Source organism: Gigantopelta aegis, unplaced genomic scaffold, assembly GCF_016097555.1.
Source record: "Gigantopelta aegis isolate Gae_Host unplaced genomic scaffold, Gae_host_genome ctg3599_pilon_pilon, whole genome shotgun sequence".
Classification (NCBI taxonomy): Eukaryota; Metazoa; Mollusca; class Gastropoda; order Neomphalida; family Peltospiridae; genus Gigantopelta; species Gigantopelta aegis.
This window is the reverse complement of record NW_024533418.1, coordinates 1-51,477: the sequence shown is the minus strand read 5'-3', so window position 1 is coordinate 51,477 and position 51,477 is coordinate 1. Positions and strand designations below refer to the sequence as shown.

The following is a 51,477-nucleotide window of genomic DNA, read 5'->3' as shown; positions in this document are numbered from 1 at the left end:
GCATTCCAACAACGAACCCAATAAAACTAAGGAATTTTGCAGACCATTCACTTTAATTGATCTTGACATGTATTTTAAATAACTTAAGGTAAGTTTAAGTTAGGGTTAAATTGTAGTTAAGGCCGAAACTATACAAATTCAACTTACCAATAAACAACCTAATTCATTTTTTCACAAAAACATATAAAGTATATAAATTAATATCTTCGACTTAACTTCCCCGGGCGTTCAAAACTTTTAATTTCTAGCGTGGCTTGACACCTTCAAGACTATAATAAATGTATGATAAAAAAATTTAAAAAACTGTACATGTTAATTGTTTCAGGTTCTATTGTTTATTGATTAAACAATTTAGAGAACCACAATAGATTCATTCCAATTGGTTGTACATAAAACCATTTCGAAAATGAACTGCCTTCAACCACCAAAAGGTCACAATCATGAGTATCTCGCTCTCCGATTAGTTACCTACAATAACACAGACTACCATCAACATACGTGTGCTGATTATCTAAGAAATTCACATTTCATTTCTATTTATGGACCATTAAGCATATAAATGTAATCTCTTATAGAAGGCTTTTGTGTACGATATAATAGCGTATGTAATACAAACATAACTCATTCGTTGTCAGTAGAACATGTTCCCATTTATTGGGTTTAAGAGGCAAATATATTTTGAGGAAAAACTAAGTTTCCTCTATAGATCAAACAAGTACCCTAAGTGGCTTCGAGTGAGTCATCAATTTAGCAGGAAGGTCGTGGGTTCTCTTTCTCTTGCGACTGTTATGCACATCAGAATCTTTTAAGACTCACCCTTTTACGCTGAGTAGTCACACCCGTGGCACACTGTTTAGACAACTTTGTTGAGCGGGTGATGTATCTACATAGTCAACCTATCAAAGAAAAGAAAAAGTGTCAACACCTGGATCACATTCTGAACATCCAAAAAAAAAACATTTGAATCTTAACACTGGAACTACTGCCTAACTTAACATTTTTATTTTCCCCTCTTTATTTATACCCAGAATAGATAGACAATAACCGATACTGTCATGACATGTGTAGTAAGTTAGCAACTGTCAGGTTTAATTTAACCTACCAGTACTAGACTGTATTAGAGGAGACAATGACATATATTTATGTACACGTTAATGTCTATTTTATATTTAATGGACATAATGATGCTTCTTACTTGAGCACATCATCACGATATATTCCTCTTTTAAAAATTCTGACCCCAGATCCTTGTTTAAGACGGGACTAGTGGAGCATCTTTAACACTCTTAATACGGGGTCAGTTATCTCATTGACAGGGAACCATCATCTGTTGCCATTTACCTAATGCTAAATTACCTATATCTTCAATAGCCTGTATGCAAGAGAGAGAGAGTCTAATAACAGGGCCAAACTTCAACGATATTAAGAAATATTGTCCTAAACCAAAAGTAGGTAGCACTAGGGATGCAGAATTGTAATTATTACCTGGCTTGACATGCTGTTTTGTTTGTAAAGCTTCAATATATATGTAGCCTTTAAGACCTTCCCACAGCAATAGCACTTTTAATTTGTAATGGCTAAGGAGGAAAAGAAATAGGAAAAAAAAGATATTATATGTTAATATAGGAAAAATCACGTAAATAAAAATTGATTCAAACATCTGAGATAAGAGGACAACCAGACTGTAAAAAAAAAAATCTTGTTTATGGTGAATAGTAAACGTCACTGTGATTAGTACTGCTTAATTCAAATTATTATGTACCTACATGTCAATATACAAATTAATGGAAAAATCCTCATATAATTTTTATAAACATGAGTCTATTTAGAGTTTAGGGTTTTTTGTCCGAAAATATATATAACTTTTTTGATAATAACTGTTGTTATAAACATTGGTCAAGTGAAATGTCCTTGGAAAAAAAAAAAAACGAAATACTCTAAAGATAATATTTAACCCTGTCCTACCAGTGATAATATTTAAAACCCCTTTCCTACCAGTGATAATATTTAACCTTGCTCTAACCAGTGATATATTTAACCTTGCTCTACCAGTGATAATATTTAACCCTGCTAAACCAGTGATAATATTTAACCCTGCCCTACCAGGTGATAATATTTAACCTTGCCCCTACCCAGTGTTAAATATTTAAACCCTGCCCTACCAGTGATAATATTTAACCCTGCCCTACCAGTGATAATAACTTAACCCCTGCTATACAGCCCAGTGATCAGTGCTAATGTATCACAGTAACACAATGTGCATTAACTTAAAAAAAATTCTTACTTGTATCTGATGTTTGTAGAGAGATTGAACTTTCTAATAAGAGTCCCTAACTGTCTTCTTTTTCAGTACCAAAATCTATAAATAATAAAAAAGTATGAACAATAATACTAATATAGTTATACATCTATGGTAACTTTGTGCCATAGTAAGTCTAATAACATTAAACCCACAAACAGCAATAAATTACTACACAACCTACACTCTATATATAATGTAATAGTTGTTCATAAAAATACTCATTTAAACGTTTCTGCAAATCTTAGAGCTGTTACTACTTTTTAACCACTCACGAAGCTATATCCATAAACAAATGAACATGGCCATTAGTACTACTACTAAAATATCTGTATGCATAGCTGCCAAAATTTCTTTAAAATGTCTTCTTTTGAGTTTTTTCTGTATCTTAGCAACTAGCCTCTTTCATTTTTCTTGTCAACAAAACGTTGATTTGAAATAGTCCGTGACTTACAATGTGTGTGTGTGTGGCTTCCCAAGTGGTCTAAAATTATAGTCTATTTGCGTTCACCTTGCTGCCAGAAAAATTAGACAGTGGGTATAAGTAGTATACATAACACATACCACAGATCATAAATTAAATACTTGTGGTATTATTTCTTATATCTCATGAAAAATAAACCCTATGTGTCAGACCGTTGTACCCAGAGTTGATTTTCTTTTTTGGTAAGAACAATTTTTTTAGCTACAAGTGGTATAGTACTTTTAATCTATATTTATGATTAAAAAGTTTTACAGTTAGAATGAATTTCTGACCATACTGTTTTTTCACTTCAAGCGGTAAAGCTATTTTCATCAATTAATGAAAATTCATAAGATCACATTCCTCGTGGTCATGGCATCTCCTATACTTTGCTTATGGAAAGGGTACAATAAATCTTGTTCTTGTGGGTCCTATCATATTAAATAATGACGCCAAAAGCCAAAAGAACTGGATGGTTCTCAGGAGACAGCTTGATTTTGAAAATTTTGAATTTGGTCGGAGTTATTAGAAAGTTATGATAATTTTTTTTTTTCAGCAAGGTGAAACACAATAGACTCTATAGTACACCTCTAAGAGTTGTAAAAAAGATGAAAAATAATTATATTCATGTATTCCTACCCTGCAATTTTATGGGCTCCTGAATATTTTATATTATATATATATAATATTATAACACCAGTACATGTATATTGTAGTCTAACTTACTCGACACTTAACAGTCCACAAATTAGGGTCTCTAAAAGAGAGAATAATAAAAAATACAAACAGATAAATGTATGTATGGCAGGACTCACTTCACTCAGGTACAGACTCTGTTGAACAATTCTTGTGGTTGTTCTTCGAGATCATCCAAACTACAACAACATACATGTATTATAAAAAATATTACAATGTACATGTTAAATAAAATGTATAACTCATCTAATACTAAGAAGATACACAAACACATTTATTACATGTACTTTAGTGATATGTATATAAATAGATATAGCAACACATAAAAACAAAAAATATATGTATCTTTACATTCCAAGATGTTCCTTACCTTGCAGAATGAGAAGCGTATCGTGATTTAAAATATTCCACCATTTCGTCTTCATTTTCTCCCAACACATCAGTTTACGTCGATGAGTAATCACTAGGTTCCTCATAAAAAATTTTCTAATAACATGGAATAAAAATATCTCATATACATGTATATAGAGCAACAGTATAGTACTAAAATGCCGTATAGTGTATACACATCACTCAGTATTACAAAAATACATACATGTACCTGTTACGATGATATTATAATATATTTGTAATACAGGACAGTTTAATAATGGTACTAGTTACTTACTGTTTTCAGATCTTTCAATGATTTTTTTGAGGTCAGTCAGCTTCCTCTTCTTCATACCCTTCTTCTTCTTCATCCATCTGTCTCCTCTAAAAATATAATAAATAACAAACGATTATCCTCACAAACAAATGATTAAAATTAGTTATAAAAAAAAAAAAAAAAGGATTTTTGAAAAAGAAGAACAGCCTTTGTTTTAAAAGCATAGCTTATGTGAATAGAGCTGATCATAATAAAAATTAAACTGTGTTGTTTTGTTTGTAACTAAAAATATAAAAAACAATTGGAGAAAGTAGGGCAAAAATTGTTCAAGTGGGAAAAAAACAAAAAAGTCTTTTAGATAATACACAACAACATTAACAGTTGTTCTGAAGTAGAAAATTTCTTTGATATAAATTTCCTACTTATAAATTATAATAAAACTTTCAAAAGAAAGCTAACTGTTTTGACTATTGTTAAGATATTTGATATAAAAATTCCTAGTATCTTTTAACATTAATATCTTGATTTTTGATACTACTACAACTTCTGAAACTTATTTGGAACCATTTAAAATCAATTTCTGGTGGATTTATGAAAATATATATCTCTTTAAAAAGCACTTTTGAAAAAGGTAGTTGTTAGAATTCATGAGGTAGTTAAAGAATCACTTGTTCATGATGGACATAAAACAACTTTGTACAGACAAATTTGCAAAAAAAACCATGCAATTCCTTTCCTTTTTTTGATGAATTATTGTAGATTAATTTACTCATCTTTGTTAATACTTAAACTTTATATTAATACACAGAGCATAATTTTAAGGCAGATGTAGGCACAGCTGGTACAATCTATAATACCAAATTACAACACAATACATAGTGTGTCTAGTGTCACACAGAATTAAATATTATTATCCCACATAATATAAAGACCACACCCCAAAATCTTCAATTCAATCAGTAAAACAGTGATAGGGTTTTATTTTCTGTAGTGAATGTAGGGTTCATAGAGAACCCAACCCACTCAAAAATTGCGCCCCTCTAATACAAATGGATTAGTAGGCCAGGTAAGTACGATAACCAAGGAACCTCCGGACCAAGTATGTTGGTCAAGATTAGTGGTCCTGGATCAGATAACAAGATCAGGCATTGTCAAAACACAATTTATACCACATCAATCACAGAGCTATTGTGGGGTGTCAGGGATCCAATCACTATATCAAACATATTTCATTACTACTATTTAAAAAAAAAAAATGTGTCCGTGCTTACTATATATGGTATGATGCTGACATTGCTAAGTCAATTACTACTAACATTATTATAAGTTGCCATTTTGACAACAATGATTAAATGTTAAGCCATTAAAGGCCATCATTCTATCTATTGATCATGACAAAAACCAATATACTTGTAGTATGTATGTGCATAACAATGAGAATAACAAGATTACAAAGGGTTTGTTAGAAAATAGATGTACTTTCAAAACATAATAATAACAAAGATTTAAATTGATTCCTAAGAATTGTTGGCCTTTTTTGCTTATTTAAGAAATAAAAATTAAGAGAGAAAGTTATAGTAGCTAGGACTAAGAGCATATTACAAAGAGAATGTAACAGCACCAATAAATTTGTAAATACAATCTATAACTCAAAGTCACTAGAGCTCATAAGAGAACTTGCTCCTGAAATGGCTAAAAGTCACCAATAGAGGGGGGGGTCTATACCTCCTTCAAAAGACTTTATTGTAATCTACAAAGGAAAGCCTGCATTTATCTCGGAGAACACAGAAATGACAATTGATTGTTATTATATTTTATTTTTTTATAATGTTTTATTTACTTAGTCAATGACTTAAGAAATGTTAACTTTATTTAACTATCAAATTATAGTCAATCTAACACTAATATTGAATAAAACAGGTTGCAACAATGAGCTCAGAGTAACCATGACAACTATTGTTCAATAGTGACAATTCTAACTAGTACAGTTAGGGGGGGGGGGGACTATTGTCATCACTAACAATAGAATATCAACATCATCATTGCCCATAATACAATAAATTGTTGTATTCCAACAAAAACTTGTTGCCAAATAATGGCACAAAACTACATGTGTATGTACATTACTGATAAAACTAACATTTCTTCTACATTAAAAAAAAAAATGAAGTCAATAAAAACACATACATTACTGTATATAACACCACCATTCTCTGAAATGATACTTTCTGGTTAAGCTGCAGGGTTGTGAAACAATGATAGCAACCATTTTGGTACTAAACAGAAAGTTAGCAGTTTTTGTCAAAAAATCCATGCTACAAAGTCAACCTTTGATCTATCAAACAAGAGGAGGGTACTCTTACTGATAGCATTTCTAAACATGTGAGTTAAAAATAAGTTCTATCAGATAAGATGGGGTAACATCTATGACATTTTAGAGATCAAATATTAGACAGTAGTAGGAAATGTAACAGTTTGGTAGTGGGTTAAAAAAAAAAAACCAACAAAAAGAGAATAGTCCATTACCTTCAAGTTTAATAGCATTTGATAACACTTAAAAACAGTCGAGGCAAGAAAGGTAACATTTATATTCGTAGTATTTGTAAAGTAAATCATTGTGATCTGTCAATCTCTAATTGAAGACTGAATACACTGATATTCAATACATATTATCATATTTAAAGATATCATATTACTAGAGGGGGAAGGCACTGAACTGAAGGTCATCCCATTAACTTACAGCTACCCCAGTAAGTTCAGCGGGGACACCTGGCACAAAGATTAAAACAAATATATAAAAACCTGTCGAAAAGGACCTTCATGCTCTACTACCAAAGGACATCCCCCAGATTCTCAGCAGTTAAACTTGTGTTACAGATCTGGTCTTAGCAAGGGCAGTTTGTCAACATGCTGAATTGTTCTTCTAAACAACCCAAGTACATGTTTGGCATCATTTTGTAGAAGAAAAGACTACTAGTTACTATTCTACAATAGATCCTCCTATTCTAGCATCCAGCGATACAATTCAAAAAATTGTCAATGACACACATATAAGGTTTTAGCTCCTTATGTGGGAGTTTCTTTCTCAACAAAACCTCAACTTAGCAAAAACACACGTAGCTTTATATGCAGCGTACTGACCAAAGTTGAGTTCCTCCATTACTCTTCAGGCATAAGGGATGATCCCCCTCCTACAAAACCATCCATACCTGCAAGTAGCTCTATTGCGACTATATGTTTTAAAATCTGTTACTCTATCTCTGTTAGTATTCCACTATAACATTTGTCCCAAACAAAACAACTGCTATTTCAAGGTTTGGGGTCTACCACTGTCAGAAACTAATTCATGTTATTCTGAAACCAAGGCTCCTGCACATTTTTCAAATACTAGTTGTTACAACGTCCAGGCTAAATTCAAAAAGACTGGAGAGTGTGAAGACTTTTGTATATGGGAAAAAGGAATTAAAAATGAAAGTTTAGCTTAGTAAATATAAATAAAATTGTGGATGAAGTGATGTTTTTCTAATCTTACTAATCCTGATGTGACAAAAATTTGGAACAGTGATTAGTAAAAAAATATGTAGGTTTACACACTGTCAGTCCTGGTTTTCTACACAAGGTTGAGTGACACCAACAATGTACAAGTTTGATTACAATCATTATCATACCCACCAGACATGATTTTACCTTTAAAAAAGAAATTGACTCATATTCCAATTTAATCAGAGATATGGTCAGCATTCAAAATTTCAAACATACTAAAGAACAAGCTAAAAGTATCTTACCTGCTTCTTCTTGGATAAACTCTGGATCTTGGACGTTTTTTTATTTTGCTTGTATTTTGCTCTTCTTCATCATCATCATCAAAGTCATTCTTTACTTCTTCTTTCACCTTCTTTCCTCTTCCTTTATAATACATAATAAATTATTTACAATATAATACATGTACATAGTTATAGTAGTTACGATGATTTGACAAAAATGGCTGAAACAACTGAAATACAACTCATTACTAATGTCATTATTAATTTTATAGTAACTGTATGACCATCTGCACTATAGCAAGAATGTGTTTATAGTATTTTTAAAGATATCTAGTGAGATTTTTCAAGCTTTGGGGTTTGAGCCAGAGGACAGATCCTTAGTAGTAAGTTTAAAAAGGTTTAACAGATAATTGTAGAAAAAAATGATAGTGTGATACTGAAGTGAAGCGATTATTTGAATTAGATAACACTGTTATAATCAGTACACTCGCAATATGAGATGATTAAATACTAGCATCTTAATGCCAGGTCGTTATATGGTGTTTCCTTTACACATTTTATTGTCCAAAAAAAAACGCTATTTTATAAAACATACCTTCGCTATAAGGGTGACTCCTCACTGTCCGACATGATAGTCACTATATAAAACTTCAAAAGGCACAAAGAAAACAACACGAGGTATCGATTACTAAAATAGACGGAGATTAAGTGATCACGTGATTTCAATTCAAACCACACCTACTCTTTTTTAACCGTAACTATGCAGACTGCTTGCATCTATGTCAGTTGGTACTGTTTTTACACCCCCAACTGCCCCAAGTATAAAAAATTGAAATATCCTGAATATCTCTTTGATCTTTGTATCAATGTATTAAAACATTCCTATTTTTATTCTAGCAACAAAGATTTCCCTATGACTAGATCAATATCATCCCCAACTCCTGGGATGCCCTCCATTCAGAAGGGTCACGTGATTATGTCACGTATTCCTAGTTTCTGGAAACGTAGATCGAGAACAGGTATATTCTTGGATATTAGAGCTGACTAATCCAGATACAACGTGTGAACATTGCCCTGATAGAATTAAGGTAAATAACTGCACTCAATGAATTTATAACGATAATGTTTGGACTCAAGAAAAAAAACATTGTCACCATAATCTGGTCATAACATAACAGTGTCATTGTAGTTAATTCTTAATTTCAGCTTCTTTTGATGCTTTAATTTTATATAGATCAGTATTTTAGTACATGTACATGTATAGTTATTTTGACTGGACTTTAAAACACAAGGTCAAAAAAAAAGCAATTGTCCAGTTTTTATTGAACTTATATGGAACATGTAGAATAAAACTCATAACCAAAAAACATTTTAAAGCTTTTACATGTACCTGGTATGTCTTATGACATAGTATATGTTGTCGTGTTATATTATTGTATTAATATACTTTATGTAGTAAGAAAAGAGAAGTGTTACCTGATTTAGCTCCAATGTTATGGCATTCATTTGGTAAGAGTGACTTCACATGCTATACAACCACTAATAAAATGATGTTATTGCCACAAACAGGGGGGGGACAAGGCCTGCTCTATTACAAGAGATAGTTGCCATATATCTGCTATCAACCACCAACCCTCACAGTAAGTAACCAATACACATGTATTTGTTAAATAAGTAGTATGTTATTTAGTCATTGTTATATACGATATTAGGCTCAGCTCCGCGTCAATAGAGTATGTAATGCTCGTAGCTTATGCAATGTGTTGTCTCACATCTGAGACTAGATCACAATTTTTAGCAGGTACACTTGCTTTCTACTGCAAATACAATGTACAGCACTCACTATTATACACCATCAATATTATATTGTTGTATAATTCCGATATACAGTTAGTTAGGGATGAAAATGAAAATATTATAGTTAGACTAGCTCTAAACAACATGAAGAGTTCTTGCTTCAAGACACCTTAGCTGGTGGACATAGTGATTAGAGTAGTTGTGTTACTCTCTTGTGTCACAGCCGATGAGTTATAAAGACTCACAGCCGCTCGTAGCGCCGAAGTGCAACAAGAAAGCCTGCGATAAATGGGGGTTCATTTTTCCTTTTGGCTTGTAGATAAACAAAACATGTACCACTTTGTGGACCCTTTTTATTGTCCATATTTGAAGTAAAGTTAGCTCTTTAACTGTCTATGTGTTAAGTATCAATTTTTTCCTCTTTATTTTTAAACCGTCATATTCCTTTATTTCTCTGTCACAGATCCATTCTTGGACATACTGTAAGTGGGCAGATAAAAATAGACCATTTGAATACCTCAGACTGACTAGTCTAGGGAGTGTAGGGGCTCTAGTTATAAAGTACCCTTCGTATATATACATCATATTAACTACTTTTATTATAAATAGTTACATGTACAAACTGTATAATGCTACATCAATACCTCTTGATGTGATCCCATACTATATTATATTGGTTTGACTAGAAGATTGAGATTTTTTACCTTAACTTTGTACATCTACTTACTAGTTATTATAATAGAGTTTACTTTGCTAACATTTATGACATGAGAAGGGGTATTGATACATGACTATATTCTATTGGGTTGGCTTCCTGATTGCTTTTTAACCTAAATTGACTACTTGACTAAGAGTTACTTATTGGACACAACTACGGTTATTTCGTCTGAACATTTTGACCAGTTACTATCAGTTTTAATAAAACACCATGATCTCATTTTGATATCCATACTTTGGTCTCTACACATATATCATACATTACATTATGTTAATGACTTATATACATACATCCATATAGTATATAGAATTATACTTCCTTCACAGCTTGAATTAAAAGGGAGTAGGAGGTATACACTATATACAAGTGTATGTACATCAATTAGTTCATCAATATTGTCTTTCCTATATACCTTGCAGGACTGATGATCAAGAAGTGATTCATTTCTACTGACCACTGAAATAATTCTCTCTGTCTTCTATCATGGAATCTGGTAGTGAACTCTCTAAAACTGTGTGGCCACTTTCATATTACAGAAAATACTCTTAGATGAGACAGGACTAGCTTATATTTGTCAGACATATGAAAGATTCACACATGTGGCTATGATTCTACTAGTAAGTGAAATATCACAATATCAATCTGTGCTAAGCCAGTAAAAAACTAAGTTATTAAAATGTAACATAATCTCTTAGACTAACCACTTCAATTAGATTTATTGTCACTAGTCCATAGAGTGAAATAGCTAATAGCAAACTATAGTCAAGGAACCAGTAAGAACTATATTGAAATGTTAGTTCATTGAGCAGCAGGTCATTTTGAATTTATATGGTATTCTTTATTTTAGTTAAATTTTATGTCTTCCTAAATAAATGATTATAATAATAAATTATCATAAGATGGTACAGTAATTTATTCCCGAAGTAAGGTTATGTTCAATTAGTGAGTAAATAATCACCTTACTGCTTTACATGGAAATGTCTCCTCTTATGAGTAGAGTAGTGCTATCGAGTTTCTTTTCTTGTAGTTATGACATCAAATAACTCTGCACAATGAATATACTCAAGTTACTATATCCCCTAAGTGCTTTGATTACTCATATTGTATAAATTGTGAGCCAGTTCAATACTATACCTAAAGACAGTCCATCCCAAGTAGGATCAAACTCCTATTTAATTGAGTAGAAATTTTTGCAAGGACTGAAAGGTCCTTTACTGAAAGTCAATGTAGCTAAGGACAAAACTATGTACTACACAGATAGTCAATGGTTAATATATTTTTTGTACAACATTAAGGCTTTGTTATTAACAATGTAATGAGAAGGTTGATTAGAATGTTTTTCTTGAATGATATGGAAACGTTTTTGTCTTCTGACTCTAGTACTTATTATGTAGCCTATTTGTCACATTGAGAAGCTATTGCTATTACACTCTGATAACTAAAGCAATAGTTAATAACAGCAAACTGTCAAATCTTTTTTTTTATTAATATAATATTTGGACAAATTTTGCCCCACTTCTATACAGACCATGTTATGTTTTCATTAGTAAATCATGTTGATATCTCTTATAAGAACAAAATGGGTGGATCACTAGCAAAAGAACCATCAGCTCGATTACTAAAAACATGTTGTACGATGTATCTTAGATTAACTGATCATCATAGGTACAAACTAAGACACTAAAGCTAACCATAATTGTTATTTTTTGAAGAATATAATTCTAGCAAGGATGCATGATAAGGAATTTACTTAATAGAAGTACACTCACCTTTCATCATGTTTGTTGGCAATTGGAATGATAGTAAAATTTGAATGAAATGTGGACAGCTATAATATAACTGTTACTGATGATCTTTCAAAGGACAATCTAGCATTTTTAAACAGACTCTTTGGCCTTCAGCATGATATATATCAAATATTTGTTATTTCAGAAATACAACATCTCTATTAACAAAACTCTCTCTTTCTCAGAGCTCGTGAAGCACTAAGTCGAATCATTCCAGAACAGCTCAAAGACACAACATTTGTTCTTGTTTAAAAGAAGATTCAGCACAAAGAAATGGTTAATTCAACTGTTACAAAACATAGGAGTAGAGAGTCCATTTAATGACAGTATCCACTGACTAGCTCTATTTGAAGTAATTGTTCAATAATGAGTTGTTACAATGTTAATTTGTTTGATTCAAAATAATACATGAGGGTGTTACCATGAACAAGGGATGATTGGGATAGAGGCTACCAGTCTCCTCTCTTAATAAATATAGCATGCAATTTCTGGTGGGAAGTACATGTACAGTGTGTATTCATGGGTTGTGTCTATGTACTGTCTCTCATGCAGTAAAGACGATCATCTTTAGGGAATAGTGGACAAGTGCCTCCCCTTCCAAGAATTGTTAATGAGGGACATGTGCTCTCAGGTTTGAGTATACTACAATAAATGGTTTGTCATACCACCATATCCCCCTGTTGTTAATCATATCCTATTATTCCACTTCTCTCCAAATTTCTTGATTAGCTCCTGATAATGAGCAATACTATCAATCAAAATAAACCACAAGGTAAATACCTTGAGAGACATTATATATGATAAGCTGACAGTGCTGTGTGTCATCGCGTAGTACAACATCCATACATAATTGCCATAATGAATCCTATTAAATGACATATTTAGCCTTGGCAAGTCCTTATGTAGGAACTAGCAAAGTTGTAATCAGGACCACATGCAGTATTTTTAGATACAACAGTCAACAGATACCCTTAAGTGTTAGCAGACCAGTAGTGATGTTATTATTAGTAACATAGTTTCTATATTAGCTATTCCTAATATAGCTAAGTGTTATTTTAAAGTGAAGCCCTTAAAACCACAGTGATATTTCCTGTAAGAATGTGTGAAGTTTGATTCAGAGCTACTGATATTACAATTTGTACTTCATCAATATGACCCATAGTGGTGTTTGACTATAACAAAATTAGAGAAAACTGGCATAACTGCAGGTCCAAGTTACTGGAACTAGATCGTCTACGTGGTGATGCTCCTACGAAAGGTTTCGTTGGATAGATCGTTTTGATGAACAACACACTGTTAAAGTGTCCTCAAGTAATCCACAGATCACAGTGATATTTCCTGTTAGCAATTGTGAAGTTCGATTCAGAGCTACTGGTATTTGACAACCCTGGAAACACTCTTAGCACAACTTGTTCTCCTGAACACAAGTGGTGTGAGGCACCATTTCAATATGAGCCTTATGGACCTTTGTTTTGGCAAGGAGAACATGTTTGGGCACAATGTACTTTCTATGAAGACAATGCTACATCTGCCAAAATTACAGATATTGCTACATGGAAGCGTGTGTCTTCAAGTAGTGCCAAAATTGAATCTACTCTGACAGGTTTGCGAAATAAAGATTAGTAGAATAAGATTAATAGACAGATGGATCCTTGAATGGATAGGTGCCTTCATTTGACAACTAATGTGTGTGTGCATTAGGAAAAGATTTCATATTTATAAACTATAGAAGCATTATAAATGAATTTAGCTGTTTACAAAATGATAACATTTATATTTTTTTAAAATCATTGTTAGTAACAGACTCAGACTGCTCTAACATTGAAAACATTATAACCACCATATATTGGTTACATTAACCAATCAGTTTTTACATTGAAGGGTACTCTTTCGATTAAATAAAACGAGTAGTCATATACATTCAAGCAAGTTCTAGTACAGTATCACATAGTTGAATATATTGACATACTGTCTGCTATCTAGTCATGAAATCAACTTAACTAAATACATTTCTATTAATAATATTTCAGCTTTCCCCCCCCCCCCCCCCCCCCCCCCCCCCCCCCCCCCCCCCCCCCCCCCCCCCCCCCCCCCCCCCCTTGTATCTGTAGATAACAAATTATTTCATGCTTTTGTATTGAACTTTAGAATTATAGTCAATAGAGATATAAGTTAAAAAGGATTAATGTCCGTTCTTAGATATTCTTATGTTTCTTTTTTTCAGATGCTAACACTGCTGGTATCCTTAAGAAAGTTCCTGACAGATTTGATGTATTAAATTTATTGGCTGATCTTAGTGCTAGATGGAATACAATTGGTTTAGCTCTCAGAGTTGATTCCAATACTTTGCAGGGCTTAAGTGAAAGTCCTGTAGGAATGATGTTAAACTTGATAATGTAATTCGAACCTGGATAGGGGGGGGGGGGGGGCAAGACCCACCATCTCCAGTTACATGGGAGACATGATCTTCGCTATTGGGGGACCTCTTCTTCAACACAAAGAAAAAACAGGGCAAATAAGATACGTGACCATCTGGGCCTTCCTCATTAAACATCATCTGTACATGCAAGACTATAGTAACTTCAAAACTTTTTGATAAACTTTGGCTTTACTTTTCTAGCTTGGTGATTTATATTTTAACTTACACTAACAATTTTACTTGTTAAATTTGATTTGCAAAGGAAAGCAACAATAATTGAATGCATTAACCATGTGTGATTAACCATGTGGCATTAACCATGTGTGCATAGGAGTCCCATGGTGATGATGATTTCTGCAATGGGTGCAACATCATCCATTTTACATTGAGATATGGCTAGTTTAAAGACCATGTTCTTGGGGGGCATTGTATGTTTTGTGTTACCTGTAAACACATGTATACATGTTGCATGTGTATATACAATAAAGTGACCATCACACCATTGCCATTATTAACAATAGATATACTGGTAATGGTGTGACTATTGAGAGTTTACAATACTACATCTTCATACAGCGATTACAATACTTGCAAGGACTACTGACTGATATTTCTGTGTGAGTTTACTGTTGTATGAATCAATGTCACTTTTTTAAGGCAAAATGACCCAGGAGAAATTAAAACTTTATATAGTGACCCAGGTTCATCTACACAATACGACCCTGACAAACATTGACATTTTTTGCATATGAAACTCTCCAGCTTGTTTAGTGAAGGGAAAGAGACATTTCAGTGAATTTTAAATAATTCATTCAAGAGACGATTGAGTGCAACATTTTGCCCTGCCCAGGGTCCCCACCTCTAGTAATCAAGTTGGCACCTCCCCGTTCCGACATAGAAATGTCATTAATAGTTCTCAAACGTGTTCTCTCGTGGCTTTGTTAGGTATAACAATTGCAACAGTCCTATTGATAGCATGCCTAGCTTATAGTTGGCAATTTAAGGACATCAACAATACTCCGTGACCAAATGATACAGCAAGATCATGAAGTAAGCTGGCCAGTATGCACTCACACAAACACATTGTATTCAAGGTCAGTGAGTCTTGTGTAGGTATGGAGCCGAGAGCATACTCTCTATCAGCTATTGTCTGATTTTCTGAAAGTCTCCAAAACATATAGGCACTAGGGTGGGTCTCAGAATATCAACTCTCATAATCAAAATATCTACTCCCACTATGTCGACTACTATGCTATAAAAGACATAGTTTGTTACATTACTTCAGATCCAAGCTTTCTTCTTCATCCTAGCTACTGTCTTTTCTGTTTTGTTTTTAGCAGAGTTTGGGACATGATTGTGATTTATTCTGATGTCTTTGACAACGTCAGCCTCCTCTGTGGGTCTTAGTCGGGCATAATCAATCAGAACATGTCCCAAATTCTTTACCCTTTCTGATAGTCAAAATACCTATATCCTCCAGTAAGAAATGCTCTTCCACATTTTTATGTGGTAAAAAAAAGCTGCATTCCGTCATGAACAGAGTAAACATTGCTAAACTACTCCTTTTATATACTGAATTATCTGACTTGATGAACTTAGTTTGTGCAATTGCTTCTTGTATTACAAAAAACATCAAAGACCATAAGGCTATAATACTAAAATAAAATTTGTAAGGCCTACTGTTTGGTAAATTATTAGATTTACCAAGTTATTATCTATAAGCTAATTCTAATACTGTAATGTAAGTTGGCATTTTAGGAGGTGACATTTTTTAGAAGTTGACGACATTTTGGGATATGATATTTTGAGAGGTGACATTTTGGGAGTTGATATTCTAGGAAGTAACTGGTACTAATATAGAAAGTCATTTATTGTATGTGTAAAATATTATTTTCTTCAACAATTTCATTGTATCCATAATTTGCCATACCATGTAGGATTGGTTTATTAAAGTTTGAGTGATATGCATGTTTTCTAGAAGTAAAAAAATGTTTACTCCTAGTGTATATATGTATATTAGTTATGTAGGTCTATATAGATGATGCATGACAAAGGATAAATACAAAAGGTTTAGAGACTTTATTTTTACAATCTTGATGTCATTATTAGCTGCATAGCTCTGTAATCTGACATTTTATTTTAGAGGTCAGATTGAAATTGAGTCTCTATTTTATCATCCAGCTCCACTTGGCGAGTTATGGGTTCGCATTAACCAGTATTTTGTGGTAAGTGATAATAACATAACATATATAGTAATAGATTTTGTTGAGTCTAGTTGTAAGTAATACTAGTAGGGGGTGTATATCTAAATCAAAGGAATATATAAACCTGGAGTGTGCTATATCACATGACGCACATGATGACATGTGTTATTAGCATTGTTGATGACTTGGAAGTATGGCTTCAAACTAATTATTAATAGTTGATTATTCTTAATAATACACCTTAAACTTTGTAGTGGCTAACAGGTTTTTAGTACAGTTATTATATTGACAGGTTTTTAGTACAGTTTTATATTGAATCTCTAAAAGTAACATATAGATTGAGTTTCTGATGGTTTTAAAGTTTGAACTGAAGTAAATGTCATAGCCATGACTTAACTTTCTGATATATATTAAGTCAATCTTTTTTTTAAGGACAACAACATTTTACACGTTTTAGTAGATAATGCAGGATGTCTCCTTACTTTATGATAACTGAACCACGCTCAAAACTCTTTATAATGTATGGCTTAATAGGAAATGCATTCCTTATAAGATGCAACAGATCCCACTCATTGATATTCTATCTCATTAATGACTCATTCTTTTCTGTACAAATTCAATACACTATTTATCCACATTGTGATATGACATATAGCTGTTATTTAACACTTTGCATATAGAACATTACAATTTACATTTTGCTATTACATAATAAGAACATTATCATGTAGACGGATTAAAACACATGTAGAAACAAATCAAACTAACAAGTAGAAAAACTTAGAAAAGCATTTTTAACAAAGTGTCAAAATTCTAGAGTTAGTTCGTGTCCCTTTTACTATGGCATTTAGTCGTAACTATGGCAATGAAAAGTCTCAGTAATATTCTAAAGCAACTGAGTAGTGTTGTTAGTTGTTGTGATGAATGTCTTAACTAACAAAATTTGCATGTAACAACAAACTTTCCTTAGATAAGTTGTACATTTAGCTTACCATGTAGCTTATTAAGTTATAACAAAGGCTCTCAAATTCATACAAACATTTTTTTTCTTGTCAAAGACTATTTAACAAAACACTGAGGGATGTGGTAGCAGTGCCTATGTAGGGATTGCCCAGATTGTCTATTGAAATGTATTGGCAGAAAAACAATGAATATATAATTAGTTAACAGTTTCATAATTATAACCATATGATATTTTTATTTTATGTCTGATTTTCACTTCAGATTAGACGTCTGGCTTATTATGATGAAAGAAACAAGAGTGATGTAACTATTTTATTTATTAGTATGCATGACTTAAAGAAGTTTAACAAGAAACCTGATTTATATGCTCTATTAGACTATGATGATAAGAGATCATCAATTTGTGTAAAGTTAGTAGTATGGACACAGGTTGGTCCAGTTGTACCAAAATGGGGTCAATATTGGGTCTCTTATTTGCTAAAAACCAGCTCTAAAATTCCAACTGAAATTCCATTAGAAATTAATCTCGCCACTAATGTACAATGTGAAAATTTATCAGTCTCATTTCAAGTACAATCAAATGTAAGCAAAAAACTACACTTTTGGCATTTGTCTTCACCACCTCTTTATAATTTGAATGACCCTCAGTTGTTAATAGATTGGATAGAATTAAACTTAGCACTAGGTGCAGAAATTATTACTGTTTATTTCCAGAGTGTTCCAGAGTCATTTTATGACATTTTATTACCTATATCAATGCTAGCATTGTGGAGGTACTTGACTGGAACATAAATGCTGTACTGTCTGGATTTACTGTAGCTGGGGACAAACTGGTCTTATCAATGAATGTATCTATCGTAATCTATATCGTGTCAAGTACCTTGCTTTAATCGATATTGATGAATTTATTATACCTCAAGAGAAAAAATATGTAAAAATAACTGACTTACTTCTTCTGTGTTAGAAAGATCAAGCCAAAAGCAGCATCATATGTCTTCTTTCATACAGTATTTTGGAGTGATGGAGTTAGTCTTCCAGATGTAAAATTTTCAGAGAAATGTGACAAAATGAAGTGGCCACGTTATGTTACTTACACTTTACGAAGTGGTGATCCAATAACTGATGCCAAGTCACATCCCAATCATAAAGTAATAGTGAAACCTCAGCATGATATCAGGTGATGTTCATGGTGGCGCTACTTGTAAAAAATGGCTACACGAGTCACTATGATGTACCACTAAATGTTGGACTACTGTTTCATTATCGTTCTAGACTGAGATATAAAGTCCAGAGAAGAAGGAACGATCATTTCTTATGAGCAGATATTTCAATCAAACTTTAGAGGGTATTCAAAGTCCACATTTGTTAGATTTTATTATTATTTTTGTTACTTATTGTTACTATGTCTTTTTATATCAAGATATTAATAACACAAGATCAGATAATGTACTGTTATTAATAATCAATCAAGTAACTTCTTATTATATCAATAACTGTTATGACATAGGTGTGGCTGATTATCTAGTTGCTCATCTTATCCTCAATTATAGCAAATACCATGAGACACACAGACGTTATACTAGAAACTATTCTATCCTTTCTATTATAGGTAGTCCACCTTCTAGCTGAGCATGATTAAAAATGAATATGGCTTTTACTCTATTTTTAATGTATCTAGTTTTATTGAACATAGTTCTTAAAGAAGTGCAGTGATAGCAGTCACACTGTCTCTTGATTCATATCTAAGAAGAGGTAATCTATCTACAGGAAGAAACAAAAATATAAATATAAATGATTGTATATAAATATAATCAGATAAAAGTTACTATAGACAACATAACTGAACAAACAATATTTGTACCAAACTAAAACAGGAGGTTTATAGTATGGTATAGTTATATAAATTCAAGGTAGGGAAAAAAGGAAAAGTAAATGCAGTGAATAAGTAAGGAAGCCGCAGACGGGACATTCCAATTCCTTTTTCTTATTTCTTCGCGAACCTTGGCGTATTTAAAAATTCCCAATTAACGATCCAGTTTGATGAGTCCAATTTCTCATTCCTAATTCCATTTTTGGCATGTGCGCCACTTCTAGGCTTTTTCTTGTTACTTAATAAACGCGAGCGCGAGTACCACGAGCCGTCTCTTAGATTGAGCGTCAGGGAGATGTTTCCAGTTAGGTTGGGTCCCTGATTTTGGTTGTATCTTGTAGTTCGATTATTTAGAGAAGCCGAGAACGACATTAAAACTCCGTATAACCCCGCTATATTGAAATTAGAAATAGGAATTGGAATGTCTGTCTGAGGAAATAAGTCTGTCGTTCAATCATAGGGGCTGGGTCTGACCCACGACTTACATACGTTTTGTGACTGATTGAAATACAAAGGAATGGTCGTTAATACTTCTTAAACGTGTGCTTGTGGCTGGATTAGTCATTGCAGTTGCTTTAGTCCTATTGATAACTTGTCTAGCTTATAGTTGGCAATCTATAGACTTCACAATACTCAAAATGAAGCCACAAGATCGCGAAGTAAGCTGGCAGTTTGGGCACTTCACAAATTAAACTCAGGACTGTGAGTGTTGTGTAGGTCTAGGGCTGAGAGTATAAGCTCTTATCAGCTATTTACTGATTTTCTGAGAGTACATAAAGACACTAGTGTAGAATACATGCAGATGTCTCTCACTTTTAACAATAAAAGTCATATATTTATTACATGTGTAAATATTATTGTCTTCAACAAATCAATTGTACCCATAATTTGCCAACAAAGTGGTTAGTGGAGATTGGTTCATTAAGGTCTGAGTGGTATGCCTGCTTTCCATAGTTAAAAGTGTTATACTGCTCCATTATCCAGTGTATATATGTACATTAGTTATGTAGGTCTATAGATAACAAAGGATGAATACAAAGAAGTTTATAGACTCTATTAATTTACGTACAGTCTTGATGTCATTATTAGTTGTATAGTTCTGTAATCTGACATTTTTATTTTAGATGCCAAGTGAAATTGAGTCTCTATTTTATCATCCAGCTCCACTTAACAAGTTATGGGTTCACATTAACCAGTATTTTGTGGTAAGTGATACTTACATTAATGCATATAGTAAATACATTTTGTTGAGTCTGTAATACTAGTAATACATGTATCAAAATCAAAGGAACATTTAAACCTTGAGCATGCTATGACTCACATGGCACATGTGTTATTAGCATTGTTGATGACTTGGAAGTTTGGCTTCAAACTAATTATATTAGTAGATTATTATCAATAATACACCTTAAACTTTGTAGTAAGTGGTTGGAGTAGTTATTATATTGAATCTCTAAAGGTAACATACATAGATTGAGTTTCTGATGGTTGTGAAGTTGAGCTGAAGTAAAAGCCATTCCTAACTATAGCTTCTGATGTAGAAATAACCAAATGCTTGTTCTGTCTTGCATGTGCTTTTTTGAAGAGTCTGACTTTTTCAAGGTGTGTTTTCCTTTGAAAGATTTTTTTTGATCTAAAACAACAAATAGTTTTGGCTTTTTCTGTGAAGCTGTACACACTGATGTTAACAAGTTAGAACAATTTGAAATGCATTGCCAGCCAATATCCATACACAAAGCAAATACTGTAACTGAATGAACAGTGAGTATTAAATATTCATTAATAGATGTGAAGACCTTAGCAGATCAAGGTAAGCAATTACCATAATTTGAGAGGGAAGCTTTTTACAAGTTTTTAATATGTAGAAAATTACATAATGCATACAAAGTAAATGCTTTTTGGAACAGACAGATAAACAGACTGACAATAGTACTCTAATTCTCAACCAGTAAGTAGTGAGGGTTAATACATGTGGATTTGTCAGTAAAAATTGAACATTCAAACAACTTTACATTGACCTATTGCAAACATTTTTATATTGTAAAAAGATATTTAAAAATGAGCTTCGTGCTTTTAATATGATAATTAGTTAACAGTTCATATAACCATAAAGATATTTTTATTTTATGTCTGATTTTCACTTCAGATTAACCGTCTGGCTTATTATGATGAAAGAAACAAGAGTGATGTAACTATATTATTTATTAGTATGCATGACTTAAAGAAGTTTAACAAAAACCTGATTTATATGCTCTATTAGACTATGATAACAGATCATCAATTTGTGTAAAGTTAGTAGTATGGACACATGTAGGTCAATTTGTACCAAATGGAATCAATTTTTGATCTCTTATTTACTAAAAACCAGCTCTAAAATTCCAACTGAAATTCCATTAGAAATTAAACTCTCCACTAATGAACAATGTGTCAATTTATCAGTCTCATTTCCAGTACAATCAAATGTAAGCAAAAACTATACTTTGGCATTTGTCTTCACCAACCTCTTTATAATTTGAATGACCCTCAGTTGTTATAGATTGGATAGAATTAAACTTAGCACTAGGTGCAGAAATTATTACTGTTTATTTTCCAGAGTGTTCCAGAGTCATTTTATGACATTTTATTACCTTTATATCAATGCTACACTGTGGAGGTACTTGACTGGAACATAAATGCTGTACTGTCTTGGACTTACTGTAGCTTGGGGGACAAACTGGTCTTATCAATGAATGTATCTATCGTAATTTATATCGTGTCAAGTACCTTGCTTTAATCGATATTGATGATTTATTATACCTCAAGAGAAAAAATATGTAAAAATAACTGACTTACTTCCTGTGTTAGAAAGATCAAGCCCAAAAGCAGCATCATATGTCTTCTTTCATACAGTATTTGGAGTGATGGAATTAGTCTTCCAGATGTAAAATTTTCAGAGAAATGTGACAAAATGAAGTGGCCACTTATGTTACTTACACTTTACGAAGTGGTGAATCCAATAACTGATGCCAAGTCACATCCCAATCATAAAGTAATAGTGAAACCTCAAGCAATGATATCAGGTGATGTTTCATGGTGCACTACTTGTAAAAAATGGCTTCAAGAGACAGTATGATGTTCCACTAAATGTTGGACTACTGTTTCATTATCGTTCTAGACTGAGATATGAAGTCTCAAAGAAGAAGAACGATCATTTCTTATGAGCAGATATTTCAATCAAACTTTAGAGGGGTATTCAAAGTCACATTTGTTAGAATATTGTATTATTATTTTAGTTACTTTATTGTTATTATGTCTTTTTATATCAAGACATTAATAACACAAGATCAGAAAATGTACTGTTATTATAATCAATCAACTTATTATATCAATAACTGTTATGATATAGGTGTGGCTGATTATCTAGTTGCTCATCTTTATCCTTAACTATGGCAAATACCGTGAGACACCACAGACGTTATACTAGAAACTATTCTATCCTTTCTATTATAGGTAGTCCACCTTCTAGCTGAGCATGATTAAAAATTAATATGGCTTTTACTCTATTTTTAATGTATCTAGTTTATTGAACATAGTGCTTAAGAGAAGTGCAGTGATAGCAGTCACACTGTCTCTTGATTCATATCTAAGAAGAGGTAATCTATCTACAGGAAGAAACAAAATATAAATATAAATGATTGTATATAAAATATAATCAGATAAAAGTTACTATAGACAACATAACTGAACAAACAATATTTGTACCAAACTAAAAACAGGAGGTTTATAGTATGGTATAGTTATATAAATTCAAGGTAGGGAAAAAGGAAAAGTAAATGCAGTGAATAAGTCTGTCGTTCAATCATAGGGCTGGGTCTGACCATGACTTACATACATACGTTTTGTGACTGATTGAAATACAAAGGAATGTCGTTAATACTTCTTAAACGGTGCTTGTGGCTGGATTAGTCATTGCAGTTGCTTTAGTCCTATTGATAACTTGTCTAGTTATAGTTGGCAATCTATAGACTTCACAATACTCAAAATGAAGCCACAAGATCGCGAAGTAAGCTGGCAGTTTGGCACTTCACAAAATTAAAACTCAGGACTGTGTAGTGTTGTGTAGGTCTAGGGCTGAGAGTATAAGCTCTTATCAGCTATTTACTGACTTTCTGAGAGTACATAAAGACACTAGTGTAGAATACATGCAGATGTCTCTCACTTTTAACAATAGAAGTCATATATTTATTACATGTGTAAATATTATTGTCTTCAACAAATCAATTGTACCATAATTTGCCAACAAAGTGTTTAGTGGAGATTGGTTCATTAAGGTTTGAGTGGTATGCCTGCTTTCCATAGTTAAAAGTGTTATACTGCTCCATTATCCAGTGTATATATTGTACATTAGTTATGTAGGTCTATAGATAACAAAGGATGAATACAAAGAAGTTTATAGACTCTATTAATTTATGTACAGTCTTGATGTCGTTATTAGTTGTATAGTTCTGTAATCTGACATTTTATTTTAGATGTCAAGCGAATTGAGTCTCTATTTTATCATCCAGCTCCACTTAACAAGTTATGGGTTCACATTAACCAGTATTTTGTGGTAAGTGATACTTACATTAATGCATATAGTAAATACATTTTGGTTGAGTCTGTAATACTGTAATACATGTATCAAAAATCAAAGGAACATTTAAACCTTGAGCATGCTATGACTCACATGGCGACATGTGTTATTAGCATTGTTATGACTTGGGAAGTTTGGCTTCAAACTAATTATTATTAGTAGATTATTATCAATAATACACCTTAAACTTTGTAGTAAGCTGTTAGAGCAGTTTATTATATTGAATCTCTAAAGGTAACATAGATTGAGTTTCTGATGGTTGTGAAGTTTGAGCTGAAGTAAAACCCATTCCTAACTATACCTTCTGATGTAGAATAAACCAAATGCTTGTTCTGTCTTGCATGTGCTTTTTTGAAGAGTCTTTCTTACTTTTTCAAGGTTTGTTTTCCTTTGACAGATTTTTTTTGATCTACAACAACAAATAGTTTTGGCTTTTTCTGTGAAGCTGTACACACTGATGTTAACAAGTTAGAACAATTTGAAATGCATTGCCAGCCAATATTCATACACAAAGCAAATACTGTAACTGAATGACCAGTAAGGATTAAATATTCATTAATAGACGTGGAAGACCTAGCAGATCAATGTAAGCAAATTACCATAATTTGAGAGGGAAGCATTTGTACAAAGTTTTCAATAAATTATATAGAAAATTACATAATGCATACAAAGTAAATGGTTTTGGAACAGACAGATAGACAGACTGACAATAGTACTCTAACTCTCAACCAGTAAGTAGTGAGGGTTAATACATGTGATTTGTCAGTAAAAATGAACAGTTCAAACAACTTTACATTGACCTATTGCAAACATTTTTATATTGTAAAAAGATATTTAAAAATGAGCTTCGTGCTTTTTAATACGATATTAGTTAACAGTTCATATAACCATAATGATATTTTTATTTTTATCCCTGATTTTTCACTTCAGATTAGACGTCTGGCTTTTTATGATGAAAGAAACAAGAGTGATGTAACTATTTTATTTATTAGTATTGCATGACTTAAAGAAGTTTACAAGAAACCTATTTGTATGCTCTATTAGACTATGATATATGAGATCATCAATTTGTATAAAGTTAGTAGATGGACACAGTTGGTCAAGTTGTACCAAAATGGCGTCGATTTTGGGTCTCTATTTACTAAAAACCAGCTCTAAAATTCCATCTGAAATTCCATTGCAAATTAAACTCACCACTAATGCACAATGTGTCAATTTATCAGTCCCTCATTTCCAGTACAATCAGTTGTAAGCAAAAACTACACTTTTGGCATTTGTCTTCACCAACCTCTTTATAATTTGAATGACCCTCAGTTGTTAATAGATTGGATAGAATTAAACTTAGCACTAGGTGCAGAAATTATTACTGTTTATTTCCAGAGTGTTCCAGAGTCATTTAATGACATTTTATTACCTTATATCAATGCTGCACTGTGGAGGTACTTGACTGGACTAAATAAAAAAAGCTGTACTGTCTGGACTTACTGTAGCTTGGGGACAAACTGGTCTTATCAATGAATGTATCTATCGTAATCTATATCGTGTCAAGTACCTTGCTTTAACTGATATTGATGAATTTATTATACCTCAAGAGAAAAAATATGTAAAAATAACTGACTTACTTCCTGTGTTAGAAAGATCAAGCCCAAAAGCAGCATCATATGTCTTCTTTCATACAGTATTTTGGAGTGATGGAATTAGTCTTCCAGATGTAAAATTTTCAGAGAAATGTGACAAAATGAAGTGGCCACGTTATGTTACTTACACTTTACGAAGTGGTGATCCAATAACTGATGCCAAGTCACATCCCAATCATAAAGTAATAGTGAAACCTCAGCAATGATATCAGGTGATGTTCATGGTGTGCAACTTGTAAAAAATGGGTACATGAGTCATTATGATGTACCACTAAATGTTGGACTACTGTTTCAACTATCGTTTTAGACTGAGATATAAAGTCCCAAAGAAGAAGGAACGGTCATTTTTTATGAGCAGGATATTTCAATCAAACTTTAGAGGGTATTCAAAGTCACATTTGTTAGAAGATTTTATTATTATTATTTTAGTTACTTTATTGTCACTGTTTTTTATATCGAGACATTACTAACACAATACCAGATAATGTACTGTTATTAATAATCAATCAATTAACTTCTTATTATATTACTATTATCAATAACTGTTATGACGTAGGTGTGGCTGATTATCTAGTTGCCTTATCATCATCTTTATCCTCAACTATGGCAAAATACGGTGAGATAGGAAGTACACACAGGTGTTATACTAGAAATTATTCTATCCTTTCTATTATAGGTAGTCCTTAACAATGGTGTACGAATGCCCACACTGGCTAGGGTGAGTTATAATCTAAAAGTTCCTTGTTGCATACATTTATTGACTAATAGTTGATATTTGCTGGTGATTTTGCTAGTACCACCAGTATTGTTTTAGTATTTGTGTGATGACCATCCTAATGTCACACTTATTCACTGGGTACAACTGTACCCTGCATTATTTATGTATTGGTTATAAGGTGGAGGCATTTATGAACTGAGGGCTGAAGCATGAGGTTTGTATAGCAATTTATGTACACTTGTGACAACTTATATTATAAAAGTGCTTATTTGGGAGACATAATGGAGCAATGTAGTGAGACAACTCCTACAAATTAAGAATAAATTTAATTTTCTCAAAGCTTTAAAATTATGTGACCAGACCAATATAAAACCACTCCCCTATTAATCAAAAGCACTTAAAGACCTGTCACATTTTCACAAAGCACTTCATTAACATTTCAGAATCCTCTGATTGTATTAATATAATCAAATGATCTATTATAACAACAACTCATCACATTATTCACTATAATAGTATTATAAAACTATTTCCTCATTTACAGGTTTGTAAGTGGAATTTATAAACTTCTTAACAGGTTTTAAAGGGGATTATAAACTTTAATGAAGGAATTTGATTAGTTATTTATTATTATAGATTAATTGAAGTCAATTATATAATATGCAGACTGTTTTTTTTGTGTTTCTAAAATGTTTAGTTTGTAATTTAGTATTATAAATTATTATAGATTTTCCCAAGAGACACTTTGTATTACTACTAGTATATGATAGTCACTTAATATTAGGATAGTTAAAATAATACTATATTAACATGCTATGTAAACTTTGTGTCCTATTAGTTAACTATGTGGTATGTAATTACTGTAATTTCTAATTGATGCCTTCAATCGTTTTCTAGCTAGTGTAAATTTCAATGTGTGTGTGTGTGTGTTTCCTGATTATACTATTTTCTGATTAGTATCAAATAAATTGTTATAGTTTGAGAGTATTTCCAAAATAATGTGAATGTTAATATGTACTATTTGTGTTGCCTGATTGTTAAATTTTGTTATTTGGTGTTTTTTTTTTATGTAGTACTTGGCAAGAAGATCCAATACCAGGAATAGCTGCTCCAGCAGTGGAAGTAGCAGTAAAGATAGGTTATCGACACATTGATACAGCTTTTATTTATCAAATGAAGAAGAAATTGGAGAGGCTTTAGAGAAGTTGTTTAAAAGAAGGTGTGGTCAAAAGAGAAGACATGTTCATCACTACAAGTTATGGTAAGTACAGCAGTACTATCTGAACTATAGTTACCTTTATGGGTATAAGGACTTTCTCATACTGGAATGTAATATTTCAACTAGTTTTATCCAGGCCTAAAATTTATTAATATTTTGTTAAATTACACGTAAAGTTTCAAAGAGATGTCATGTAAATAAGTAAAGTTAATTGATTAAGTGATATCTATAACATTTCAAATATATCTTGAGCAACTTCTTAATGTACATGTACTTATGTCAGTTCATATATATTGTAAATCACATTGTCATTGATGATATTGTACATGTATCCTTACTATTTTGTTTATAATGATCATATCTGTAAAGCAAATTGTGTTGGTCATTATGATTTCATAATCATAGTTAAATCATTCAGACACATGTACTATGTTTTAACAGCTGTAGTTTTATAGAAAGATTGTCTTGAAGAGTGATTTCATGTCTGGCACAATCCAAATGTATTGTCATCTGTTTATAGAACTAACTAATTGGCTTCCCTGTAATGTCTGTCTCTTGAATGTGACTTTATCTGTTTGTGTCTTAAAAATTACCTCATTTATTAAATCATCTTCCTTTGTTTTCTATATAGAGTTGTTATCATAGTCCTAGTGATGTGGAGAGTGCTTGTAGAGATAGTCTACAGAGACTTAAACTAGACTATGTGGACTTGTCTTGGTACGTGATTTTAACTAGGACTTGTTTCTTACTACCCAGTACAACACACAAATAGTTTGTTCCTTTTTAGAATATGACATCAATTAGTGTGTGTACTTGTAGTAATTTGTGGTTATGAATATGTTATTTTACAGTGTTTGTACTCAATGGTATTGTTATAACATATGTGTGTATGTTAGTATAAGGTAGCTAGCCATCTGAGATAGACTGGCTGATGGTAAGAGATGAATTTCTTGCTTGATATTCTTATTCTTGACCTGCTGACCATAACCACATGACCCTGCAATAGACTTACAATACAAATTGTATTTGTTGAACGGTTATGTTGACAGCAAGTGGTGCCAAGCCTCACAAGTATCAATAGGGCAACACTGCCCTGGGTACATGTACATGCAGGCAAGGTAACCTACGTATCAACCCATACTAATAAGTAGCATGCCAGGCAAGGTAACCCTATCAACCCATACTAATAAGTAGCATCCAGGCAAGGAACCCCTATCAACCCATACTAATAAGTAGCATCCAGGCAAGGTAACCCTATCAACCCATACTAATAAGTAGACATCCAGGCAATGTAACCATATCAACCCATACTATAAATACACAAGTTAAGGACCTGAGTTAGGGTCTAAATGATTTATTGATTATGTTTGTATGAGTTGACTACATAGGATTACCAGTTTTGTTGTACAGGAAACTTCACCTTTTAATCTATATAAATTTGTAGTAATGAATATACTTAATGTTGTAATTATACTTAATATGGTTGGTTAGTATAAAGAGTATGTGTGTGTTGTGTGGTCACTTTAAACAATTCATTAATATACATGTATTGAAGTGTGTTATTGTGTAAAGGCAACCTACTAAACTACATAATATTAGATAAAGACAACACACTTGGCTGCCTACACATCATTAGCTAAGCACTCTAACGGTTAATTATAATCTATTTAAATAAACCATAACTTCCTGTTATAAGATAAAGTAAAATAAAACACCTATCTGACACATATACATGTTTAAATTAATTTAATATTGATCAATAGTGTTTTGTAAATAACATTAAATTTTAATCCCATGATTTTATATGTTTTAATTTCTGTACTTTCATTTCTATAGATTCATACTCCATTGGTGTTAAAAGAGGTGAAGTGGTTTCCCACACCTGACAGTGTACTTGGATATGATGAGGAAAATATAGCCAACACATGGAAGGTAAATCCTATCAGTTTACTTGTACGCACAATGATTATATAACAATTATTCATTTAGTTGATAAACCACACATAAAAGTTAAATTTTAAAAAGTTATTGGTTGAATTTAATTTTTTGACAGTCTTGGACAACAATATACTATCTTATTTTTCTCTGACAAAGAGGACACAAATGCTAAACTTTTCTTAATTAGAGATCGAATTTAAGCTTACAGTGGTAGTAAGTGGTAGCTTACAGACAGTTTATAATAAAATGTAGCTATTGTATATATTGACAGAAACATTTTGTTTTATCTGGAACAGAAGCATTCATGTTTGGTTTTCAAGTTATATTGGGTAAATGTCAGACTATTGAGGATATATGACAGTAACTTCTAGGGCTTTGGAGAAGTCTTCTTTCCCAAAATTTACAAAAAAATGGAACAGAAGCAAAAACAAAACCAATTACCTACTGTGTACCATAAAATTTATTAGATAAATTAAATCTATTTGTGTCAATTGAGCAACTAATGATTGTACATTAAATATGTAGGTAGGCAGTTGGATTCAAGTCAAAAAGCAAGGACTAATCATTCTGATTTGGTAAACAAAAAGAAATGTTAGTTGTTAAAGTAATTCTCAGTTACGTACACGATACTATGACCAAAATTAATTGTAATTTGATTAGTTTAAAAATAATTACATTCTATTATAATAGGCAATGGAGGATGTTCTTTCAAAGGACTGGTTAAAGCTATTGGAGTGTTAAAAAAAATTACTAAAAAGGAAACTTCTTCTGAAAATGCACAGATCACAGGGAATCTGCTGGTAAAACTAAAAATAAAGGGGGGGGGGGGGGGGGGGGGGGGGGGGGGGGGGGGGGGGGTGGGGGGGGGGGGGGGGGGGGGGGTGACATTTATATTGGTATGTTTGTTTTCATATTTATATTGTATATTGTGTTTTCATCATTTTATTATTTTGTTGTATACAACAGTAAAAAGTAAGGACTATCACTTCAGATTTTATAACTTAACTATTTTGATGTATATGGCAATTTATGAATTTTATTAACCTGAGTATAAACTATGGATCATCCATACTTCTAGGCTTAACTAGTAGTTTGTCTACAGAAGCTATTTTCTTTCCCAAAAATTCTAACATTATACTGTGAGATTGTTATCAAATATAGAGTGATTTTTACTTGTTTATTTATGGTCTTTGTTTTATTTTATTTTTAATTCTCCAAACCAATACCTACTGTGTACCATAAAATTTGAGATAATTATTTAATATATATGTTGTCAATGAGGCAAATACATGATTGTACATTTAATATGTAGTTAAGGTAAGTTGATCAAGTCAAAAGCAATGACTTATTTATCATTATGATTTGTTTACTTTAAAAACGACTTTTATCATGTTATTTTAAGTAATTTCCTCATTACTTACAATTATACTATGACCATATGTATGATTACTTGTAATTTTTTTTAGTTTTATAATAATTACATTATATTATTATAGGCAATGGAGATGTTCTTTTCAAAAGGACTGTTAAAGCTATTGAGTGTCTAACTTCCACAATTACTAAACTGGAAGCACTTCTGAAAACTGCACAGATAATACCTGCTGTTAATCAAGGTAATAAAATCAAGTTTTTTTTTTTGTAAGAGGAAATAGAACATTAAATAATAATTTGTGCTATAGTTTTTCTTTAAATGATAATAATTTGGATAGCTCAAAATGAAATAAACATTTAGAATGTTTATAATAACCTAAATTCATCAATTCTGCTACTTTGAAAAACACAGCGTATAGCATTAAGAAAATGTGATTAATAAATGACAAGAAATAGTATTATACCATTAGTACTAATATTAATTAGTACTAATTAATTATGACACTACAAAGCACTAACTAGTATTACACATACCTATCAATAACTAATTTATTTCATATATGACAATTCTGTGTGAAAAAATTTACACATTAAAACATCTTCATTATAATACAATAACCTAAAACATATATTTATTAATCTTGTAGTTGAAAAGTAATCCTCATCTTTACTTCAGTACAAATTACGAGACTACTGCAAGTCTAAAAGTAGAGAGACATTATGTTTATTAATACTAATATGCTATATTCATTATACTAGTTATACAATAAATCTTAATTTCACTATTATGACCAATCAGATTGCTGTTACGCTTTTACACCCGGCATGTTATGTGAGCCAGGCAGTCCTATAGCTGTTATGAAACCACATGTTAATCATATATATGTGTGTGTGTGTATATGTGTGTGTGTTTGGTGTGTGTGTATGTTTGTGTGTGTATATACACATATACATATACATGCGTATATCCACAAAATTTGTTTTATTCTATTGTCGTATGTGACAATTGAATGTAATGAATGAAATTAAGTCACATCCTTAATTCATTGATGTACGTAGCAACCAATACATTTCATTCTCCCTAATTGTGACTGCTATCAACAATAGGTGTGGCTGCTTCTCACTGCTCAAGCTTTTCTCACTATAGTATAGCTTGCTTCTCTACCTTTGTAGGCATGTCATTGATATTTCTTGCATTCTGTAGCTAGTAGTCTTCTACAGATACTACTGGTAATTATATAATAATCTTTGTAGATGTCATTGATAAGTCAGTATCTCTAAAACAGTTATAGAAATAATAAGGTGTTTTAATTGCTATAGCAATAAAAACAAGTGTAATCACACAAAAATTTAATGATTGACTATTACTACTGCAACACATGTATATGAGTGTCTAGATGTAGTGTTTAAGAATTGTTATAGATTTGTATAAGTAATAACCATGCTGGACAAGCTTTCTTCTGACAATTTCTGGAAGGAATTCTTCAAGCTTAACAACAGGAGTGCTATCCCACACCCTCAATGCATTCTAATCAAAAACAAACTGATCAATTTAAATAAATAAAAAATATACAAAAATCAACTTGAAGATGGATTAAAAGGTTTCATGAGTGGAAAGAGAAGACAAAGATAATAATATGGAGAACTTAAGTACCAGAAATTGAAATGGTAACTTAGACTATGTTTTATATAAAATTGAAGTGTATGAGGTTCTACAAAGAATGTTGTGTGCATGTGCTATGAAGTTGTTAGTTAGATATATATTTAATGATTCTCTCAAAGTAATTATGTTAAAGTTATATGTTCTATCCTTGCAACTGTTTATTGTTATGTTTTAGGTATTAATTTGTTGCATATTCTCCACTTGGATCTCCTGGCCGTCCTGAAAAGTTAAAGATGATAACCAAACTTGTTACAAGATGCTACCATTAGAAGGAAATTGCCACTGAACACAACGTTTTTCCACTGCTCAGGTAATATATAATGTATGTAATTAAAATATTATTAAACAAAAATAAATTCAGGTTGCCATATAATCATACCCTTCCTACATTGTATTTTAATTTCATGGTTAAGTGCAAAGGTGTTACTTTAATTATTCATAATATTAGCAGTAAGAAAACTCAAAGGTCAAGCATGAAGGAAAGGCTATAATACTTTATTTTTGTACTACATGTAACATTTCTATCTTTGTAGTCTTATGCACTCTAGCATACTTCTCTAGTCATTTTTATTTCTTTCAGATATGTATTGCCTTTTTACTCATTTGGGAGATGTCACTATACCAAAGTCAACTGAAGAGGATCATATTAGGAGAAAACTTTGATGCTACTAAGATTCAACTGAACCTGAAGAAAATAGAACGTATTAAACGACTTGATAGAAACCTTCGACGAAATACCTATGATTGGTTTGTTCCTTCCTCGAATTGATTCTGTGGAACAAGTGCTTGGGAATGTAACTTCTGATTCAGCCTATGTACTACCTGGCACAACTGCCTGAAAGGACATGACCCTATTAATTACAAGTTAACATATTTTTTAAAATAGAGTGATTACATTTTTATTATTTTTCACAATTATTTGAAAAATCCATACTAGGTACGGAAAACTAAAATTGACTTTTATTGTTTAGACAAGCCATTTTCAGATTTCCTTTGTAATGACAAGGAAAACTAAATTTAAATTTAAAATTTCTAACTCTGAATGAGGAGATAGATTGTCTATTAATATTATAGAGAATCCTTAGAACTTAAGTCAAATGCCGCATAGTATACAGAAAATAACCATGCAATTCTTTTAGAGTGCATATGTAACAGTATTTGTACAATCACAGATACTGCTGAGAAGTGGTACCATGATGTTGTTTGCAATTGTTTGAACGTTATCTTAGTATATATTGTCAAATGTTAGGAACATCTTATATATAAGTTAATGAGGTCTGTCTATCTATAGTATGTGTGTTGTGTGTAAATTTAATTCCAATATTTTTATTTTAGATTGAAGTATGGCTATTTGCCCGGGGACTCTATATAGCCACTTCTTACATCAGTCAACTTTTAAATTGACTTTTATTGCTTAGATGGATATTCCCAATAGTCAGATGAGTACTTCTTGTAATGGTGATAAAAAAACAATGGTAGTTTTTGTAGCAATGAGATTGCATGCTTTTTTGATATTATGGATAGATTTTCTGAAAGGCTGATAACTATCAAAAGAAGTGCATGGACTATTATCTGATCAGTCTTTTCAATTATTTACATACCTATCTCTTAGATTATCTCTTTCTTCACTTTCTATCCTTGCAAACATAACTCTATTGTGCTTGGGAATATGTCATAGAACTGTAAATGTGAGTCTTACAAATGTAGCCACTCATTTACTGAGGTTTATGTAGATATCTATTGATGGAGTGATCCAATCATTCAAAACTATTGAAAAGCTTGGCAACTATAGAGTGGGTTACTAAAAGTTTGGCAAAGTCAATTTGGTTTGCTAACCACTTTGGCTCTATAGCATAATTTTTAGGACAGCTTTTTTAATATTTGATTGACACTGACTTTCAATATCTCTTGTATCAATAAATAGCTATTATATATGTGCATGTCTCAATACTTCACTTGATCTTTAAGAAAACTCTACATGAGTCTCGAATCAAAGATTCTACATAACAAAAAGATCATGAACACTAACCTTCATAGCAAGTTTACAATGGATGTCTATGGTAATATTTGCATGATCAGACATAGTGATAATAACAGATTAATTATGAACAAAGTTTATTTTATCAAATCATACAAGACCAAAAAAGAACTATGTGCCAAATCTACCACTGAGCAAGCTCATATCTAATATATCAGCTCACAAATATTACTACATTATACATTCATTCATAAACACAATCTTCCCCACTTAATCAAAACAAAAGCAAAAAAGGCTTATAGAAGGCTGTGGCTACACCACAGATATATATAAGGAGGACAAACATCCAAGAGTTATCAGATGTACAATATATCAAGACATATTATAATTGGAAATAATATATTTGATGATGTGTCTAGACCTAGTCTACTCTAAATATAATCAGAAATAAAAAAGTAAATTGGTTTGAACTATCCCTATATCTAAGGGTATTATCCTAAGAGTCATAAGTAGGGAAGTGATAAGGATCAAAAGTGACACAGGACAAATTAAACCAAAGATGAGAAATGGGTTGCTTTTGTTGTTATGAATAAAACCAGAGGATCATCATAGACTGCTCGTGTAAATCATTCAACCTTTTGACTATAGTCATTTGGTCATAAATCTCTAAAACCATCAACAATTCAACTAAATAAGCTAAGTCTCTCTTTTCACTCATAACAACACAAGAAACCTTTTCTCATCTTTGGTATGAATGTTAGTATAATATGTGACCATTACATGTTGCTGCCCTGTGTCTCTTCACTTACTATACTTGTCATGATAAACTTCAGTCAGCTTAACTACTAGCAACTAATTGGTCGTGAGATGGTCTTAGATAGAAGAAAAATATATATTCTATAAGTTTTCCTTTTGAACATCAATGAACATGGAGATACTCTTGTAACCCTATGAGGAGTTCATCGATATTTGGTAAAAGTTTGAGATAACTTGTTGTGTACCTTTCCTTCCTTTCGTCCTGGTTTTAAGGTTCTTTTACATGTTTGAAGGATCTTCAATAGCTCCATTTGTCAAAGGATGGTAAGGATTTGATCGTATATGCTTAATGACATTCTTTATACAGAAAGTAGAGAAACTCGTTAGAATGAACTGAGGTCCATTTATCAGATACTATTTGTTTTAGCAAATCAAGTATTGAAAAAGACGCGGAGTATAATCTTGATAGTCTAACAAATAGATATCTGTGATATTTCCTATATCTCAACAATTTAGAGAGTTCATAATCAATAACTACGTAATAGGTTTTCCAACTATAGGAAATATGGTGCCAAGCTTGCTGTGGCCATGACTAGTACTGCAGATGTAATGGCGAAGGTGAAGGCATATTTTTGAGACAAGTATACGATTGACTAATTAAGATCCATTTCTTTATCTATCCCTGATAACCAGAAATGGTTGCAGGGCTTGAATGCTTCATCTTACTTAATTAAAGAGAGAACTTAATTACACCTGTTATAATGTGGTTGTAACTTAACAGCTATGTACACCATTGCAATATACATGCTCAGCCCAGATAGTTGCCCTAACACCTAAAATACTACTTATAATTGGCAATTTAAAATCATTCATAACTATTTTTTTACATGAATTAATTGTAATCTACATTTCATGTTAATTACTCACGAAATAATTTGTTGGTATGGTACATTACCAAGCAAAAAATTATAGCAAGTAATTCACAAAATTGTAGATTCTGTAACAATCCATCCATGTGAGGTATGAATTTAGTTTTAAATACACATATTAGATTTTACAGTATAAATGTACTGTATTGCAAAAAATAATCAGTTAATTTTTACAACCAATTGTTAGCTTTCAATCAGTTGGATTACACTATATGGATCTAAATGTCATGTGAATTACACATTGTACAATCTGTTGGCATGATGTTCTATTGAATGAGAAGTAACAAATTACAATGAGTAATTCACATGAACTCTGGATACCATTTGTACCATTTTTTCAAATTATTGGGGTAATATATGCCTGTAGTTTAAAGCACGTGGACTCTCTCCGACTACAGTTTATTATCAAGAGCTACTCTAGCTTATTAAAATATTTATATTAATAATAATTGTAACGGGAAAAAAGTGTATACGAACGAAAAATATATTTAGATTATATACTGAAGTGTACGTATATTATTATTTCATGCACTATGTTAGCATTAAAAGAAAACCCTGGATAACCATTGTATGATTGATAAGACGATGACTGTAAGTCTAGCTACAAATTCGTGTTCAGAACTCATTAAGGAATAATTCCAAATTTTCAACTACTTTTCTTGTTATCACTTTATTATTATGTACGACACTGCTTATCACAATATTAAGAACGTTTTTTGGTAAGCTGGTTAACATAGAACCCCATTGACTTCTAAGATGTTACAGGTTTTGCTAGTGACTATCAAAACAACAACTTTGAATTAAAAAAACAACTACACACACAAGTAAAACGGCAAACATTTTCTAAATGAAATAAATGAAAGGATGGGTAATACCAGTCTAAATAAAGAATTCAAACAAGGTAGTAGATGATAACAATTTCATAATCCCTATATAATAATGCAGTTGGAACAAACAATTAACATTATTGCCAATTATCTAAATAATAGCCGATATCAGCATAGATTAATGCATTCTGTGTATTGGCGATTATATAGGGTGATACTATTGCCATCCATACTATCTTGTTTGTATTCTTTGTATTGGACGGATATTACCCATCACTGCATTTATTGCATTTTTAGAAATGTTTTTTATTTACTTGTATTATTACAAAGCAACAAATTATTAGTTATAGTGATCAATTCACATGATGACCTCTAGCAATGTGAACTTAAAATAAAGATATTAATTTTACAGTGTGCATATACTGCAACATGAATCCAGTTAATTTAAAAACTAATTTGTAGCTTAGTGGATTAGTGGATTACTAATATGGAATCGTAGAACTCATGTGAATTACTCACTGTAAAAATTATTGACATGTTGTACTATTACGAACTAGCAAACGTTATGTAATAATGCAATGTGCCAAACAGTGAGTAATTCACATGAGTTCTAGATTCCATATACAGTGTTCAATTAATATAAGCTACTAATTAGTTAGTTAAAGTAACATATGTATTTTTACTAGTGATATTTATGTACAAAACAACATGTTTTTTTTAAAACTTTTAAATGAATGATGCTATCTGCCATTATTCATTGTTTTGAGGCATATATATGTTGAAGCCACAAGTGCCATCAGAATCCATACAATCAAGATTATATATAAATCTGTTTTTCCATCTTCATGCAGTAGATTAAAATTTGGTAATTTGCTTTCACAATGAAAGTATTTAGTATCACAGTAGTACTCTTAGCAATTCTGATCACTTTCTCTGAAAGTCAAAGGAAGATTAGTATAAACTGCATGATTATATCTAACCTTTTTACATAGTTGTTACCAAAGTGGAGTATATTATGAGACCAATGGCATACTGTCACAGTCCTACCATTCCTCAGGGTATACATACGGAGGTGGCTTTCTTTGGTTATCTCGTTGCAATGCATACAGGTTTGTTATTGTTCATACTAGTTCTTAACGTAAAGACGAATGTCATATACGCTGTATAGACAAAGAAGCTCATATCGTATGGCTTATACACAAGTAGCCGTCTACTATCAAGATTCAACTTTGCTGTCCACTTTATACTGGAACTTATCCTTATTGTATTGGTAATATCGATTACGCAAAATGTTGAAATTATTATGTCATTTTAGCGCGGTGCCCTCCATCTGGATGTGTGCATGAATTTGTGTGTCACCATATATTTGCACTTGTGGCGGTGGATGGACTGAAATAGGTGTGAGGAAGGTTAGCAAAAATTTAGTTACTACAGAATCAGTAAACAGTTTTTTTGAACACAACAGCAGGATAAGTGATGAATATATAAATGTACATTTTGAAGGTATTTTGTTGATTAGAACAAAACTATAATTATTATTGAACAAATACTTGTACTATAACTGTCTGAAGGTGCATATTTCATTTTAAAATGGATCTACCAATGAATAAAGAATACACGATATTTATTTACCATGCCTAGAAACTCTGGGAATACCCCTTCTTTGATACACGACGCTACTATTTTCACCATTGACCTTTTGACAAATTGATTATTATTGCAATCATGCATATCGCCGTAGTAGCTATGTATTCTGATGAAGGGACATTAGTAATAAAGCTATAAACGCAGAAACTACGAAGCACGATAATAGAGTGCGCTAACACAGCGGATTATTTCCTAACTCCTCTCCCTAAACACATAACGCATTATATATATATATATATATAATATATTATATAAATTATAAGCTGTAATTATGACGCCGCTGTTTTACCAAAAATAGATTATCACCACTTTACGTGATCAGTTATAACAAGGTCCCAAGGATTGCAAAGTTAACATGCATTACAAGTCATGACCCTGACAAACCATCTCTGAGTTTGAGTAAGCATTCTGTGGCAGTTTGTTTGACAAGGAATAGGCAACAAAAGTTAAAAATTCACTGCATTTACTTTAGACTCAAATTGCTTTGTAATAAATATGTAGTCTAATGCACAGACTATCATGTACTAAGTTATATGCCACCTGGTGCATTCTTGGTCCTACCTTATCAGCATGATATCAGTGATCATCATGACCCTATGGAAAATGCATGATTGTTACACCTCTCAGAAATGCTGATATAGCAAACTTGTTCACTTACAAGATATTTCCTGCATAATTTTTGTCACCAATATAATTTGTAGGTGAACCAGTGCTTCTGTTTGATCATATCATTTCAAAGGCTATGACCCAGAACAAATACTGACTGCCCGTTCACTCGGTTGGGGGTGGCAGTCTGGGGATGTATATATATATATATATATATAATATATATATATAGTATATATATATTATATATAGATATATATATATAGACCAGAATTGAAGGACAGAAGAACAGAGCTCTCACTTGGTTGCTGTTACTCTGAGTTTCACGCGTTGATCGCATAACGCTGGTCTAACCCCACTCTGTCTAAACGATATCGAGCACTCTTCAACACAGACCTAGATACTTTAATATACATATATATATGTGTGTGTGTGTGTGTGTTGTGTGTGTGTCTTTATACTAGAAAAATTGGAATACTGTTGCTATGGCTTTATTTAGCTGCCTTAAGTTAACAAATGACTGATTGCCATTAATTAGCTATGATCTGTGTATCATGAACAAGCAGGTAGTTCAGACAAATAATTTATCAACAAAACAAATGAACAAACATTAAATAAAGCAATTATCATTGCAAATTGTATTATTCTTCATAATATAATATGATATCTATTTCAAAAAGATACCAGCTGCAAACACTGCAACACACTTGCTGTCTGCATATATTAGTGAAATGCTCCAATTTCTTATTAATGGCTGAAAAAATGGAAAACAATAAGTACATTTAAGTATGTTCTTACATAGAAGTTATTTAATTCGATGGAGTGCATACATTATTACTATTTTATAATTTTCCTAGACCACACTTTTTAGCATGTTGCAGTAATGCTATCATCCATGCTTTTGTGAATATTTTTAGTGTTTGTGACACCACAAAGATTATCTTTGATGTTTTCTTGATGAGACTTTTGCAACATGACTTGAATGGACTTCTCAATAAAAATATTCTTATTATCACTAATTAGTTTGTACTATTCCTATAAGCTAATATATACAATTATTAGACAATATATTTTCAATTTTATTTTTAATCTTTCCTGTTTATAACACATGTAGATATTGATGAGTGTCAAAATGGAGAGGCCAGCTGTCACAGCTTAGCTCAATGTGAAAATACACAAGGTAGCTATCGATGTGTCTGTCTAAATGTTATCAACTTGCTGCTGATCAACACACCTGCATTGGTAAGGTAATTTTTCATTTTATGTGTACATATACTAATAAATTAATAGACATTAATGAGTGTAGAGATGAAACTCATGCTTGTTATAGTGATGACCATTGTACTAATACTGATGGGAGTTATACATGTAGCTGTCCTCAGGGATATGAAGTAGGATCTGATGGACATAGTTGCAATGGTATGAAGCAAAGTTATAACAGAACATGATATTTAAAATAAAAGTATAGATGTAGATGAATGTCTTGCTGCTAATGGAGGATGTGCTCAAAATTGCACCAATACAGTTGGTCATACATGTGTTCATGTAATCCTGGGTACTACAAGGATAGCATAGATATGCATTTATGCACAGGTAGGCTCAACATGGATTTGATAAATGATCAGATGTCAAATTTTTGACACATTACTTATGTACAATGTATGATATTTCTTCCAAAACACTTCACAGATGTTGATGAGTGTTTAGAAGGTACGTCATATTTGTCATCAAGTTTGTTTAAATCATGAAGGAAACTACAGTTGTACTTGTGAAGTTGGGTGTGATTTACAAGCTGATGGTTTTTCCTGTAATGGTGAGCATGACTTGTACTTGTGTTATTTAAGTTTTGTTCTTATTCTCAGATATTGATGAATGTCTTGAACATTTATCAACCTGTAATCAGATTTGTACTAATAACACTGTTTAGAAGGACGATATAACTGTTCTTGTGAAGAGGGATTCTATCTTAGTCTATTTGATAATAGCACTTGTTTAGGTAGTCTCGAATAATTTTAAATTAAAGTACATAAAGTATATTGTGTATTCATACAAAAATTATGGATTTAGATACATATATGAATCATATATAAATACACACAAGCATATACATCTAACCATCCATTTATCTTTTGATAGTATGTAAATACCTTATATATTATAAACAACCCATGCAATAGTGAACTATTTTTTATATATTAGATTTTGATGAATGTCACTTTGACAATGGTGATTGTGAATCACTCCTGCCACAATGTACCTGAAAGATATCATTGTGAGTGCAATGAGGGATACACTCTTCTAAAATGATGCCGTTCTTGTGATCCACTACCTTGTGCAACATTATTAGAACCTGCTAATGGTTTCATTAAACTGTACTGACCCTCAAGTCACTGATCAATCCTGTCTATTCACTTGCAATGCAGGATACAGTTTATCTGGGTCATCAATAAGACAGTGCCTATCTAACAGCATTTGGAGTGGAAGTAGACTCAGTTTGTCTTCCATTACATTGCAAGGAATTAGAACAAACTACCAATTCATTGATTATTTTGCCCTGCTACACTGAATTTAATTCAACATGTACATTAATATGTGAAGATGGTTATTATTTACAAAACAAAACTACTTACAAGCAAACTTGCTCTCTGGGAACAATGGTAGCGTTGCTTGGACAGAGCCTGAAACATGTTCTTAGTGAGTTCTTCTTATAAGTTATTATTGTAATATGTCTTTTAATTACACATATATAGAGATTGAAACTTGTAATCCCAGTCCTTGTCAAAATGGTGGAACCTGTTTTGTTACAAAATGATAATTTTCCATCTTGTCATTGCAATCTTACTTTACAGGTCAATATTGTGAAACTGTTGTCATCAAGACTCCAGCACTTCAGCTGTTAAAGTTAATAGCCAAACAGAAACACTTTATATAAATGCATCAACCAATCAAGATATTATAGTCATTGTTGTATGTAGTTCATCAATTGTTGTATCACCACATAATCGGCTGTTGATTACACCAAGTTCAAAAAGTGTTGCCTTTCAACTGGACACCTCGTGCTGAGGGAGTGTTCATTATAAATATGTAATTGAAACTAAGAAAATTACCAACAACCTGAAAAACAGCATCTTGCTTGCAATATCAATTTGGATCATTCCTCTAGCATGTACTTCAGTTCAAACAATTTAGAAAATGGTATTGTGGGGGGCAGGTTGTTGTCAGAAGATAACTACTTTTAAACAAAACTATTTGCGTTTCCGACATCACAGGATGTGTTCCTGTCCATCTTCATGTATGTGTCTGACAATACTATATTGATAACCAAAGGCATAATGTTCATTTCATAGTGATGACTTGAAGCTTCCTGTCTCAATTGCTGTGTTAATGCTTTCACTATCATCACCAAATTTGGACATCTCTATCAACAATGACCATCTTACCTGTGGTCAATGTCCTCATTTTCCAAGTCACAAAGATCGCGTGTTTCAATTGGGACTTAGATGTGTCTGATACTCATGCTATGGTTGTATCTCATTCTTTGTTTGCAACATTTTTGAAGAAGGTTCACCATATTTTGCCAATTGGACTTAATATTGAACTTCTTTCTAGATCTAATGGTAATAAAGAAATTTCACTTCAGTATTATGACTTCCTAGCAATGATAAAGACAGCTTATGAGGTTCAAGCTATACAGGTTGTGAACTGTTGTCTTTTAAACCATCTGGTCTTTTACTACATTGTTCGAGTGAATGCAAACCTTAAAATTACAGTTAAAGAACAGCAATGTTTTTACAAAATATCATGCGGAAGAGTAGACCAATTTGTTTTGCTCTGGATATCTGTCAAGGACAAGTTGCATCACTTCATATCAGCCTAACAGAGAGAGCAGGAAATATTTTAAACTGATCTTTACCCTAATCTCAGTGATTCAAAATAGCAGGCTGGAATGTTCATTTAACTACTTGTACATTGTCAAGATTTGGCCTGGACTTAGTAAACAATGAGATATTTTGGAATGGATCTCAAAATGTACACCTGAATGTTCCTTCATATGATAATGAAATATCTTTTACAGCTTCTGGAAAACTTGTAAACCACAATTTAACAGTTTGTGTAACATTCACAGGAAAAACTTTCATACAAATTAACACAGTAAATCAGTAAGAATTATTGATATATTTACTTAATAATAATTACTTATTGTTTTCTTAAGTCACCAGTGAAGTTGCTTGGAATTGTTCAATTGATATCCTTTCCCTCTTATGGGTACTTCATTTAGAATCTGCTAATGAAAATGTCTTTTAATTATAAATGGTAAGTCTTTCTTATTTTAATTTAGTTTTTTACTACTTAAATTTAATGTTAATAGACAAAAAATTCTCAGTTCAGTAAAGGATGGTCATGATGATGACATATTCTCCATTATATAATACTGATGTTTCAATAACTTTTCTTTACTGATGATTACTCCAAATGTCCAGTCTCAATATTATATTTCATTTAGTATGAATGGATTTTTATTCCGCAATGGGTCTCCATGAACTCCAATTGCCTTTGGGGCATAAGGCTATCAAGACTTCTAATACCTGGCTTAACCAGTACAATGATAATACCTGGTAAGCTACCCTTTTTGGGGTGGAAAGTCCAAACACACAACTAAGAATCATGTCACACAATTCAGGCAATTTGAAGAACTTGGGGAAATTTATACAATTACCGGTACTGACAGTCACATGGTAATTGATATAGCAATAGATGGAACGAGTGACTGGCAAATATTCAGATGTAAATATTTCAGTTTTTGACGTTAGTATTGTTGCCGATATTTTCTTCAATAACTATCTTTCCTTTCAAAAGCACCGTCACATTCTCACTTATTATTCAGGAATGTTGAATGGATCTGCTGAGATAACTATTCCATGGGAGTCTCAAGTATTGAATATTGATGTGTGTTCGATCAAGGAGAAGATACCTTTCAACAAGAAACAGAAAACAATTTATATGAACTTATATATTTGCCACAAATTTTACAATGCATAGAATGATGACAGCAAACAACAATGTGGAAAATGCAAAAGAAAAACTTAGCTATATGGAATCCTAAATTTGAAGTTTTAAAGAATGAATATTTATCAATTCTACAAGCTCAGAAAGAAGCAAAAGCTGATATAGATTACTGGAATAACATAACAAACAAAAGACAGGATGAACTTGACAAGTTATTAGATGTGTATGACATCAATGAAGCAATTAAAGCTGATATTAATCATCTGTGTTATATTTCTGAATGTGAAAAGATATGCAAAAGTGGCAGCAAAGCAGTCACATGCTATAAACCAACATACATCAGTGTAGATGGTACATGCCACCGCTATGAAACAATCTCTATTATGACACAACATTCAAGGGCCATATTTTGTAACATATTGTGAATATGTTAATTATTGCAAAAAAGTGCTTGGAATAAAGTGGTTTAAAGTGGCTGAATTCACTTTAATATCTTGATTAGCTGATAAATGTTACAAAGTTTTCGTTGGTTGATACTGGAAGATATGAGAGGAGATTTGTTGATGCTGTGGATACAGTAATTCAAAAAGACTGCATTCATTTGTCCTGTACAACAATACAATGGAAGCAACCATATATTGCTGGAAATTTTATGACTGTGTAACCAAGTTGGACAAAGAACCTTGTGCAACAGCTAATAGTCAGTGCAGAGAGAGTGAAACAACAGGCACTCATAACTGCAACTGTAGCATCAACAGAGGCACTAGTCAAGATTAATGAAGTCTACCAATCCCTAGCTGTTGCTATAGAAAATGAACTAATGCTAAAACTACATTAGAAATAAAGAAAGCAGAACAAGATATATCTGAGCAAGAATTTAATCTTACCAGAGATGTTTACAATAGTGCAGTGTTTGCATACAATGCAAGTTTGAAAAGCTATGACCAGGTACTTGCAATAGCCAAGATGACCTCGTACTTGTTAATTGGCTCAAAAATCACATTGCTGCTGAAAAACTTGATTCAACTTTTGTCCATTCAATTAAGGTATCCATGACACATCCACACCAGTTGTTTTTCCTCTTCAAATAAAATATGCAATACCTTATTCTAATATGTCATATGAAATGAGTGTTGTAATTGATTTCAATGCTCCTTTGAATTTCGTCAAGGATAAGATTTCTGAGAAAAGTGCTTGAACATGCATTGTCTGTAGCTGTTGGTAATATTAATGTCAAAAACGCTCTATACAAAAAGAGAGAATCATCCGATCCATTCAATGTTGCAGACCATTTTGAATCTAATTGTCTCACTCTTGAAAAGTACAAACTATCTCAATATTGAACAAGTCATTAGAAGATGCTCTCAATAATACATTGGAATCAAACACCATAATTGAGTTTGCTATCAATAGTGCTGATGAGATGTGAATGAAACACTTTCACTGAGTTTCAAATCTAAAGATACTAAATTCTATAATAGCCTTGCAAAAAGGCAAGCTAATATGCTAATACCAACCAAATTTGATATTAAAACGTCTATCCAAAAGAGTTTTGGAGAATTCTTTTCAGTATTGGATAAATGAAATGGAAGAATATCACAACACAACAAAATTATAGCTGGTTATAAATGCTTCAGTTTCAGTGATTGTCTTCATCATTTGTCCGATATTTTTGTCATACTTTTCATGATGTTCCAGGAGATAAAGCTAAGTCCTACTAAAGCTAATACCAGAAATAACTCTTAAGCTATCTTCATTTACTTCCAATAGAAACCTCACAATTTATAATGCTATAGACACTATGACATTAGTTAGTGAAGTGGTAGCCTCCATCAGTGACTTAGAATACTGGTGTGCTTCTATTCCTAATATTACCATCCAACCTCCTTCTGAGTCATTTCAGAGCTGGAAGTAATTTGACTCTTACATGCTCAGCTTCTTCTTCATTGTCAATTACATACAGATGGTTTGAAAAATGACTTCATCATATCCAATGTTAAACTTCAGAATTAACAATAAACAACTTTCAGAAAAGTGATGAAGCAGTTTATGTTTGTGAAGCAATGAATTCAATTGGAACCACTAGATCCAATCGTGCTGTAGTAAAATATTACCAAATACCACAACTCACTTTACAACCAAAGAAAAGTCATCACATATGTTGGTGATGAAAGTGGTGTTGAGCTTCGTTGTGATGACTACTGCCACGCCAGACCCATCCTGGATGTGGTACTTCAAAAAAAAATTCTAATGTTTAGCTGGGTTATGAGGTTTCTGTGAAAATGCTAGCGTACTTTTTTTTGAAAGCCTACTTTGTCAAATGTAGGATGGTATAAATGTGAAGCAAAGAATGAACATGGAAAGACTGAATCAGAGCCTGTTAAGTTAGCATTGTTACCAATAAGTGTTTGCAAGAAATGCTTATCCTATACAATTGTCAATAGAAGAATGTTGTAGTGAAGATTTAAATGGCAGCATTTCATCTGGTATTGCGTCAGACTCAGGATCAACCTCAAACGAACTTCTTGCTGACATTCAAAAGCATTAAACCTAAACACTGCAAACATTGAAGACTTTAATGTTCAACTAGATCCTGCACTTCCCACACATAACATTCTAAGTTTAATCTTTACAGTGCTAATGTCACTATAAAGTGATATAGAAGATCAATCATTGAGGAAATAACAACAATGTTCTCCTGGCTATATATGATCTTGAAATAGTACGACAGAAAGCTAAAGATATTTTTAGTGGATCTGTCAATATGACATTCAAAGCAATGGCATTTTCTATCAGTAGTTCCTGACACTTTGACTATGATGAGCGTAGACATGTTTGCCCTGAGGGACAACAATTAAACTCAAACTACTTCCTTTGTGGTAAATAATAATAAATTACAGTTATTAAATATACTTCAATAACTTTTTTACAGTTGCATTTCTCCTGGAGAATTCTGGTCTGGATATATTAAAAAACATTTGTCATTAGAATCTGGACATTATAGTGATGAATACATACCTGTTTGTTCTGCTTGTCCTGTTGGGAATATCAGAACAAACAAGGGTCCATCAAATGTTATATATTGTCCAGAAAATTATTCAACTTCAACTATTGGATCCATACAAGAAACAGATTGTAAAGGTAGTAAATTATGATTTTAAATGATTCATGTTCTATCTCATTTGTATAGCTCTATGTTTACCTGTTCATATTCTCAATCTGGGTATGGAACCATGCAATCATTGGTCCAAAAAATACTTATCAACCTTTGTTTGGTGGAAAGCACTGTCTTGTTTGTGAAGAAAACAATGAATGGTGTTCTACTGTCATTCAATGTAAGTTTGTGTATATAACAATACAGTTATTAATGTTTATTCACTTTAGCTTCATCATCCGTAGCAAAGAATAAATACTTCCAGACAACAAATGGAGCTCCCACTGTCATTCAATGTAAGATTGTATATATAATAATACAGTTATTTAATGTTTGTTACTTTAGCTTCAGCGAGATAAATTACTCCAGACAACAATGGAGTTTATCTATTAGTGAACGACGTAGCGTAAGGTTTTTAAATAATAAACTAACCGGCCGTGTTATTTAACTTTACTTTACTTTAGCTTCATCATCTCATAACCAAAGACAAATATTACAAGCATAGACAAGTATATTGAAGCTTACTATTATTCAAACTGTCATATCTTTCTCTATAGAATAACAATTCGATAGTGATAGTACATGTTAGTTGTGATATCAGTAATTACTATTGTTTTGGGTTAGTTTTATTGGACATATATACATGTGTGACTTATCACCTTGACACAGAGCATCATTGGAATTATTACTTTTGTAATGTGGTGTTTACAAAAAAGGAAGAAGATAACATGGAATAAAATAAACATTCTTGGTCAAAATACTAACAATCTTTCCTTAACAATTAGTAATAAGATGAGTCAGGAAATGGCGATTTTGCCAAGATTGAAAAATATAACTGAATTATTGACTACTTCTTGTGTAATGTTATTTTTATAGGCTTTAGATAAGTTACCAAACTCAATCTGCTGAGCAAAAGTACCTTAGTTAATTTTAGATTTTTGACTTAATAATGCTGTTCTTACTGTTTGGTATATATACATTTTGTATTCCAGTCATGTAGTTCTATTTTGTTTAAAGTTTACAAGTTATTGGTATAAGAGAAAAGAAAATTTTTAAATTTACGGGCTATTCATGTGTCAACACCTTTTTGTCACAAAATAACAGAACTTGAGTTCTTGATAATTACATGATGCTCTAATTATTAAGTACCATTGTTTGTTGAGGTGAAGCCAATAATGTTATAGGTAAGTCACCTGAATAGAACAGACTATAGAGCTATAGGCAAATTAATATTATATACAGGCTTTATTTTAGATGTTTTTATTCATGCATTTAATTTGTTTATAAAGTCATACCACTAATGTTGCAAATTTTTTTCAATTAAAAAATATAAATATAGTTACCTGGAGTACCTGGAAAAGTATACTCTTGCAAGGATCATGTTCAGTTCCAGAGTATATATTTATATTCACAAGATAAAAACATGAGATACAGAGACAATCACAGCAACATATTGCCATCAACTATGTATATCATGTGATCAAATTACAAATTAATAATATTAGTATAATCAGTTAACATGGATTCACCAACATTCCCCCAGTTATTAGTGACCACTAGCGAAATAACTTTAGGATAAATGGATAAAGCAGGTGAATATACAAACAAATCAACAATCAATAAATAACTAACAGTTCAGTAAACACCATCAAATTGTTATTCTCTCCTTTCGTTGCTTGGGGCAATAGCTCGATAAAACATTCTGCGACTTCAAAGAATACTTAATGAAAACAATTACAGGTCTTTCCCATTCTTTCAGAATGTTCTTTGCCTCTCACTGCAAATGTTTTGTGTAAAAGTTCGTTTAACACTGGTTTATTAGTTATTTGTTTTGTTAAGTTCAGCTTGAATATGATTTGATGTTGACGTACAAGAGTTTTCAACTCTCCTGGTGAAAATTAGAGGAGGTTCTTTTTAAAAGGAATTGTTTGGAAAACTGGCTTTCTTTTTATTGAAATAGCAAAGACAGAGAGATATTTCTCTTTTTATTTTCGATTGTACTGATTTAAATCTATTTTTTAAGAGTGTCCTTAATGGCTCTCTGGAAAATAGCTTTAAAAGATATAACTACTAAACACAACATGATTATTCTACTGTGTATAGTGAATCTTTGCTATCTTTGAAAAAAAGGATATTTCTCTGTAATTTTGCGCTCTTAGATATTCAACATCATAACAAAAATTTCTATGCCAAAGGAAAGGGGTCAGGTAAATGGCTTTTCAGTAGTAATAACACAAACCTTTGACTAACCTAAATGGCCATTAGCCACAAAAGACATGTGCTTTTGCAAACTTTCCTTAGATAAGTTGTACATTTAAGCTTAATTATATTAATAGTTTATAACCATAATGATATTTTTATTTTATCCCTGATTTTTCACTTGCAGATTATACGTCTGGCTTATTATGATGAAAGAAACAACGAGTGATGTAACTATTTTATTTATCAGTATGCCTGAGTTAAAGAAGTTTAACAAGAAACCTGATTTATATGCCTCTATTAGACTATGATGATAAGAGATCATCAATTTGTGTAAAGTTAGTAGTATGGACACAGGTTGGTCCAGTTGTACCAAAATGGGGTCAATATTGGGTCTCTTATTTGCTAAAAAAACCAGCTCTAAAATTGTCAACTGAAATTCCATTAGAAATTAATCTCGCCACTAAATGCACGATGTGAAAATTTATCAGTCTCATTTCAAGTACAATCAAATGTAAGCAAAAACTCTACACTTTTGGCATTTGTCGTCAACGACCAACCTCTTTATATAATTTTGAATGACCCTCAGTTGTTAATAGATTGGATATAATTAAATTTAGGTACTAGGTGCAAAAATTTTACTGTTTATTTCCAGAGTGTTCCAGAGTCATTTTATGACATTTTATTACCTTATATCAATGCTAGCATTGTGGAGGTTACTTGACTGGAACATAAATTCCCCTGTACTGTCTGGATTTAACTGTAGCTTGGGGACAAACTGGTCTTATCAATGAATGTATCTATCGTAATCTTCTATTGTGTCAAGTACGCTTGCTTTAATCGATATTGATGATTTATTATACCTCAAGAGAAAAAACTATGTAAAATAACTGACTTACTCCTGCTTAGAAAGATCAAGCCACAAAGCAGTCATCATATGTCTCTTTCATACAGGTATTTTGGAGTGATGGAGTTAGTCTTCCATATGTGAAATTTTCAAGAGAAATGTGACAAATGAAGTGGCCCACATTATGTTTAGGCTTACACTTTACGAAGTGGTGATCCAATAACTGACGGCCAGTCGTCACATCCGGCATCCATAAGAGTAATATATGAAACCTCAAGCAATGATATCAAAGGTGATGTTCATAGGTGCCACTACTTGTAAAAATGGCTACACGAGTCACTATGATGTCCCACTAAATGTTGCGACTACTGTTTTCATTATCGTTCTAGACTGAGATATAAAGTCCCAAAGAAGAAGGAACGATCTTTTCTTATGAAGCAGATATTTCAATCAAACTTTAGAGAGGGCTAATCAAAGTCACATTTGTTAGAAGATTTTATTATTATTATTTTAGTTTACTTTATTGTCACTATGTTTTTTTATATCGAGACATTAATAACACAACACCAGATAATGATACTGTTATTAATAATCATCAACTTTTATTATATTACTATTATCAATATCTGTTTATGACTTATGGGATGTTTATTTATGTTTTATTTTTAAGTTCGTAGGGTTTGGCTGATTATCTAGTTGTCCTTAATCTCATCTTTTTTTATCCTCAACTATAGCGACCCAAA

General features: G+C 32.1%; 1 pseudogene; it reads left to right on the top strand.

Moving 5' to 3' along the window:
• The first annotated feature begins 10,128 nt into the window (after window positions 1–10,128).
• Window positions 10,129–29,744, top strand: LOC121392330 (annotated as a pseudogene).
• Window positions 29,745–51,477: the final 21,733 nt, after the last annotated feature.